The sequence below is a fragment of the Camellia sinensis genome, chromosome 9 (genome assembly GCF_055761805.1).
Source record: "Camellia sinensis isolate YWXY chromosome 9, ASM5576180v1, whole genome shotgun sequence".
Lineage (NCBI taxonomy): Eukaryota > Viridiplantae > Streptophyta > Magnoliopsida > Ericales > Theaceae > Camellia > Camellia sinensis.
The window spans coordinates 178,778,835-178,839,782 of NC_138969.1; the positions used below are offsets into that span (position 1 = coordinate 178,778,835).

The 60,948-nt window shown below is 37.8% G+C and overlaps 1 protein-coding gene, 1 long non-coding RNA gene and 1 pseudogene across 2 annotated transcripts; 1 reads left to right on the forward strand and 2 right to left on the reverse strand.

Moving 5' to 3' along the window:
• Positions 1-18,818: 18,818 nt before the first annotated feature.
• LOC114317066 (cysteine-rich receptor-like protein kinase 8) lies at positions 18,819-31,602 on the reverse strand (annotated as a pseudogene).
• Positions 31,603-44,142: 12,540 nt separating this feature from the next.
• On the reverse strand, positions 44,143-46,385 carry LOC114276989 (cysteine-rich receptor-like protein kinase 10). Its single transcript, XM_082889604.1, has 7 exons — positions 46,064-46,385; positions 45,856-45,969; positions 45,525-45,706; positions 45,192-45,402; positions 44,814-45,051; positions 44,541-44,691; positions 44,143-44,442 (listed from the first exon to the last, which is right to left on the reverse strand). The coding sequence occupies exons 1-7, from the start codon at positions 46,383-46,385 to the stop codon at positions 44,143-44,145; spliced, it is 1,518 nt and encodes a 505-aa protein (XP_082745730.1).
• Positions 46,386-49,594: 3,209 nt separating this feature from the next.
• LOC145798875 (uncharacterized) lies at positions 49,595-50,694 on the forward strand. Its single transcript, XR_014340691.1, has 3 exons — positions 49,595-49,798; positions 49,915-49,969; positions 50,110-50,694. It is a non-coding gene; the product is annotated as an uncharacterized LOC145798875 (long non-coding RNA).
• The last annotated feature ends 10,254 nt before the right edge of the window (positions 50,695-60,948 follow it).

Here is a 60,948-nt window from a genome sequence, read left to right on the forward strand (position 1 = left end):
AGACTATAGAGGACAGACTCAAGACAGAACATCAATGACAAAACCAGAGCATAATAACAATGATATTATGATGAAAATAAAGCACTAACTAGGATTCAAAACTGTGCAAATCAGAACCAAAAGACACCAAGCAACATATAAGGGAGATATGAGAAAACCATGAACCCTAGAACTATGGACACAGCAGACTACTTAATAACCCCAAAAAAATCAAAGATGTATCCATCAACCAAACTCACCATGAAGAGAAAACGAAAACTCGGTGAAAGTGTGTGAGGCAAAGGAAAAAAAACTAAACAGAAAAAACCTAAATAAAGTCCTCCACAAGCATTGAAATAATAGAGAAAAACCAAGAGAAAGAGAGGGAAATGCTTACCAAAAGGGAATCGAAGAGGAAAAAGGAAGGAGGAAAGCAAAATCGCGCCCAAAGGTGTCGCGAACCAAGCCCTAGGGAGGAGAGAATGAAAAAAAGGGAAAAAAATGAACTGAGGAGTCGAGGGAGGGAGTTTTATACAAAATCATTCCGCTCGAGTGTAAGTATTCACACTCGAGCGTGAGACAAAGCATGCAGATACCCGCTCGAGCGCTAAGAAGGACGCTTGAGCTCAAGAACACCTCTCACAGAACTGTAAAGCAAGGACGAAAATGCTGCAAGGCTCAAAAACACACTCGAGCGTATAAAGGTCCGCTCGAGCGAGGACAAGACAAACCTTTTTTTTTCTTTTTTTTAAATAATAAAAAACACCTAAGATGTCCTGTTACCAGTGGGGAGTTCAATTGGAAGACTGTACCACTAGGATAAGATAATTCATCTATCATGAGTCCTGAAAATTTGTAAGAAAAAAAGTTGAAGCACCAGGTCATGAACAAAACAGATAGAATTTTATCAAAGCCATAAGCAACATAAAAATGCATAACTCAAAAACATACATGAGAGCTCACAAATAGAAGTGTGTGTGTGCAATCCTTAAGAGCCACAAAGCTAGAGTTAATCCTCACAGCGATCGGATGGCTGGACCTCCGACAAGAGTAACGAACCATCACAGAGAAAAGTCAAACCACTAGGAATCACAGGGTATTTGTTGAGTAAACGTGGAGGCTCCCCCTCAATCAATGATTCACCTTTTTTTTTTATGTTTTTGAACTTTTCTTTCTTGTGGGCACTCACTGGTGGCATACACGCTCAAGAGTATGGAGACCAAACCAGAGAAGAATAACATTAAAAAGGATGGCCTGGTTGGTGCCTCTGAGGTAGCCTTTTCCTAATGCCCGGACTTCAAGGAACTGAGGGACAAACCGTGGAAGTGAAAAATGATGGCAGATGGTTAAGAGACTCAACATCACCCATGATATACTAGTATCGGTCAATTCCACTGTAAAAGTACAAGAAACACTATTAGTGGTCCATAGAGAACTTTGATCACTTGTGCGGAAACCCAAGCAACAGTCTATCTCCAGGATGTGTACAGAATGAGATCATGCAGTAAATGAGTATGGGCATTCAAAATGAGCTATGAACAAAGAAGATTGAGATCTTGTAAGAAACATGAGCAGTGCTCATAAAAATTTTTGATGCAAAGATATCAGGACTCAATGACAATGAGATTATCACATCCAAGAACAATAAGCCAACCACTCAAACTTACTTTAAAGAACAGGAAATAGCCTAGTTACTGAGCACTACACCCAAGGTCTTTCTAAGAAACTCAAATCGAAGAAGATCAAGGGATTTTGTAAAAATATCAGCTTTTTGATGCTCAGTGGAAACATGTTCCAGAGCAACAAGGCCTTCTTCCACTAACTCTCGAATAAAATGATGACGGATGTCAATGTGTTTGGTGCGAGAGTGTTGGACAGGATTTTTTGAAATGTTTATGGCACTTGTGTTATCACAGAAAAGAGTGAGAGTGTTCTATTCTATCCCATAATCATGAAGCATTTGCTTCATCCACAGTATTTGTGCATAACAACTCCCTGCAACAATGTACTCAGCCTCAACAGTCGAAAGGGAGATGGCATTTTGCTTTTTACTATGACAGGAAACCAAATTATTCCCAAGGTAAAAACACCCCCTGGATGTGCTTTTCCTATCATCAGTACACCCTACCCAGTCGGTATCAGAAAACCCAGTAATTTCAGCTGTAGTATCAGTAGAGAACCAAACCCCATACCCCAATGTCCCATTAACATATTTGACGATGCGTTTGACCGCAAGAAGATGAGACTCTTTAGGACTGGCTTGGTAACGGGCACAGACACCTACACTAAATGCAATATCAGGACGACTGGCTGTGAGGTAAAGAAGACTCCCTATCATACTCCTATAAAGGGTAGGATCAACATCAATACCAGAGGAATCTTTGGAAATGTGAAGACTGGTGCTCATGGGAGTGCGTGCATGTTTGGCAGACTCAAGACCAAACTTTGACACAAGATTTTTGGCATACTTAGACTGAGAAACAAACATACCAGAAGGAGACTATTTAATTTGAAGACCCAAAAAATAAGACAACTCTCCCATCATGCTCATCTCAAACTCATGTGTCATGCAATCCGAAAAATATTTCACAAGATGATCAGCAGTGGATCCAAACATAATATCATCAACATAAATCTGAGGAACAAGAATATGAGACTTAGTATGTTTCACAAATAAGGTCTTATCCACACTACCCCTTTGAAAGTCATTATCAAGAAGAAATGTAGTAAGTCTATCATACCAAGCCTGAGGGGCTTGTTTCAACCCATACAAAGCCTTGTCTAACTTCTAGACATGATTTGGACATTTAGGGTCCTCAAACCCTTTTGGCTGCTAAACATATGCCTCCTCTTTCAAGTACCCATTCAGAAAGGCACTTTTCACATGCATTTGAAACAATTTGAAACCAAGATAACAAGCAACACCAAGTAAAATACGAATAGATTCGAGACGTGCAACTGGGGCAAACGTCTCATCGTAGTCAATAGCTTCTACTTGAGTGTATCTTTGAGCAACCAACCTAGCATTATTCCTAACCACAGTACCATTCTCATCAGATTTATTTTTAAAGATCCACTTAGTACCTATCACATTCATGTCTCTAGGTCTTGGAACTAGAGTCCAAACATTGTTACGTTCAAATTGACCTAATTCTTCATGCATGGCATTGACCCAACTATCATCTAGCATGGCCTCTTTAAAATTCTTAGGTTCAATTAAAGAAACATAACACATATGTGATACCTCATCCCGAATATGTCTTCGGGTTTTCATTCGATCCGATACACTTCCAATCACCTGTTGAGCTGGATGATTCAGTTTCATCCTTGCTGATAGTTTGAACTCCGGACTTGCGATGACAATAACATCAGGATTGATGTCTCTTTGTGCACTCTTTGGACTTTGACTTACCTGTGAGAATGGTGCTGTCTCAACTTCTAGTGCTTGGACCTCAGCTTCTCTTTGACTTTGTAGTTCGGTATCCAGGATTGGAGACTCGCCATTGTCATCCTCATTTGTTGCTGGAGTAGGTGAACCTGTGTCATCTATAACTACATTGATTGATTCCATTAAAGAAGTAGTTCGCAGGTTATAGACTCGAAAAGCCCTACTAGTGGTTGAATACCCTAGAAAAATACCTTCACCACTTCGGAAGTCAAATTTGCCCAAAGGCTCTCTATCTTTGAAAATGTAACACTTACTCCCGAAAGTTTTGAAGTATTTTACATTAGGTTTCAATCCCTTCCACAATTCATATGGAGTTTGTAAAGTGTCGGGCCTTAAATACACGCAATTTATTACATAAACAGTAGTATTTAGGGCTTCAGCCCAAAACTTTGGTGGAAGTTTCTTACAAGGAGCATGACCCTAGCCATTTCTTGAACAACTCTGTTCTTCCTCTCAACCACTCCATTTTGTTGTGGAGTAATAGGTGCAGAAAATTCATGCTTGATTCCATGCATATCACAAAAATCTAAAAATGAACTATTTTCAAACTCACGACCATGATTAGTTCAGATTCTTATGATACGCCCAATGGGAACACCCTGTTCATTTTGGATTTTAAGGGCTAAGACCTGGAAAGCATCAAACGTATCAGATTTTTCCCTTAAAAAATTTACCCACGAAAATCGAGTAAAATCATCAACAGTTAAAAAAATATATCTTTTACCTCCAATGCTTTCAGTGGGAGTAGGACCCATTAAATCCATGTGAACCAATTCAAGAGGATGTTTGGTTGTAAAGATGTTCACCTTTTTATGAGGGGCACAGGTCTGTTTTCCAAGTTGACATGGTCCACACACATGGTTCAGATTCTTACCTAGTTTGGGTACTCCTCTCACAAGCTCTTTGTTGGCTATCTTAGTTAGATCTTTGAAATTCATATGACCTAATCTTTGATGCCACAAATCAATGTTACTTATGATGGCAGAGTGACAAGTGAGATCATTGGTAGTAACAATCCCATAGCAGTTATCAGATGTACGAACCCCATGCAAGACAGTATTTCCCTTTTTATCCAAAATTTCACATTTATTTTTTGAAAACAATACTTCGTGATGGGAATCACACATTTGACTAATGCTCAAAAGGTTTTCTTTAAGACCATCAATAAGTAAGGCATTTTCAAGCTTGGGAAGACCAGCAACACTTATAGAGCCCTTACCAATGACTCTAGAAGTGCCGCCATCTCCAAAGGTAACAATTCCTCCTTCATATTTTTCAAGGGAGGTTAAGTAGGATTTGTTACCGGACATATGACGAGAGCACCCACTATCAAGATACCATATGTGTGAGTCACGTGCTTTTAGAGCAGTGTGAACAACTAAACAAGTCAAATCATCTTTCCTCACCCAAATCTTTTTGGTCTTGGTAAATGTCTTGGCGTTGTGAACACCCTCATGAATCTTGGTATTCCGCCTAGACATGTAACGTTGTCTCCTAACCCAAAAAGTATTCGAATTTCTACCCTTTTAAGACACCTTACCAAACAATTCAAAGCAATAAGGACGAATGTGGCCATACCTAGCACAATGATGACAAATAAAAACAGGTTTTACCTCCTTTTTGTTGATCTTACCCCCTCTAGGTAGATGAAGAGATGGATCACCTTGGTCTACCTTCAGCTTTCCCTTTGCTTGAGTCTTTAGATAATGTGAAGTAGAGGCCTATCCCTTGTGAGCTATCACACCATAGCCTAGCCCACTTTTGTCACAACCCATTTGTTGAGACCCGAGGATGTCTTCTAAAGATTTGGAACCTTTGTTCCATATGGCAATAGTGGCTCTAGCAATACGGAGTTCTTCATCTTTCTGACAGACTATCTCTTCCAATGTAGCTTGTGACATCTCAAGGCTTTCAAGCTTCTCTTCATATGTGGAATACACCTTCAGAAGTTCATTCCTTTCAGTTTCACAGGATAGAAGTTTTCCACATAGGTCTTGCCTATCACTTGAGATCTTGATGATATTCTGCTTTGCTGCTACAAGTTCTCCTTTCAGCTTGACATTCTCACTTTCACATGCTTTGAGCTTGAGAGTGAGTTTGTCATTGATTTTAGACAGATTTAGAGATTCATCATAAAGCTTTTCGTAAGCTTGTTGTAGATGTTTCATCATCATCTTTTTGCTCCTCATTCTTCTTGACCTCATCCAGTTGGGCAACTAAGGCTGAAAAGTTGCTGGATGGTGGTGAAGGTAAATCTCCTCTTCCATGGAATTGGCTCAGAATTTCCCATGCATCTTTAGCCTTTGTGCAGTGAGCAACCCGTTACTATTCTCCATCAGAAATTGCTCCAAGAATAGTAAAAAGGCTCCCTGATTGCTCGGATTGTCAGTACTTTCAGTATCTTCTTCAATGGCTTGCCAGCCTTCTAGGTCAAAAGCTCTCAGAAACGCCCTCATTTTGATCTTCCAATACAGGTAGTTACTCCCATCAAAGGTGGGAGCATGATGCAGGTTCTGTCCACGAGCTAATTCTGCTGGCTTTGGAAGAGGTTGAGTGAAAGTGGACCAAAATGCCATGAAAGCACTATCCCCATCTTCACCGGATTCAGGTTCTTCGGGTTCTTGCTCCGACCTGCTTTCATCATCCCAAGTCACAGTGTAGACTTTTTTTCGGTTCTTTTTCGAAGGGCATTCAAGGGCAATATGACCAAACCCTTGACATTCATAGCACTTGACCCCTTGCCCCTTTACAATCTTCTTTTCAGTTTTTGGAGCAAGTTTTGATGGAAAAGTTTTGGGTTTTTCATTACACTTGTCTTTTGAAATAGGGTCTCTGAAATTAGGCTTCTTTTTCTTCAAAATTTTTTTAAACTGTTTAGTAAACATAGCCGTCATCTCAGACTCTAAATCAAATTCAATCTTCGGAGTTTTTGCTGTCTCATGAGCACTAGTGAAAGCCACACTATCTTTTTGTTTTTTCTTTGAAATCTGGTGGGCTTCATAAGTTTGCAAATTTCCAACCAACTGATCAAGCTTGAGGGTATCAACATTCTGAGCCTCCTCAATGGCTGTCACCTTTGATTGGAACCTCTCGGGTAAAGACCTCAAAATTTTTCCAACAACTTTAGCTTCAGGGATTTTTTCACCGAGTGTGAAACAGGAATTCACGATATCACTAAGTTTTGCATAGAAATCATCAAACGTCTCATCATCACACATAAAAAGGGTTTCAAAGGCGGATGTGAGACGTTAAAGTTTTGACCTTTTGACAGACGTAGTACCTTCGTGAATCGTTTCAACAATGTCCCAAGCCTCTTTTGCTACCTCACACGTGCAGATACGATGAAATTATTCAGGTGTGACGGAGCAAAACAGGGAATTGAGAGCCTTACTGTTCCAACTCGAGTTTTGGTAATCAGTTGTGTTCCATTTATCAAGGGGTTTAGGAATATCAACACCATCAACGGTGACAGTAGGTTCACTCCAACCATAGATCACACAATGCCAAACTTTCTCATCGATGGATTTTAAAAACGCTCTCATACGAGCTTTCCAATAAGAATAGTTTGTACCATCGAGTAAAGGAGGTCTATGGGTCGAGTTACCTTCATGAATAGAATCCATATCACTAATCACACAAAATCACACTCCTATAGTTTTGATAAAAACAAAGAGTGACCTGCTCTGATACCAAATGAAAATCCTAATAGATTCGTGATTAGATCAAGATTAAAATATTCCAAATTCCAATTATTCAAAACACGCAATCTAACTCATCAAGCACTTATGAAAGTGATTTAGATTGTTGTTTTTCTAAATAAACAATAAATCAACAAACAATTTTTACGTGGAAAAATCACAATTGAAGAACCTTCAATTGTAATCAAAAACCACGGGTGAAACGCCACTAATTAATCCACTACTGAAGAAAGAAAGATTACAAAGATAATACAAAAATTACCCAACTCAGTTAATTTGTCTTCACACCTTCTGTAACTCTTTCACCAAGCCTTCGTCTCGGAACTGATCAATCTGAAGTTGAATCCACAACTTCACTTGTCGAGTCAACGACTACATACAGAATCAAACTCCTTTGAAACTCCACGTTTGAATCTTCGGAATCCACCGAAGAAGATCATCCTTGAATATGAAGTAACAACCTCCTTGATGTATGTATCTTAGATCATAAGTTTAGAACTCTCTCAAATTATCAAGGAAAACTCAACAAAACTTTCAGAGGCAAACCTCAAACAAAGCCCTAAAACTTCTAAACAAGATCTAGAAGAGTTGAATCCTAAAATCAACCAAAACAGATATAAATAGGAAAACAGAGTTCGCAACCTCCGCTCGAGCGGCTTTAGTAAAATACGCGTGTGACCAAACAGGGTTCCGCTCGAGCGCTAGATCTCATGCTCGAGCGCGAATTCACACTTCTCAGTATGTTTACAGACCTGACCAACTACTGAAAGAGCCCATATTCTGCTCAAGCGCCAATGGGCTCGCTCGAGCGGGAAAGACAAAAACAAAGGAAAAATTACAACTTTTACAACATAAAGTTTGTACGAGGATTTGACAATAAAGGGACCTAACATTAGTTAATTTGTATTATTCTTTCAGACCCTCCGTCGAGAGGGCGAACTTCGTAATAAGTGTGCGTGAGTGTGTGAATGTCTTCCAATCCCACGTCTTTCTCCCTTTTACTTACTTGCTTTTGATTGTTAGTTTAGGGCATGTTTCAATTAGCATCCTTATGCTTCGCATGTTTGCATTCATTCATTTGTATTGCATGCACCGGGCTCGGCGCATCATACTAACTGCATTGTATCTTAATACCAAGTTGAATACATGTATCAATAATTGCATCCATATGTCATTTTAGAATAGCCGAGCCTACTTTTAATTACATTTTGCATGTGTTGCATTAGCCATTTTAAACATGAACTAGGATCATGCATTGATTACTAACTAGTTTCTGTTTTGGCTCGGAGTACTCGGTGAGTGTTTATGCTTTAGCATCTTGCATGAGTATGAATGCTGCCATGATAGCATGCTCACCATGAGGTTGTTTGCTTATGTGATATAACTGCCTGAATGCCTGTGGGTGAAAGTTAGATTGCTTGAATTGGAACAATTCATCGAAATGCAAGTTTTAAGCCCACTTGAGGGTGGCAAATTCACGTCTTAGCCTACTTGCGAGTAGCATTTCCAAACCATTTTTAAACAAACAAGCATGAGATGTTTTGTTCCAACTTAGGCGATCTAGTCTATACTTGTGTGTTGTGCGCATCACGCAGTAAGCTAGCTAATAACCGAAATAAGAACGCATGTGTTTTCAAAAACAAAATATCATACTTAGTACAGGTTGATCTTTGATCGGGCGAGCGGGGGTGCTCATTACATGACCTTCCCCAATCGTAGCCAAGTTCCCGAGCCGAGGCAACTTTGGTGATGAGGGACACGTGGCCTTAGGCACGAGTCAGGGTTTACTCAATTGCCCCAAAATAAAATATTTAGGTGGTGACTCTGTATCTGGCAAAGCAGTCCATGTTTGGCACTTCTTTCTTAAAAATCAGTTTTCCAAAATGATTTGTCGGATTGGGACTCTTTGGTGATTTATCGGTCTTGCATTGCACTTTGTGAGACTAGTTTCAGAACCATGACATTTGAGTCCGAACTGTAGCATTGAGGCCCTCAGGGCGTGTCTACAGAGTTCTACGCAATGGTGGAAAGAGAGACTGGGAAGAAGTTGAAGTGTCTTCGCACAGACAATGATGGTATAGACACCCCATTTTTTACCGTCCTCAAGACTTGGACGTCACCGCTTGGAAACACTCGGTGATTATCCATGTTCGTGTTCGTTTGGAGTTCCTGGAGGTCTCGGCTCGCGCGCCCTGCCTCAGGATCTCCGAACTTGACCGTTTAGTGTCTGGTTTCACACCAAACACTTGTGTTTTGCCTTGGAGGGGGCAGGGAATGCCTTGTGAGGCATCCCTACACACCACCGGCAGTGGCCCCGGTTCTTGCTGCCATCGGCACTATTTGTTGCCGGTCGGCATATTTTATTGCCGGTCGGCATAGTTTGTTGCCGGTCGGCACTCTTTTTTGTCGAAATGACATTTTTGGGCAGCCGACCACTGTTCATCTACTTTTTGGAGATATTTTGTGCCAGCTGTGATAGCTGGCACCAACTCTGCCTCCCTCCATACACGTGTACGGAGGGATCTCCCTCTAAGCAAGCTTGTTGTATAAGCTTTGCAAGAGGGAGTTCTATAAGAGGAGGGCTCTCCTCTTTGATCTAGGTTGGAGACTCTAAAGCAAAAACCAGAGCTTGGAGATATAGATACATCCTATCTCTATATCTCCCTCCCTCTCCTCCTTTGTGTGTGTTATTTGGCCCAAAAGTGTGATTTTACCTTACTTTTGCACCATTACACACACTATTACACCTAGCTCCGAGATTGAGGGACTTGGGGGGTTGATTCTTGAGTTTCTGGACTGATTTTGATCAAAAGGAGAGGGCTAGACCATTTGTTCTTCAAAGGTTCTTCAAGGGTGAGCATCTTGCTTTATATTCCCCAAACTTGCAATAGTTATTTACCTATCTTGCTTGCTGATTTAGCTTTTGTGCATAACATGAAAAAGGCTTATATTTTCATGCTTTAGAACTTTCATTAAGGTTGTCTTGTAGTTTAAGTGCAAACTCACCTTGATAGGCCTTGTTTGGCCCCTTTTGTTGCCTCTTTGGTAAGGCTTTGTTTACTTCAGTGTTTTGATCTCCTCACCACTGAAAACCAGTGTATTTTCAGTGGTAAGGAAGGTGGTTTGAAGTCATGCATAGGGGAGGGACACCCCTCTCCCTTCATTGCCTTGTTTCTTTGCTTTTTTGGCTTAAAAGGGTAGCATGTATGCTTGATCATTTTTGGCCTCATTTCAGAAGTTTTTTGGGTGTTTTAGGTCATCTGTGACCTCTTTTTTTGGCTGGATTTATGTCTCTTTGCATGCTTAAAGTACTTGCTTTGTATTGCTCCATTTGGCCTAGAAATCCCCCTTGTGTTTAGGCTATGATTCTTGCATGTATTGGCATGGTTCCATGAAGGTTTTGGTATCATTTTATCATGTTTGAGGTCAGTTGGCCATCTATTCCAGCCATGTTTGGCATGTTTGTTGTGGTTGCTATGTATTTTGGCTTGCAAGCTTTGAGTATGTTGACCTCTAGCATGTACAGTTTGGACCATCCTCATGTTTTGGCATCATTTAGGACCACATTTTAGTCCAAGAATCATGCTTGTATGTGTGCATACATGACCTCTTTTGTGCCTTGAAGGTGTGCCCTCTTATGCCTACACATGAGCCTTAGTGCACACACTCCCTTGGAGTCATTTTAGCTGCCATACTAGGAGGGTTTGGAGTCCTATTTTGTCTGCAAAAACTCTGTTTTTACTTGCCTAAACCATGCCATGATTTGGTCTTGTTGTTGGAAATGAAGTGGCCTTTTGTGTGCCTTAGCCTTAGGTCTATTGGCTTGCATGTTGACATGAGAGTTTGTCCGTCATTTTGGGCACTTTTGGCCACTGTTTTAAGATGGTTTGAGGTCTGCCCCTTTGTGGTTTATGGTCACCCTTGCATGCTTATCTCATGTTTGTTGCTTGATTGCTTCATTAAGCTTTGCAATGTGTTGATCCCATTGCTCAAATGGTCCATGTTTGCATCATATTTATATCTTGCATGCCTAACATTATATACTTGCCATATTAGTTGCATAACATTGAGCATGTCTTGCATAATTGGTATCATGTTGCATCTTGAGCCATGTTTACATAACATGCATTCCATTATTTGGTTTGGGGTGTCAAACCAAATGTGGGAATCAAGGGACATTCATACTTCAAGTGATGTAATGTGCCTTGATTCTCGGTCATCGAGGCCTTTGACTCCGATTTGATAAGGCTTCGGTTCTCATTTTGTTTGTTGCATGCATATTTATATCAAGTGGCAAACTTGATCCCTTGGGCTATCATGCACCATTGATGGCTTGAGGATCGAGGGTCACGCTTCCTTGAGATCAAAACATGATAGGAAGCATGGCCATGCTCACATGTGCCTGAAACCCCATGCCATGCACTGTCTGTTCTCTGTCTGCTGTCAAAACTGTCTTCTGCAGGAAGTTTCTGCCAACCGGCAGAATTTAGTGCCGGCCGGCAATCTTTGAATGGCCGGTAAATCAAAACACTGCCGATGGAAATTATTCATTGCCGGTGGGCATTTCTTCCAGCCGGTGGTACTCTGCAGCATCTGAGGAACCTGCTCTAGGACTTTGGCAATTTTCAGAGAAACGGGGCAGTATAAACAGAGGTGGCAGGGGCATGGTACGGGTTTTCCAGGCGAGTCGGATTTTGAGCACGCATCATTCGCGCATCCTGAGGCAGAGGCTGCGGCCATCCCCTTCTTTCTTTTGCATTCTTTCTATTAATTAATTAGAAATTCTGTAATAATTTATTCGCTTATCATTTGGACTGTAATATTTATTCGGACCCTCCGAGTGAGGGCAATTGTGTAATAAGTGTGCGTGAGTGTGTGTATGTCTTCCAACCCCACGTCTTTCTTCCCTTTTATTTACCAGCTTATGATGGTTAGTATTAGGACATGTTTAATTTAGCATACCTTATGCTATGCATGCGTGCATTCATCCATTTGTTTTACATGCACCGGGCTCGGTACATCATTCTAACTGCATTTGTATTTCAATTCCGAATTGAATACGTGCATTAATTGATTGCATTTCACATGCCATGTTTAGATTAGCCGAGCCTATTCTAACTGCATCCTGTATGCGTTGCATTAGACATTTAAACATGGACTTGGATCATGCATTGATTACTAACGGGTTTATTGTTTTGGCACGGAGAACAATGTAAGTATTTTCGCTTTAGCATCTCGCATGAGTGTGAATGCTACCATGACAGCATGCTTACCATGTGGCTAGGTGCTTACGTGTTAAACTGTTTGAATGCCTGTGGGTGAAGGTTGGATTGCTTGAGTTGGGAAAACTCGTTGAAATCCGTGTTTAGCCTACTTGCGAGTAGCAAATCCCAAAAAGCGCTTTTCAAAACAAACGGATATGCAATGCTTATTTCCAAATTAGGCAATCTAGTCTATACTTGTTTGCTGTGCGCATAACATAGTAATTCTAGACTAATAATCGGGATAAGAACACAAACGTTTTCAAAATCGGATATCATGGTTAGTAGAGGCCGGTCTTCGGACCGGGCGAAAGGGGGTGCTCATAGCTGACCTTCCCCAATCGTACCCAAGCTCCCGAGCCGAGACAAACTCCGGTGATGACGGACATGTGGCCTTCGGCACCGAGTCAGGGTTTCCTAAATTTCCCTATTTTAAAAATATTTAGGTGGCGACTCTGTATCTGGCAAAGCAGTCCATGTTTGGCACTACTTTTCAAAAAAAATCTGTTTTCTCAAACGATTTGCCAGATTTGGACTCTTTGGTTCAGATTTAGAACCGTAACACAAATCGAGTCCGAACTGTAGTAGCGCGGGGTCCCTCGCGGGTGCGTGCTACAGATGGCGAGTACACTTCCAATGCTTTTGAAGCATATTGTGCCAGCAAAGGTATCCGGCACGAGACAACAGTTCCTGGTACCCCACAACATAATGGTGTGGCAGAGATGATGAACCGCACTATTGTTGAAGGAGTCAAATGCATGCTCAGAATGGAAAAGTTGCCAAAGTCATTCTGGGTTGAAACCGAACAGCCTGTTATCTTATCAATAGGTCACCTTCAATCCCATTGAATTTTCCTATACCTAAGGAAGTCTGGTCCAAAAGAAAGGTATTGTACTCTCACTTGAGAGTCTTCGGGTGTAAGGCGTTCTCACACATCTCCAAGGAAAATAGACGAAAGCTTGATGACAAGTCCACTCCCTGCATATTTGTGGGCTATTTAGATGCAGCATTTGGGTACAAGTTGTGGGACCCAGTGAACAAGAAGATGTTCAGGAGTAGAGATGTTGTGTTCGAAGAAGACCAGACAGTAGCATATTTTGAGAAGTCTGCAAAGTCTAGATATGTCATCACTTCAGACTTGTTACCATCTCCCCGAGCCATCTCAAAATACTAGATGTGATGATGTGCAACAAAAAGTGCCAGAGTTGCAAGATCCTATGCCAAAAATTAAGGATTAGGAGGAAAGAGATGAAGACCCGAATGAAGAGGGTGTTGAGTAGGGGGAGTAACCCCCTCAACCTGACTCACCTGGACTTAGTTGCGAAGATTTGAAAGAGATGCCATGCCATCAACCAAATATTCCGCTTCTTAGTATATTTTGATTACTGATGAGGGGGAGCCCGAGAGTTTTTCGGAAGCAAAGAGTCATACAGAGAAAGAATGTTGGATGCAAGCCATGAAGGAGGAGTTGTGCTCTTTGTAGAAGGCCCGCACTTATGAGCCTGTTCCACTTCCAAGAGGCAGGAGAGACTTGAAAAACAAATGGGTGTATAAGTTGAAGAAAGATGGCAACGGTAAACTACTACAGCATAAAGCTCGCTTTGTGGTCAAAGGTTTTGGGCAAAAGAAGGGAATTGACTTTGATGAGATCTTCTCTCCAGTTGTGAAGAAGACTTCCATTAGAGTAGCTCTGGGAATAGCAGCTCGCTTGAATCTGGAGCTAGAACAGATGGATGTCAAGACTGCCTTTCTCCATGGTGACTTGGAGGAAGAGATCTATATAGAGCAACCAGAAGGATTTGAAGTTAAAGAAAAAGAAAATCTAGTCTGCAAATTGAAGAAGAGTCTCTTTAGCCTGAAGCAGGTGCCGAGACAATGGTACAAGAAGTTTGATTCATTCATGGTGGCTCACGAGTACACAAGAATAGTAGCAGACCGATGTGTATACTTCCGAAGGTTTTTGAATGGAAACTTTATTATCCTACTATTGTATGTCGATGACATGCTAATCATCAGACATGATATTGCTATGATCAACAAGTTGAAAAATGACTTGTAGTATTTTGACATGAAGAATTTAGGCCCAACATAGCAGATTTTGGGCATGAAGATTGTTCGTGACAGAAAAGCCAAGAAAATATGGCTGTCACAGGAGAAATATATTGAATGGGTGATTGAAAGGTTTAACATGAAAGATGCCAAGCCAATCAGCACACCATTGGCCAACCATTTCTAGGTGACAAAGCGTTCATGTCACACGACTAGCTCTAAAAGGAAAGAAATAGAGGCAATTCCCTATTCTTCCGTAACAGGAAGTTTGATGTATGCTATGATGTGTACTCGGCCAAATATAGCTCACGTAGTTGGCGTTGTGAGCAGATTCCTCGCCAATCCAGGAAAGGAGCATTGGGAGGTGGTCAAATGGATTCTTCGATACTTGAAGGGAACTTTAAAGATGTGTCTATGTTTTGGGGGAGCTGAACCAATTTTAGAGGGATTTACAGATGTCGATATAGCAGGTGATCTTGATGGTAGAAAATCTACATTAGGATTTTTGCTCATCTTTGCAAGGAGAGCTATTTTATGGTAGTCCAAACTACAAAAGTATGTTGCTTTATCTACAACAGAGGCAGAGTACATTGCTGCCGCACATGCTGAAAAGGAAATGTTGTGGTTAAAGCAATTTATCTAAGAATTGGGCCTACAGCAGGAAGAATACAAGGTACACTGTGATAGTTAGAGTGTAATTGATCTGAGCAAGAATATCATGTACCATTCATGTACAAAGCACATTGATGTCCAGTATCATTGGATATGAGAAGTGATGGATAAGCAACTCATGAAACTGGTGAAGATTCACACAGACAAGAATCCTTCTGACATGATAACCAAGGTTCTCACCAGAGACCAACTGGAAGTTTACAATAATCTGGCCGGGATGGACTTCAAGTGAGAAGTCGGTTATCCATATGTGCATGGAGGAAGAGAATTGTTAGCTCCAGACCACATGGAGGAATTAATGAAGGCTGGCTCCATGTCAAGAAATAGGAGGGGAGATGGTAGGTGGAAGACCAGCTCATTTTTTTTCTCTTCTTTTTGTTATAAATGTTCACCGATTTCTTGCCTTTGTTTTCCTCTCTTTTGTGTATAAATTGAGATGATGAGAAAAGGATGAAATACAACATAGAAAGAGTATGAGAGAATCAGAGAGAGTGTGTAAATCTATAGGGAGAAAGTGAGTGTGAGTTCTGTAATCTCCCCCCGGAAAATTTTGTAGTGAAATTTCTCTCCGTAGACGTAGGCAATTGCCGAACTATGTAAATATCTTGTATCTTCTTTCTATGTGTGATTGATTTTTGAGTGTGCTTAATCCTAACATTTGTGTGCTTGTTGCCTAGCAATTTTTTACTGTTGTAGTCATCACCAAATTGTCCTCCCAAGTCGAGTAATTGGACTTCATGGCTGTTTTCTTTCTCTTCTACAGGCAAAAAGAAGAATAAATTGACATACTGGGTTGTAAACATGTAATAGGATTGTGGCAATGACTGAAAGAATGTAATTACCTTTCTTTGCTCTTTTCCTTCTCCTTTGGTAGTAGATACAAGCACCGACTAGAGATAGCACTAGGAATGCTGATAGAATTATGCTGATACTGATTGTAATTATTTGTCCTTTCCTACCTTCTAAAAGCAAATGGTATAATTTTAGCCACTATTTAAATCATGCCCATTTTCATTCAATTTGAATTAATGGAAACATTTTTTGAAAGGAAAAAAATATTCTTTTTTTTTTTTTTGGCATTTGACCTTATCATATTATAAACAAAAGCTTTCATTAACAACATAAATAATGTGTAGAGAAATTAAAAAATTAACATAGAACTTTTGTATCACGAGCACATATGGGTCGATACTATTACGGAAAAAAACCCGAGCCCCAGCTGTGTGTGCTCAATCGTAGGTAGAATCGCACCAACAGGGTGATCTCCTTGCCATAATTGCAGCAATTCACGATTGGGGCTTATATTGGTGGGTTGTGGTGAACGATAGCATTTTGGGCTGCCTTTTGGCGCCCAAAACGATTCTCCGTCATCTTACATAGACAGAGATGGATGGGGGAATACATTGAAACACAAATGAAACTCTAGAGTTTAATTTGTCAAAATTGAAAAACTGGAATTTAAAGTGTAAAACGCATGAAACCTTAAGGGGTTTTTTTTATTTCATTATATATATATATATATATTTTAAAAAAAAATCTAATAACACACTAGTTACTAGTGGTTGAGTGGTGGGCAGTGCTGAGAGCATCAGCGGTAGTGGAAAAAATGCCAATAACACCCAGCATTAAAAAATTAACTAGTCTAGCTGTAAAAAATAAAAAAATAAAAAATAAATTAGCTAAAATTTATGATCAATTATTGGGGACTAGCCGAGCTCGGGCAGAGCTTGAGTAGACAAGTTCTGGGACTCAAGCTTGGAAAGACAAGAAACTGTCAGCTCAGTTAGTCTGATCAAACCGTCTCTTGTTACCCCTAATCATGTTTGATCTTACTTTGGTGGTGTTTGGAAAGAATTGTAGTTGATTTTTTTCTATTTTTTTCATTAAAGAACAAAAAATTTACAAAACCAAAAAAAACACATCCAAACAAAATATCACATCCAACCTCATAATCATTTCACTTTTTCTCTCACAAACATCACATCTAACCACAAAAAAACTCAACTATCTTTCCAAACACAAAAAAAAATTTCTTTAATAATATCCTACATCTAAAATAACCTACATAAAAACCCACTTCCCAAACACCATCTCTGTGAATTGAGATTGAAAATATGAAATATGTCATTAAAAATCAAATGCTCACCACTGCTTCAGCCACCATCGTTGCCATTGTCAAGAGGTTGTGCTGCAATTGGCAGGTCTCGCAAGAAGGGGTAGAACTCTTAAGAAGATTGAATGAGAAAAGTAATGAAAGGAGAAGAGAGTTTATTGTATATATTATCAACCATGCAGTACATCTTTATATACTGAATACAATTTGGAAATCAATCCTCCTCCTAAGCCTAAATTTCTGTGATAGAGAAGACCTTCCTAGTTTAGATATACACCTTCCTAGTTTAGATATACACAATCACCTAGTTTAGATATACACAATCTTTACATTAGTTACAGAGATATCCTTAATATCATACCTTATGTTACAGCTTGGTACAAGAACTCTCCACACCATCTTTCCCTTCGAGATCGAAGAAAGGTACAAGGTAGCATCAGAGAGGCAATTGCGGCAATCAAATGGTGACAAATCATGGGTACACTGCACCATGCTATACAACCTCATAGAACTTGTGACATTAGCTTTGCTTGTTGCATACATGCAATTCGAAGGATTGGAAGTTGCCACAATACTCAGATTAGAGAAAGTTTTTCCCAAAATCTCATTGAATTTGTCAGGCTCAAACTCAGTTATATTTTCTGTATTCACCAAGCAAACCCGTACTTGTGAATCTACTTTAGAGAAGAAAGATCTGTAAGAATAGCGAATCAAACACTCATCGTACCATATACTTGCCGCTTTCTTGAAGGGACAATCTTTAACAATCTCATTGCTGGCCATGTCGATGCAATTCTGGCAGACGCTGGCTGGAACATCACCTCTGCAGAGGAATAGACCATAAACTTTGTTGTGATCGTCCCCTTGTGTATCGTTGAAGAAGATGGAGTCACTACCATTGTTGTAAAAAGATCGTATGAGGAGGCGTTTGAGGTTGCTGTCAAACTGGCTACCCATAGTGTAATTTGTGGTATTTGTTGAGCACATAGTGTATAGGTGTTTGGGTTGTGCCATGATCAATGGGTGTTGAATAACAAGCATGAGAGAAAAAAGGCAGAGGAATCATAGTTCCTGATGGGGTAGAGAGAACAACTACAGTCATCATTCTTTTCCTTCCAATTTTTACATAAGAGCAGAAAATGCTGATAATTGTAACATTTTTAATCTAATGCTTTTGTCACCAAAAACATAAACAACAATTGTGTTTTTAAAAATAGACCATTCATTTTTTGGTAACAAACGCGATGAATAGAATATGCTACAATTATCACATCGCTCTAATTTTTTTTTTTTTTGTGGCTGATATACATGAAATGCCTAATAAAATGAACGGTTCGAATTATTGAAACAGAACCCCACGGATCCGAACATTGCCCTTCAGTCTGGATAAAGGATTGGGGGGGATCCACTCCCTATTTTTAATAGAGAAATGAATTGTCATTACTTTTAGCATTGGATGGTACAAACACTTTTCCCATTGATCACAACTATATGAATTATCATATATTACATATATTTCTTTCTATGTGACAAAAATTATTTCAATTTACAATCACAACACACAACAAAAATCACAGCAAGTGACAACCTTTTAGCATTCACCATGGTGATATGCTAGAAATTTGATTTTTTACAGAAGGATCTGTGGATGAAGGTGGTTCGATATGAGCAACCCTGCCAACAAAAAATGCAGGTTGATTTGGTTCAGGAAGTGTTGCTGATTCACTTCCCAATAGAACCACCACAGATGACATATTTGGTCTATCTTTCGGATCTTCTTGGACACATAGAAGCCCAATATGGATACATCTTACAACTTCTGCCACGGGGCATGACCCCACCAACAATGGATCTAAAAATTCGAGTTCTTTTCCATCGCTCCATAGTTGCCATGCCTATAAAATCAGATAGTTTTAATTTGAATGAGTAGTTGTCACATTCTAGTTATTCGAGTATTTGTAGTTGAAAAGGGGGTTGAAAACACAAACATAAGCAAGGAGTGTCTGAGCATGTTCTGTAAGGTAAAAGCCACTGTTTCTTTTCCCACTAATGATCTCGAGCAAGATCACTCCGTAACTGAAAACATCAGATTTTGCAGAGAATAGTCCACCCATTGCATACTCGGGAGCCATGTATCCACTGTATCAAATATGATCATTATTTTATCTTCTTTTCAATTAAAATATATAGTTTCAATGAATGAATAGCTTTATAGCAATGTGTCACGATTGGTATTTGTCGCGGTCAATATCAGGTGTAGCGAACGATACGTATTAAATCATCAACAGCCAAAAATAGCTTTATAGAGCTTTATATAGTAGTCATATCAACTTTTGAACCGATATGTATTGGGAGTTGGTTAATGTTGGTGTAATTTTTATTCATCGGTATTGGAAGGGCTGAAACCTGATAAATATCAACCAACATTTAAAACTATGAGAAAGAATAGACTTACTATGTTCCTACAACTCTTTTGGTGTTAGCTATATTTTGGTTTTCACCAAAAATTCTCGCCATTCCGAAATCTGATATCTTAGCGACCATTTCTTGGTCCAATAGAACATTATTAGGCTTTAGATCCCTGTGTATGATTTTAAGCCTCGAGTCTTCGTGCAAATAAAGTAGTGCTCGAGCAATCCCAAGAATAATGTTCAGGCGTAAATCCCAATGAAGTTTTGCACGCTTCTCTGAATCTGAAATTGTATAAAAAATTAAAGCTACCTGAGATAATACTTTTTTTGTTTATTTTCTTAGCTATACTGAGCTGTATAAATAAAAGATACAAGAACAAACCAAATATGAAGAGATCAAGGCTTTTGTTGGGCATGTATTCATATATGAGCAACTTTTCTTCTCCCTCTATGCCACAACCCACAAGCCTCACAAGGTTTCTATGTTGAAGTTTTGCTATTAGTATGACTTCGTTCTTGAACTCCTCTAATCCTTGCCATGATTTCCTTGACAACCTTTTGACCGCTATTTCCTTGCCATCACACAAGATACCCTACAAATTTCAGTTAAATATTTATTGATCAAAAAGGATAAAGGACTCTAAATTTGCATAATATCAATTGATATGATATGTATTGAGATTTTGGACAACTAATATATCGGCTGTTATAAGACCGTATCACTAATACAAATACGTGTCCCCGATGCTATTGTTTAAAACCATCTGGAAGACAACGGGATTGATCACATTAACAGGGAAAAAGTTGTTACCTTGTAAACAGTGCTGAACCTGCCTTGTCCGAGCTTATTTGTATCAGAAAAGTTTCCTGTGGCTGCCTTTATAGTAGCCAACTCCATGAAAGGCAGTTCCTGAGAACTGACAAATTCACCTTCTTGATTAATGTCAACACTAGGTGGGTTTGCCATTCTCGTAACAATGCACTTTGGCTTTTTTCCTCATCTGTAGGGCAGAAGACTCTTCTGCTAATGGTAGTTATTTCATTGATATGGTGGTGTTTGCCAATTTGAGAGTAAAATTATAAACCAAATGGCGGATTGGCGGATAACCAAATTGCTGTTTGGACGGTTTGGGGTGGATTGACAGATTAAAAAATATTCTTAACCAATTATCAAGCATTTGCATAATATATAACACTGATTTGCATAATATTTTTTATATATATAACACAAACTAAGTTTACATAATATTATTCATATATATAACTATTAATTGGTAACAAATTAAAAAAATCTCTCTCATACTCAATTTTACTTTGATATTTTATTAGACATCAAAAATTTATATATGTATGTGGATCGGAGCGGTTTTGAAGGTAGATTATAAATTTTAAAGTTTAATCTACGGTTAGCAGATAAAACGGTGAATTGGTGCGGTTGTTACAGATTGGACAGTATTTTATACAATTCTAGACATGGGAATGTAGCGTGTTGGTGATTAAGCATTTGGACAACAATAAGTCTTGAAATACATAAACAAAATGCAAAACCTGACTCAGAAAACGCATATTTTGTGTCTGATTTTGTGTTTGGCTTCTGTGTTTTTAAACTTGCTGCTTTGTAAATTTACCCTTTTGTGTTCGGTTACTTCGCTGATGACGAATAAAATAGCAGCCAGCAGCAAGACCTGCGAGCACAAATGTTGTTGGATCGGTAACTAGCATAGCCACCTTAATCTTCTTTCTATTCCCTGCTTGTTTAGGCAAAAGATCTATGTTCTCAATTTCAGTTCATATATTGTATACACTAATGACAATAAACATGTTTGGCAAATTCTTTTGGGGAAATTTTATAGAAAACACCCTTTTTAGGAAATTTTTTTAAAATCATTTTGGCCCAAAATTGAAACCATATGAGAGTTATTTGTACAAAGTAGTCAAATGATTTTCGACAAACAACATAGTTTTCTTGTTTTCTTCAAGTATATGGAAACAAGCAATAGCATAGACAAAGTAACTATTTTAAATTCAATTTTCTTACCATTGACAGTAGGTTCGTTGTAAAACAGATATAGCTGAAACTTCATGTTGCAGTTTCTGCTTAAAACAGTACCACCTTGGCGATAATCACAGCACCCATCAAGGTCTCCAAATTCAGAATTCAAACAAACTCTACAGTCGCTTCGTGAGATGTCTCTTGTGCACTGTACAAGCCCATAAATCGTTTCATTCGTTGTAATTTTGGTTTACCAGTAGCAAACATGAAGTTAGAAGGATTAAACGCAGCTTGATCGGAGAGTTTATTCATGAATTCCTTCAAAACTACAACGAAACCAACACTGTCCGATATATTTTTCATATCTTTATTCGAGTCAAGATACATTCCAGTATAGCCGTCCCAGGAATAAAAAGGCCGGTATGAGTACTGAACTTGACAGAATTCATGCCATATAATTGCATTTTGGGTTGGACACACTGTCATGATCTCCAGGCTTGCATTCTGAATGCAATCCCGACACACTTCAGGAGTGACATCCCCTCTGCAAAGTGCTTGCCCATAAACTTGATCAGTACTGTTTCCGAATACAGTACTGTTGAAGCCTTGACTTAGAGGAGTGTTCGACCATAGAGATGTTGGGTATACCTCCTTATTGGAGTGTGGGACCCAATTGGTTTATTAAAAGAGTTTCAATTTGACTTGATTTAGGTATAATATATTTTTATATATTATATTTTGTAGACGTCCCCGAACGCCCCGGGAGGATGAGTCCCGTTCTGTTCATTTGGGGTTACTACAGTTCGGACTCGACTTGTGTCACGGTTCTTAATCTGAACCAAAGAGTCCAAATCTGGCAAATCGTTTTGAGAAACAGATTTTTGAAAAAGTAGTGCCAAACATGGACTGCTTTGCCAGATACAGAGTCGCCACCTAAATATTTTTAAAATGGGGAAATTTAGGAAACCCTGACTCGGTGCCGAAGGCCACATGTTCGTCATCACCGGAGTTGTCTCGGCTGGGGAGCTTGGGTACGATCGGGGAAGGTCAGCTATGAGCACCCCCTTTCGCCCGGTCCGAAGACAGGCCTCTACTAACCGTGATATCCGTATTTGAAAACTTTATGTGTTCTTATTCCATTTATTAGCCTAGAATTACTATGTTATGCGCGCAGCAAACAAGTATAGACTAGATTGCCTAATTTGGAAACAAGCATTGCATATCCGTTTGTTTTGGAAAATGCTTTGGATTTGCTACTCGCAAGTAGGCTAAAACACGGATTTCAATGAGTTCTTCCAACTCAAACAATCCAACTTTCACCCACAGGCATCCAAGCAGTTTATAACACATAAGCATCTAGCCACATGTTAAGCATGCTGTCATAGCAACATTCACACTCATGCGATATGCTAAAGCAGAAATACTTACATCGTACTCCGTGCCAAAACAAAGAACTCGTTAGCAAACATGCATGATCCAAGTCCATGTTAAGTGCCTAATGCATCGCATACAAAGTATTTCTAGAATAGGCTCGGCTATCCTAAACATGGCATGTGAGAAATGCACAACTATCACATATTCAGTTTAGAATTTGAAGTACAAATGCAGTTAGCATGATGTACCGAGCCTAATGTATGTAATACAAATGTATGGATGCACGCATGCGTAGCATAAGGTATGCTAAATTAAACGTGCCCTAATACTAACCATCAAAGCAGGTAAGTAAAAGGGAAGAAAGAAGTGAGGTTGGAAGACATACACACCACCCACTCACACTTATTACAGATTTTCCCTCGCTCGGAGGGACCAAATAAATATTACAAATTAATTAACTACGCAAGCTAATTAATATTACAAATTAATTAATTTAATTAACAAATTAAATAAATTAATTAAAACAGGAAAATCGTCTCGGGAAACGTGCCGCCATGCATAGGCTGCCTCTGTTTTCCTTCCTTCACTCCTCTGGAGGCTGTCAAAACCTCAGATCTGCATCCCTGGACACTGGGGAATACCACCGGCTGAGTGAAATTACCACCGGCAGTGGTGTGTGACCATCGGCACAAAATGGAGTTGTCGGCAGAGAAAAGATTGCCGGCCGGCACCTTACACTGCCGGTCGGCAAAGAAAGCCTGCAGAACCTGCAACTCACAGCAACAGAGGGCAAAACAAAGCATGGCAGCACAATTCAAGGCATGTATGCACCAACCATGTCCCTTATCATGATAATGACTCAAAGGGGCATGTGCCTCGATTCTCGGACCACCAATCACGCATTTCCATGCATGATGGCCCAAAGAACCAAGTATGCAACTTTGATTTCAAATGCATGCAAACCGAATCAAACCAAACAAGGCCCAATTCCTATCATCAAGTCAAGGAACAAGGCATGCACGCAAGATGCAATGCAACCTAAGCATACAAACTAAGGATGCAACATGGCATGGGGGCAAACTTATGCAAGCATACAAGCATACATATGGCAATGCAAACTAATGGAAAGATGGACTTATACATGGATTAGGCAGCTCTAATAAGGCCCAAAACAGTAGCCATTAATGCCCAAAATGGATGCTAAGCACACATGCACACATACACATGTTAAGACCCAACACTTAGGCACAAAGCAAGCAACATTCAAGCACACTTGAAAGAAGCAATCATGAACAATTGGCATGCAACGCGAGCTCTAAAATCATGTTATAAAATGATGCCAAATCACATTAAACAAGACAAGCAAGTGCATGCAAGCATGGTCCAAGTACTTGAAGCAAGTCATGAAGCTTTGAAGCATGTTTATCACAACAAACATGGCATGCATTAAACTACTAAAACAGATTTTTAGCATGTCAAAACAAAGCCAAAGGACTCCTTAGATGGCATCTAAGTGGCTCAAATACAAAGGCATACATAGACACCAAAACATGGAGCATTGCTACACAAGCTTCCAAAGCATTAAAGAGGCATGCAAGGCAATCAAACAAGCATGGAAATGGGACTGAAATAACATGTGGAGGGACCCCAAATCACCAATTCGATGCAAAGATGTCATGCTACACATGCACATACTCAAGGCTAACAAGCCCAAATACAAAGGAGCTATATCAAGCATGCCAAAATCGACCCAAACACATATGGACAGACCTAAAACATGGCAAAATAAGCACATAATCTTCACAAGACTAAGCCTAAAACATGCTCCCACAAAGGCTAACAACCTAAGGCACATTAAGGCATAAACATGGCATTACAGGGCAACTATGCTAAGCATGCATGGAGTACCAAAACCAATTTAAAATCATGTTATATTATGGATATATAAGCATGAAAAACAGACCAAACATGCTCAACACACACTCAAGCATAATGCTCTCTCAAGAGGCCAAAACATGCCCTTTTCAAGGACAACAAGGAGAGGGGGTGGCCCTCTCCTTCTTGGGACTTTAAGGCATCATCTTCACCGCTGAAATCCCTCAAGATTTCAGCGGTGAAGAGACCCCAACACCAAAATCCCGGAGCTCACACAAAAGGGCACAAAATGAGGCCTTTTAAGGCCTAAGGGTGGTCAACAACCCTCAAACAACAAAACACTCTTAATAAACAATAAAGAGGGCCTAAAAACAGAACTTTTTTGTATTATACAATAAGCACAAAAATAGCTCTAAGATAGGTAGAAAATCAATGCAAAAATGGGGGAAAATGGGGCTAGATTCTCACCCTTGATGACCCCTTCACAAATGGTGCTCCAATGGCCTCCTTTAGCTTGAATCCAACACCAAAACCTCAAAATCAGTCCTTTAGAACCTCAAGATCCAAAGGAAGGTGAAACACTATGTGTTTGTGTGCAATAGTATGGACTAAACACACTAAAAACACACACAAGAGGGAAAAAGAGAGAGATAAGGTGTAACAAACCCTAACCCTAGAACTCAAACCCTAACAATGGCTGTCTAAGCTCTCAAAATATCCTAAAATGTCCAACCTCTCTAGCCTAGAGACAAGCCTCTCTCTATATGTCTTGTAAAGCTTACAAGACAAGCTTTACAAGGGGGAGATCCCTCCATACACGTGTATGGAGGGATGAAAAAGCAAGACAGCTGTCTAAAAATATCTGCAAAAGCAGATGAACAGCAATCGGCCGGCTAAAAATGCCATCTTGGCCAAAAAGAGTGCCGGCCGGCACTAAATAGTGCTGACCGGCAACAAATAGTGCCGGCCGGCAAACTATATTGCCGGTGGCAGCAAAAACCAGCCGGTGGCATCTAGCCAATGTCGGTGGTGGGTGGGGATGGTCTACAAGCCCTACCCTGCCCTTCCAAGGCAAAACAAAAGTGTTTGGTGTGAAACCAGACACTAAACGGTCGAGTTCGGGGATCCTGAGGCAAGGCGCGCGAGCCGAGACCTCCGGGAACTCCAAACAAACACAAACATAGGTAATCACCGAGTGTTCAAACGGTGACGTCCAAATCTTGAGGACGGTCAAAAATGGGGTGTCTACATATTTGTGGAGACCCAATTCAATTTGGTAACAATTAGGACTTGTTTTTAAAACCCAAGATTCAATATATATATATATATATTGTTTATTTTCAAAGGAGGTTTGTACGGCTTTCAAAAAGTTTTTGTTCGAACTTTTCGAATTCAGGGTTCGTGCCAATTAATTCACCTTTGGTGATTTTTTGGTTTGGAGTGGCAGTACTTGAATACATCTTGGTGGTGTGGTTTCAGCTGCTTTGTTTGATTCGTTTTCGGTGGTGATTTGGGTTATTATTTTGGGTCTTCTTTAACTCTGATTCTGAAGATTTTGGTTCATCTATTTGGTGAGGTCTTTCCTCTTGTTTATTTGTGATTATTTGGAATTCACCTAAGGGTGGTTTTGTGAGACCATTAGTGTCTCGTTTGTAATCGTTTGGAACTTATTTGGTTGATAGTGGAATCGGATTTCGATCCCGTGGATGTACCTCACACTGAGGGAACCACGTAAAAATTCTTGTGTTGCTTTTGATTTAATTTTTTCGCATTAGTTTTTATTCCCATTGATTGATTTACTTGTGGGGAATCACATCGATTTTCCCTAACAACTGGTATCAGAGCTTACGGTCTATTTGAGTTTATTTATTTGTGTAAATCAATGGAGGGGAATGTGGGTCGTATGTCTAGCTTCAATGGAAGTAATTGGGTAACTTGGAAAACTAAAATGGAGGACCTATTATTTTGTAAAGATTTGTATGGACCCATTGAGGGTGCTAGTGGCAAACCCGAGGGTATGAAAGATGATGAATGGAATAGGCTTAATCCAAAAGCCGTTGGTGTTATCCGTCAATGGATTGATGATAGTGTGTTTCATCATGTTGCTACTGAAACTTCAGCACATGATTTATGGAAAAAAATTAGAGAGCCTTTATGATAGAAAATCAGCTACAAATAAAGCTTTTCTGTTTCGTAAGTTGGTTAATTTAAAATATAAAGAGGGCAGGCCTATTCCGAAACATCTGAATGAAATAAAGAGTATTGTTAACCAACTTGCTTCTATGAAAATTGTTTTTGATGATGAGTTACAGGCTTTGATGCTACTTAGTTGTTTGCCCGAAAGTCGGGAGACTTTGGTTGTGACCGTCGGTAATTCAGCGCCCGATGGAGTTGTCACAATGGGCCAAGTCACCAGTAGCCTGTTGAATGAAGAAACTAGAAGAAAATCAGCAGGTCATTTGGAAGCATTCGTTGTGAGAGGCCGAAGCAAAACAAGAGGGATGAGTAAAACTCCTCATGGTCGTGATCAAAGCCGTGATAAATCAAAAGATGGTTTTTTTTCAAAGAAAGACATTGAGTGCTATTATTTCCATGAGAAAGGACACATGAAGCGAGAATGCCGAAAGCTCAAGAATAAGGAGAAAAGGCGTGTCAAAAGTGTGGACAAGAAGCAAGAAGACACAACGGCAGTTACTACCAATGGTGATCTCATGGTCGTTTGTGAAGATGATTGTATCAATTTTGTGGGCCAAGAGAGCAATTGGGTGATTGATTCCGGTGCTTCTTTTCATGTGACTTCTTGAGTTGATTTCTTCACTACCTACACCGAAGGAGATTATGGTTATGTTCGAATGGGTAATGAAGGTTTGTCCAAGATTATTGGTATGGGTGATGTTTGCTTGGAAACAAATTTGGGCTGCAAGTTGTTGCTTAAAGATGTGAGGCATGTTCCCGACATTCGCCTCAATTTGATCTCTACCGGGAAGCTAGATGATGAAGGCTACAACAACAAATTTGGTGATGGAATATGGAAGCTCACAAAGGGTTCCTTGGTGGTGGCTAAGTGTAAAAAGACTCATACACTTTATTCGATGCAAGGAAAAATTTGTAAAGGTGTTGTCAATGCACTTCAAGATGATATTTCTACCGAATTGTGGCACAAGCGGCTTGGCCATATGAGTGAAAAGGGGCTGCAAGTTTTGTTCAAGAAAGAGCTTCCACCCGGTTTGAAAGGTACACATCTTAAAACTTGTGTTCATTGTTTGGCGGGTAAACAACATAGAGTTTCTTTTCATAAAAATGTTGCTTCTAGAAAAGAAAATGTTTGGAGTTGATTCATTCGGATGTTTGTGGTCCTTTAAAAGTTAGAACACATAGTGGTGCACTTCATTTTGTTACTTTCATTGATGATTATTCAAGGAAAGTTTGGGCTTTTCTACTAAAAACTAAAGATCAAGTTCTAGAAGTATTTAAGCATTTTTCAGGCCATGGTTGAAAGAGAAACAGGGCAGAAATTGAAGTGCATCCGATCAGACAATAGTGGTGAATACATTGGGCCATTTGATGAGTATTGTCGCAGACAAGGTATTCGGCATCAAAAGACAGTTAAGAAGACTCCTCAACAAAATGGAGTTGCCGAGAAGATGAATCGCACCATTGTGGAAAGAACAAGGTGTTTGCTTTCACAAGCTAAATTGCCAAGATTCTTTTGGGGTGAGGCATTGAAGACAACGGTTGACGTGATCAATTTGTCTCCTTCCTATCCATTGAATGTTGATGTTCCAGAAAGAGTTTGGACTGGTAAAGATGTGTCTTATGAGCACTTGAGAGTGTTTGGTTGCCGAGCTTTTGTTCACATTCCAAAAGATGAGAGGTCCAAGCTTGACAGCAAGTCAAGAAAATGTATCTTTCTTGGCTATGGGCGTGATGAATTTGGGTATAGATTGTGGGATCCGGTCGACAAGAAATTCATTCGAAGCCGTGATGTTGTGTTTCTTGAAGACCAAACAATTGAAGACTTTGGCAAAGGTGACCAACCGGAGCCAAAAACTAGTGATCTCATTGACATGGATCCATCTCCTTCATCTTCAGTTGATGATGAAAATGGGGGAGATGTGCAGTCACCTATTGAAGATATAGAGAATGATGCTAATCCTAATGAAGTTGAGCCAGAAATTAAGGAAGAGCATCCAACTCAAGAACCACCACCACAACTTGAGTTAAGAAAATCTACAAGGGGCCGACAACCTTCAAGAAAGTATCCTCCCAATGAATTTGTGTTGATTTCTGATCAAGGGGAGCCTGAGAGCTACCAAGAAGCAATTGAGCATGCAAAGAAATGTGATTGGAAAAAGGCCATGGAAGAGGAGATGAATTCCTTACTTGAAAACCAAACTTATGATTTAGTGAAGTTGCCTAAGGGGAGGAAAATTCTGAAAAATAAGTGGGTCTTCAAATTGAAGAATGATGGCAAGAATCTGAGGTACAAAACACGTCTTGTTGTGAAAGGTTCTGGGCAAAAGAAAGGTATTGATTTTGATGAGATTTTCTCACCAGTTGTGAAGATGTCTTCTATTCGGGTTGTACTTGGCATGGCTGCAAGTATGAACCTTGAAGTTGAGCAACTTGATGTAAAAACCGCATTTCTTCATGGTGATCTTGAAGAAGAAATTTACATGGAGCAACCGGAAGGATTTGTGGAAACAGGGAAAGAGAAATTTGTTTGCAAATTGAAGAAAAGTTTGTATGGCCTCAAGCAAGCCCCGCGGTAGTGGTACAAAAAATTTGACTCTTTCATGATGAATAATGGTTTTTCTAAAACCACTTCGGACCAGTGTGTGTTTGTGAAAAAATTTTCGGATGGTAAATTTATTATTCTTTTGCTTTACGTTGATGACATATTAATTGTGGGTCAAGATTCTACCTTGATAAACAGGTTGAAATTGGAGTTAAGCAAGTCTTTTGCTATGAAAGATTTGGGGCCGACAAAGCAAATTCTTGGTATGAAAATTGTTCGTGATCGCAAAGAGGGGCTGATTTGGTTGTCTCAAGAAAGCTACATTGAGAAAGTTCTTGAGAGGTTCAACATGAACAAAGAAAAGCCGGTTGGTTGTCCACTTGCGAGTCACTTCAAACTTAGTTCGAATCAATATCCTACAAGTGAGAAAGACAAAGAAGAGATGTTGAAAGTTCCTTATGCTTCAGCAGTTGGTTCTTTGATGTACGCCATGGTTTGTACAAGGCCGGATATTGCTCACGCCGTTGGTGTGGTGAGTCGTTTTCTCTTTAATCCGGGTAAAGAACATTGGGCAACGGTAAAATGGATTTTAAGGCATCTTCGAGGGACTTCGAAGGTGTGTTTGTGTTTTGGGGATGGTAAGCCGATGCTTGATGGGTTCACAGATTCTGACATGGCTGGTGATGTTGATTCTCGGAAATCTACTTCGAGGTATTTGATGAATTTTGCAGGGGGAGCTGTGGCATGGCAATCTAAATTACAAAAATGTGTTGCTCTCTCAACTACCGAAGCTGAATTTATTGCCATTACGGAAGCTTGCAAAGAAGAGTTATGGTTAAAGAAATTTTTACAAGAATTGGGTTTGAAGCAAGAAAGGTATGTACTTTATTGTGATAGTCAAAGTGCTATTCACTTGAGCAAAAATTCTACTTTTCATTCGAGATCGAAACACATTGATGTGAGATACCATTGGATTCGTGATGTGTTAGATTCGAAATTGTTGCAACTCGAAAAAGTTCACACGGATGATAATATTTCGGATATGTTGACAAAGACTTTGTCGAGGAACAAACATTTAAAGTGTCGAACTTTGGCAGGTATGGTTTATCTCTCCACCTAAGTCGGTAGGGAGAGAATTGTTGGGTATACCTCCTTATTGGAGTGTGGGACCCAATTGGTTTATTAAAAGAGTTTCAATTTGACTTGATTTAGGTATAATATATTTTTATATATTATATTTGTGGAGACCCAATTCAATTTGGTAACAATTATGACTTGTTTTTAAAACCCAAGATTCAATATATATTGTTTATTTTCAAAGGAGGTTTGTACAGCTTTCACAAAGTTTTTGTTCAAACTTTTCGAATTCGGGGTTCGTGCCAATTAATTCACCTTTGGTGATTTTTTGGTTTGGAGTGGCAGTACTTGAATACATCTTGGTGGTGTGGTTTCGGCTGCTTTGTTTGATTCGTTTTCGGTGTTGATTTGGGTTATTATTTTGGGTCTTCTTCAACTCTGATTCTGAAGATTTTGGTTCATCTATTTGGTGAGGTCTTTCCTCTTGTTTATTTGTGATTATTTAGAATTCACCTAAGGGCGGTTTTGTGAGACCATTAGTGTCTCGTTTGTAATCGTTTGGAACTTATTTGGTTGATAGTAGAATCGGATTTCGATCCCGTGGACGTACCTCACATTGAGGGAACCACGTAAAAATTGTGTTGCTTTTGATTTAATTTTTCCGCATTAATTTTTATTCCTATTGATTGATTTACTTGTGGGGAATCACATCGATTTTCCCTAACAAGAGACTCAAGAAGCCTCTTAAGATTGTTCCCAAATGGGCTATTTTGCGTGTAATTAGCAGGACTAACATCACAAGATATGAAATTAGGTTCTGCACGAACAGAGGTGGAGATCACGAACAGAGACACCATTAAGAAAATTATTGCTGAAAGTGCATCTTTGTCAATATTCCTCATATGAGATCTCATCTGTGCCTACTTTACCCGAAAAAACTTAAAAGATAAGATAGTAATCAGACAATGATAGAAGAGACACAGAACCAGGCACAGAATATATACTATGTGCCCGGTTTTGTGACCGATTTTTATATTTGTAGCAGAACTATAGGAGAAGATAAGCCTCGGATTGAAAAAGTCCGTCAACAAGTTTTCAACGGGACAACCAATAATTTTCTCAGAAACTTCATAACCGCAATCAATTTGTCTGGATTCTGAAGATCATTGACGATTACATGGAGGGGTTTATTGTTTGAAAAAAATACTAACAATAAGAGTCTTGGAACTTTGAAAAATCGTGGCCAGCATGTAAGACTAAATAAAATAATTGATCAACTAACATAGATGGACAGACTCTGAATAATAAGTTAATAAACTGTTCAAAGAATGCATAAATATTTTCAGATGATGTTTCTAGTTTTGGCTTTTTATACAAATTAACTACATTGTATTAAGTACCACTAGTAGGGTTCTAATACTGAGAATTGGTTCAGCTAGGAAGTGCCGATATGGATATGGGATATGGATACGGTACAATATGGACACGGCGATAAAATCTAAAAAAATTAGATATGGGTACGGCGAGAATACGTTTTGTAAAAAATATATTTTGTAATTTTTTCAAGCATGAGTACTTTCGTTTACTTAATATCAAATGTTGATTCAGAACATATCAAATCCTAAAGCAAGCTAATAAAAACAATTATATTAATTCAGAATATCAATGTCAATTTTTGCTTGTTCCTCTTCATGTGAGAGTGGTATAGAGGTATTTTTGTGAAGATAAAGGTAGAAAGAAAAAAAAGAAAAAGAAAAAAAGAAAGAGGCATGATCAACCTTTGGAGATCAATGATGTTGTTTCATTTTAGTTTTTTATTTTAATTTTTGTCTTTATAGAGGCTAAGGTTCCTTCATTTGTACTTCGTTTGATCATTCCATAAGTGCTTAAGCAGTGGCATATCTTTGGTATTTTTTACTTGCATTAGACTTTATAATTTTACAATTTGACCTATTAAAATCTGTAAGAAAATTATGTTTCCGCCCCCTGCCGTATCCCGAACATATCCTTCCTGTATCTTGAACGTATCCATCCCGTATCTGAAATAAAAAAAATATAAAAAATTATTTTTGAATACTCCTTAGCCGTATCTAATATGTATCCAAAAAATATCCCATACGTGTACGTGACCTTTTTTAGAGTATCCATGCTTTAGTGGCTTGGGTTTTCAATTGAATATTTAGAAGTCATTATCTATGGGCAGTTAGCCAGAATTCAAAATTCTTACAGGAAATTAAGAATTATTATGCATCAGTTAGCTTGGTTGAGCGAACAAAAGAAGAAATAGAAAAATTACATATAAAGAAGAGAGAGAGAGAGAGAGAGAGAGAGAGAGAGAGAGAGAGAGAGAGAGAGAGAGAGAGAGAGAGAGAGAGAGAGCAAAACAAAACAAAATCTGGGTTCTACTTGGAAGGGTGTAAGTCAAAATATTTCAAAAAATATTACAAAGAGTGTATCAACGAGTTGAGTTAAGATACGAAACAGGTTGTTCAAACTTGGTTTCAAAACTTAACGAGTTTCAACATATTTAAATTTGAATTGTTAATTAATAAAACGAGCTAATTTTAGATAAGTTTTAAATAGATCTAACACTAGTCGAGTTCAAGTAATTAAATTTGTTTTACATTCCTGTCAAAATCACACAGCAGGAGGCCAAAGTCCGTAAATTTAATAAAAAATTCAACATTACAGAGGAAGTGACAATGTGATTAAAAGTCACTATACTTCTTAAAATAAAATCAAAGAGAGAGAACAAAATTGTTGGGAACAAGATGTAGATTGACTTGGCAGCATATAGTTGTTTGCAACATAAAAAGCAATATTTTTGCAAATATTATCCTTAGCCTACTGTTTCTATAAATTGACTTGGACATTGTAGGCTCCATTTTATTTTGCTAGAAGAATGCTTGAGCCAGATCTATCAGTATGAGTAAGCATGAGACAACTTGGTAGGACCACTTGTTAACAACCAAATTTTATAAAAGCAAGCACTAGAAAAAATCAAAAAAAGTATCAACAAAATTCTTTTTGGCAGTTCTTTATTTTTTACAACACTATGAAAAGTTGGTGTGGAGAAAGTTCGGAGTGTATTTTAAAGACTAGGAGAGTTGTTGAGAAACAGCTAATATTTTCTTTCATTTGACTAAGAGGTCAAGTGTTTAAATCTTTTCAATTGTAAGAATTTCCCTCCATTAAGTTGTAGCCGCCAACTACTGAAAAAAAGAAAAGGAACCTGTTTGGTTCTTTGAATTCAATATTTCGAAAAATTTGGACTTTCTGTTTGGTTATCCAAAAAATAATTAAAAAAAAAAATTCCAAAATCCTGGATTTTCTGGATGCACTTTGGTTTGTGACTTCTGGATGCACTTTGATTTTCTAGATGCACTTTGGTCAGTGTTGATGTGACTTTTGATAGTTAATTTTCTAAATACACTTTTAAGAATAAAATTTTGAAAATTAACTCAGAAAAATGAAATCAAACAGGGTGAATATATTGCACTTTTAATCCCTATACTTTGATCCCAATTGCAATTTCGTTCATTTAATTTCAAATCGAACAATTTGATCTATGCACAGTCTAGTTTTAATTTAATTATTCCATTTAAGATGGAGGTTAAAATTGGTTATGAGTCTAAAAAAATTAACGGAAATTTGGACGTAAAAACCAAATTGAAACTAGACTTTACATGTAAAGATTAAATTGTTCAAATAGAAATAATAGAGATCAAATGAAATTTGAGTCAAACTATGAGATTCTTAACTATCCCCCTATAAAACAATGAAATTACTAAAATTCTTATAATTGAAATATATTGCTGACATTATTAAAAATTGTTTATTGAGTTAATGGTTAGTTAATGGATGAGGTTATTTGTTATGTGATTAGAAATTTTAAAGGTCGGGATTAATTTCCAGAACCACATGATCATGATTGTAATATGTGGCAGATAAAGATTTTCATATTAATATTTGAGTAAACCTTAGGGAGAATATTCGTAATTTATCCTAAATTGTAATATTAAAACCATTGGGAATAATTTTCAAACAAAATGAACACTACAAATACAGAAATATTTAACCAAAAAAAAAAAAAAGGCATAGAAGGCAATGTTTACATTCTTTACACTAAAAAAATAAATAAATAAATAAAAATTCCTGCATTCCCATATTTATGATGAACACAAATCCATTGTGTATCGTCATCATCTTGATGGAAGGCTGCTACAAGAGAGATTTATTACTAATTTTTTATTTTAAATTCTAACAAAAGATAGAAATCCCTAAATGATTTAACTAATGAATATAATTAAATGATGCTTTCAAAATATATATATATATATATAATATTCTAATTGGGTGCTAATGGTTTTGTCTGGTGCTCTCCTTTTTTATATTATAGTTTTGGTTGTTGATGATGTGCAACAATGATGTTCTGAGACTGATGTCTGGTCTTACAGTGCACTTTGCATATAAGAAACATCTCATTCACCAATCTCCATCCTTATGTCAAATACAATGAATCAATTACAGGAAAAATTAACATATATATATAATAAAAAACTGATGATAGTTACTTGTTTACTACTCATTGACAACAAAAATAGCAATAATAATACTAATAATAATAATAATAATAATAATAAACTGTGTGTTTGTTTGTTGGCCTCCCATATTGCAGTCAATTGTTCAATCACATAAAAAAAAATAATAAAAAAATAAAATAAAATCTGAATGCTACTGGATTATGTTCATTCAAACAAGTCGAAAAGAAAAAAAAAAAAAAATTATTTTGCTATTTAAGTATCAATAATAATTTTAATATTTTATTTTCATTTCAAATAATTTTTTTCCCCCTTTTTGTGATGCAAAATTATTATTTAACAAACTTCTGTAATTGAGTTTTTCTAATGTGTCGTTTTCATTTGATAAAATGGCTAATCTAGTAAATCTTTCTTGAGACATAGTTTACTAAAAGTATAATTTTATCAATTTTAATTTTGAAAAAACTTTTTTAATCTTGAAGAAACTGTTATAGATATGCATGTATGTTGATTAGCAATGCATAATAAATAAAATAAAATAAAAAGAGAAATTTATTCTGAAATTCAATATTGGAACTGGAAAAAGTTTTCAAAATTGTACTTTCCTCCCTCTGATAATAGATAACTCACCATGAGAAAGACAACAAATAGACAGTGACAATGACAACTCCCATATCGGCAATTTTTATTATGTTTATCAAAGTTTTCCCTAACAACTCATAATGATAATTACACTACTACACTTTGAAACCATTAAACCGTGGCATCCATACAATAGAAATTGTTAATTCATTAACAGAATAATCTTTATCATTTGTTTCATAGTGATCTTTGAATCTCCCAATAGAGAAGGCAGGTCGTTCGGGTTGACTAACAACTTCACTTTTTAGAATAACCACAACTGATGGCATGGTAGGCCTTTCATACGCATCTTCTTGGACGCACAATAAACCGATTGTGAGAATATATTGTATATATGGCATGGTTGTGTAAATAGGACTTAGTATTTCATTTTTCAGTCATAGATTTAGGGCTATATAAATTGATGAACTCTTTGGGTGTGTTTGGTAACGTTTACGTTTTCAGTTTATATTTACAAAAATTTTATAAACTGGTTTTTGTTTATTTTTAGAAAAACATAAACTACAAACGCGTTTGGTAATTGACAAAATGTTTTAAAAAAATTTTAAATATAAAAAAGAGTGAGAAATGGCGAGTGGTAGCAAGTGGCGGCGGAAGACAGTGGTGGAAAGTGGTGACGGTGGGTGGTGGTGGGTGGTAGCGAGTGGGTGGTGGTGGCGGGTGGTGGGTGGTGGTGGTGGGCGGGTGGTGGTGGCGAGTGGATGGGTAGCGGTGGCGAGTGGTGGGTGGTAGGTGGTGGCGGGTGGTGATGGTGGGTAGGTGGGTGACGGTGGCGGGTGGTGGGTGGCAACAAGTGGGTGGTGGTGGTGATGGTAGCGAGTGGCGGATGGTGGTGGCAGGTGGGTGGCGGATGACAGGTGGTGGCGGTGGCGGTGGCGGTGGCGGTGGTGGTGGGTGGGTGGGTGGCGGATGGCGGGTGGTGACGGTGGTGGTGGTGGTTGGGTGGGTGGGTAGGTGGTGGTAACGAGTGGGTGGTGGTGGTGGTGGTGGTGGTCGCAGGTTGGTGGCGGGTGGGTGGTGGTGGTGGTGGGTGGTAGTGGGTGGTGGGTGGTGGTGGAGGGTGAGTGGCAGGTGGCTGGTGATGGTGGGTGGTTGGTGGTGGCAGGTAGTGGATGGTGGTGGTGGCAAGTGAGTGGTGAGTGGTGGCGGCAAGTAGGTGGTGGTGGCGGCGGGCGGTGGATGGTAGTGGCGAGTGGTGGGTGGTGGTGGTGGTGGTGGTGGTGGGGGTGGGTGGTGGGTGGTGGTGGCGGAAGATGGTGGTGGAAAATGATGGCAGGTGGTGGCTAGTGTTGGGTGGTAAAAAAAAAAAACTGAAAACTCAAAATGAAAACACATTTTTTGTGTTTTCATTTTTTGGCCAAATTTATAAACTGAGACCACTGATTTATAAATCAAAAATTTTACCAAACAAGTTTTTGTTTGAGTTTTTAAAATTTTTGTAAATATAAACAGAAAACTGAAAACGTAAGTGTTACCAAACGGCACCTTTGTAAATTGATACAATTAAATACACAATATTCTTCAGAAACTTAGATGGTATCAGAGTCGTGTGTGAAACCCTAGCTCTACCTCTAATCGTTCGAAGTCTTCTCTTGTTCGAAGTTTCGAAGTTCTCTCTGGTTCGAAGCTCTTTCTTCTCGATTTGTAGACTTCTCGTTTGTGGTTCTCTGGAGTTGTGATTGTACCAGACTCGCAATCAGCATCTGGTCTCGTCAGAATCACAATCTACCCAGTGTCGGGATCGTGACCATCTCTATTTCAGTCGTTGTTCCATGCCTCCAAGGATTTCTCTCTCAGTTGTGACCTACATCTGGTCTCGTCGGAATCGCGATCTACCTACTGTTGGGATCGTGACCCATCTCTATTTCAGTTGTCGGAGTAGCAACTCGTCATCTTCGATTCGTGATCCATCTAAGATTGGATTTGGTTCGTTTGCTTTGTTTGTTAATCTGCTTCGTCTCTGTGGTTCGTCTCTCTCAACTACAATCTTCTTCTGTCTTTCTCTGGTTCTCAAAGTCTCTCTCTGCTTTGTGGGATCTCTAATTTAGTTAGTTTGGGTTTGGTTATTACCTTTGACCCTAGTTTGGTTAATTTGGTCTATTTTGTATTTATTACACTTGAACCCCTCATCGCTTTGGTTATTACGATGTCTCTAGCTCTTGGTGAATGTGCCTTCTGCCATCAGAGAGGTCATTAGAAGTACCATTGTCCCAAGAAGGGATATTTGTCTGCCCTGTATTTTCAGCAGTCTTAGAACCAATTTTGTGCTTCTCCTGTCGTTTATACTGCATCTGCTCTGGTTATTGATCCTCGCTTGGCTTCCTTGAGTGCTCAGATTGATCAGTTTCAGCCTATACCGTCTGCCTTCATTGTTTCCTCTCTTCATTTAAGTTTGCTTGGATCTTCTTTAAGTATTTCTTCATCTGTCTGGATTTTTGACTTTGGTGCCTCTCATTATATAACTCTCCATCTCCCCTTCTTTCAAAATTGTACTCCTCTTCCCTTTCCTATTACTGGCAATGCTGCTAATGGGTCTGGTATGTCTGTTATAGCTTTTGGGTCTATTGTACCATCTATTATGTCAGCTGTCTCTATTCCATCTGCCTTTTATATTCCTCAGTTATCTGTCAATTGATTATTTATCAGTCAGCTTGATACCTCTGGTTTTGATGTTATCTTTTCTTTGTCTATCTGTTCTATGCATGATCGGATGTCTAAGCAGCAAATTGAGATTGGCCGTAGAATTGGAGACCTCTATGTGGTGGAAAGCTTGCATCTGCCTATGACTACCTCTACAACTGCCTTTTCTTCTTTTCAGTTAGATTTTCTGTCCAATCCTTTCTATATGTGGCATTTCATATTAGGACATTTGTCCGTTGACTGCTTACAGTCTTTAGCTCAGTCAGATATATTGGGTAAAGTTTCTCCAAGTCAACTTGCTGAGTGTCGGAGGTGTAAACTTGCCAGAATGACAGCCTTACCTTTCCGTAATAGTACTTCTATATCTGCTACACAGTTTTCTTAAGTTGATACTGATGTCTGGGGCCCTTCTCTTATTCTCACCAAGAGGGGTTCTGCATACTATGTGTCATTTGTTGATGATTGCGTCCATTACACTTGGGTTTATTTTATGACTCATAAATCCGATTTCTATAAGATATACCGTACCTTTCAGTCTATGATTACTACTCAGTTTGGGTCTACCATTAAAGTGTTACGGTTTGACTTGGGTGGGGAATATTTTAAAAATGAGTTCTGTGAGTATTTGGCCAATTTGGATACCATTCACTAAACTTCCTATACAGATACACCTACCCAAAATGGTTGAGCCGAGCGTAAACACCGTCATCTCCTTGAGACAGCCTGGTCTCTTCTTCTTTCTGCCTCAGTTCCGGCTCCATTCTGTGGAAGGCAATTCTTACTGCTGTTTTTTTTTTTCAACCTCATGCCTACTCCCCTTCTTTTTGGTCGCTCTCCTTATGAGGCTTTGTTCTCCCAAATCCTAACTACTCTCTTCTTCGTGTGTTTGAGTCTGCTTGTTTTGTCCTTCTTCCTCGCAAAGATAGGACCAAACTTAGTGCCCGGTCTATCCTGTGTGTCTTTTTAGGTTACAGTCTTACTCAGAAAGGCTACTGTGGTTATGATCCTGTCTCTCATTGCCTTTATGTCTCCCGTCATGTTGCCTTTCTCGAATGTCTATCTTACTTTCAGCTTTTTCCTCTCACTGCTCGAGTTTCCAAAGCGGATTTGGTACACATTGACCCCTTTCCTTCTAAGGTCCTATTTGATAAGTACATCTCCACTGTTTCCCTTGAGCCCATTCCTACTTCTCCGTCTGCGTCACCTATGGCTCATTCTCCTCATTCGCCTTCTTCTTTCCCTCCATTGTTGGTCTATTCTTGTCGCTAGGCTCCTCCACCACCAGTTGTCTCTACTCCTGTTGTTGCTCCTTCTCCTTGAGATAGCCAGGTCTCTTCTTCTTTCTGCCTTAGTTCCGGCTCCATTCTGTGGAAGGCAATTCTTACTGCTGCTTTTCTTCTCAACCTCATGCCTACTCCCCTTCTTTTTGGTCGGTCTCCTTATGAGGCTTTGTTCTCCCAAATTCCTAACTACTCTCTTCTTCGTGTGTTTGAGTCTGCTTGTTTTGTCCTTCTTCCTCGCAAAGATAGAACCAAACTTAGTGTCCGGTCTATCCTTTGTGTCTTTTTAGGTTACAGTCTTACTCAGAAAGGCTACCGTTGTTACGATCCTATCTCTCGTTGCCTTTATGTCTCCCGTCATGTTGCCTTTCTCGAATGTCTATCTTACTTTCAGCTTTTTCCTCTCACTGCTCGAGTTTTCAAAGCGGATTTGGTACACATTGACCCCTTTTCTTCTAAGGTCCTATCTGATAAGTACATCTCCACTGTTCCCCTTGAGCCCATTCCTACTTCTCCGTCTGCGTCACCTATGGCTCCTTCTCCTCATTTGCCTTCTTCTTTCCCTCCATTGTTGGTCTATTCTTGTCGCTAGGCTCCTCCACCACCAGTTGTCTCTACTCTTGTTGCTGCTCCTTCTACTTCTGACGACTTTGATCCTGCTGTACACCGATATCCTACTCGTGAGCGTCGTCCTCCAAACAGGTTAGGTTTGTCTAATACATATGTTTTCTTCTTTCCTATTGTACCTTTTTGTCTGTTATTCATTCTTTTTCAGAACCACAATCTTATACGGAGGCCTGTCATGATCCTAATTGGGTTCAAGCTATGAAGGATGAGTTATTTGCCTTACAGAAGACTAACACTTGGGAGTTGATTCCTTTGCCTGCTGGCAAAAATCTGGTTAGTTGCAAATTGGTCTACAAAGTCAAGACTCATTATAATGGCTCTCTCGAGCGCTACAAAGCTCGCTTGATTGCCAAGGGTTTCTCACAGGAGTATGGTATTGATTATGAAGAGACATTTGCCCCTGTTGCCAAGATGACTATTGTTCGTACCTTGATTTTGGTTGTTGTTATTCGACATTGGCCTCTCTATCAGATGGACGTTAAGAATGTTTTTCTTAACAGTCATCTTACTGAGGAGGTCTACATGCGTCCTCCCCTTAGTCTTCTCTACTCTTTGGGGCAGGTCTGTCATCTTCGCGCGTGCTCTGTATGGTTTGAAGCAGTCTCCTCGTGCTTGGTATGCTCACTTTCAGACTGTCGTTACCAAGCCTGGGTTTCATTCTTCTATTTTTGACTCTGCTTTGTTTCTGAGATATACCTCAACTGGTTTTGGTGCTCTCCTATTCTATGTAGATGATATGATCATCACTGGATCTGACTCTTCTACTATCTCTAAGGTCAAGCAACATCTTTTCCATACCTCCGAAATGATGGATCTGGGTCCATTGCCGTATTTTTTGGTATTAAGGTTGCCTCTTCTCCAAAGGGCTATTTTCTATCTCAGGCTAATTATGCTAATGAGATTATTCACCGTGTCGGTCTTATTGATACTAGGGTTTCTGATACACCTATTGAGCTTAATGTGAAGCTCAACTCCACTGATGGTGTCCCACTGGATGATCCCATGTTATATCGAGAGCTCATGGGTTGCTTAGTCTATTTGACGGTTACTCGTCCGGATCTTGCCTATGATGTTCATGTGGTTAGCCAGTTTGTCTCTGCTCCTCGCTCCACACATTAGGCTACTTTGGTTTGGGTTCTTCGCTATCTCCGGGGCACTGTATTTCAGGGTTTACTGTTGTCTTCTACTTCCTCTTTGGACTTGGTGGCTTATGCTGATTCTGATTGAGCTGGTGATGTCACTGATCGCAAGTCCACTTCTGGCTTCTGCATGTTCCTTGGTGATTCTTTGATCTCTTGAAAGGCAAAGAAACAGACTGTTGCTGCGCGTTCCACTGCCGAAACTAAGTACCGTGCTATGGCTCAGGCCACTGCTGTGATTGTTTGGCTTCGTTGTCTCTTGACTGAGTTAGGTGTACCTCAGTCTTCTCCGACCTCTCTCTATTGTGACAACTGTAGTGCTATTTAGATTGCCCACAATACTGTCTTCTATGAACGGATGAAACACATTGAGACTGATTATCACTTTATCCGACAGCATCTATAGTCTGGCTCTATCTTGCTTCTTTTCATCTCCTCGGCTTTGCAACTTGCGACCTTCTTCACCAAGACTCACACTGCTGCTCAGTTTCAGTTTCTTCTTAGCAAACTGTCAGTGTTTTCTGCTAAAACACCTTGAGTTTGAGCGGGGGTGTGAGAATATATTGTATATATGGCATGTTGTGTATATATATGGCATGATTGTGTAAATAGGACTTAGTATTTTCTTTTTTAGTTATAGATTTAGGGCTACATAAACTGATGAACTCTTTGTAAATTGATACAATTGAATACACAATATTCTTCAGAAACTTACACTAATATGCATATATCTTAAGAACTCGTCAAGATCACAAGACTCCATCAATAATGGATCGATCAATTCCATCCCTCTCCCTTCATTCCATAATTGCCATGCCTATAGCATCACCAAGCCAAATACACTTATTCAAGCCAAAAAACTTCCAACAAGACTATCAATTTTGAAAAGTATAGTCTAACTCAAGTCGAATAAGCTTACATATGCTATAAGGCTAGGGGCACACTTAGATGGAAACTAGCATTTCTCCTCCCAGTTATGATCTCAATCAAAAGGACACCAAAACTGAAAACATCAGATTTGACGGAATATAGTCCTTCCATAGCAAACACTGGAGCCATGTAACCACTATCCGAAAAGAGAAGGAATAAGAAAGAAGTTTGAAATAGGAACCAAAACATGTTATATGACAATAATAACTCATGTGATTGATGAAGTGAAAAAGTGATTGAAAGAACTTACCATGTTCCAACAATCTTGGCAGTGTTAGTAGCATCATCACTTCCTCCGAAGATCCTAGCCATTCCAAAGTCCGAGATCTTTGGATTCATTTCACTATCCGGTAACACAATGCCTGGTTTCAAGTCCTTATGAATGATTCTAAGCCGAGAATCCTCATAAAGATATAGCATTCCTCTTGCAATTCCATTGATGATATTCAGACACCAGCTCTAGTTCATATGAGCACGCATCCTAGGATCTAACCAAAAATAAATTTATAGATTAGGAAAAAAAAAAGCTTTAGAATAAGTTCAATGAAACCTATCCATATTCATATGTCAAATTTGTATAGAAAAATAAACTATTGAAGTTGAAAACTTCATAAAGAAAAGAATACAAACCAAAAAGGAAGACATCGAGGCTGCCATTGGGCATGTATTTGTAGATGAGCAACTTTTCATTTCCATCTATGCAAAAGCCCAGAAGCCTGACAAGATTTTTGTGTTGAAGTTTCAATATTAATAAAACTTCATTGGTGAATTCATCTAAACCTTGTTCAGATACACTAAAGAGCCTCTTCACAGCAACTTCTTTACCATCAGATAGTTGACCCAGAAAAAAAATAAAATAAAATAAAATAAAATAAAAATTAAAAAAAAATACTGAGAATTGGTTCATTGGTTTGGAGAAAGTCCGGAGTGTATTTTAAATGCTAGGAGAGTTATTGAGAAACAGCTAATATTTTCTTTCATTTGACTAAGAGGTCAAGTGTTTAAATCTTTTCAATTGTAAGAATTTCTCTCCATTAAGCTATAGCCGCCAACTACTGAAAAAAAGAAAAGGAATCTGTTTGGTTCTTTGAATTCAATTTTTTTAGAAAAATTTGGACTTTCTGTTTTGTTATCCAAAAAATCAACCAAAAAAAATAATAATAATAATTCTAAAATCTTGGGTAGTGTTTGATAGAGTTTTAGAATTATGATTTGAGAATAAAGTTGTATTTTGAGTTTGTGAGTTTTGGAATTATGATTTGAGTGTGACAAATTTGTTTGGTTATGAGTTTTAAAAATAGTTTTAAATTGAGTTTGAATTGAGTGATGTGACATATGATATTTGATACAAAAACTTACAACTCATAACCAAACACACAATTTAAAATTCTATTCAAAGCGCATAAAATTTTTTTAAAAAAGACTGAGAAATTTACTCTGAAATTCAAGACAAGAACTGGAAAAGGTTTTCAAAATTGCTCTTTCCTCCCTCTCATAATACATAACTCACCATGAGAAAGACAACAAATAGACAGTGACAATGACAACTCCCATTGGGGCAATGTTTATTAGGTTTATCAAAGTTTTCTCTAACAACTCATAATGATAATTACACTACAACACTTTGAAACCATTAATGCACTCAGTTGCATCAATCAACAGGTCATAACAACAGAAATTGTTAATTCATCAACAGAATAATCTTTGTCATTTCTTTCATAGTGATCTTTGAATCTCCCGACAGAGAAGGCAGGTCGTTCAGGTTGACTAAGAGTTACAGCTTCACTTTTCAGCATAACCACAACTGATGACATAATAGGCCTGTCATATGCATCTTCTTGGACACACAATAAACCAATATGCATATATCTTAAGAACTCATCAAGATCACAAGACTCCATCAATAATGGATTGATCATTTCCAACCCTTTCCCTTCATTCCATAATTGCCATACCTATAGCATCACCAAGCCAAATACACTTATTCAAGCAAAAAAAACATTCAACAAGACTATCAATTTTGAGTAGTCCAACTCAAGTCAAATAAACTTACAAATGCTATAAGGCTAGGGGCGCACTTAGTGAGATGAAAAGTGGCATTCCTCCTCCCAGTTATGATCTCAATCAAAAGGACACCAAAGCTGAAAACATCAGACTTAGCAGAATATAGTCCTTCCATAGCAAACTCTGGAGCCATGTAACCACTATCCAAAAAGAGAAAGGATTAGAAAGAAGTTTGAAATAGGAACCAAAACATGTTATAAGACAATAAACCCAAATGATTGATGAGGTGAAAAAGTGATTGAAAAAGAAACACTAAACTCACTATGTCCCAACAATCCAAGCAGTGTTAGTTGCATCATCACTTCCTCCGAAGATCCTTGCCATTCCAAAGTCTGATATCTTTGGATTCATTTCACTGTCCAGTAACACACTGCTTGGTTTCAAGTCCCTATGAATGATTCTAAGCCGAGAATCCTCATGAAGATATAGCATTCCTCTTGCAATTCCATTGATGATATTCGGACTCCTGCTCCAGTTCATTTGCGCACGCTTCCTAGGATCTAACCAAAAATAAATTTATAGATTAGGAGAAAAAAGCTTAGAATAAGTTCAATGAAACCTATACATATTCATATGTCAAATTTGTATAGAAAAATAAAATATTGAAGTTGAAAACTTCAAAAAAGAAAAGAATACAAACCAAGAAGGAAGACATCGAGGCTGCCATTGGGAATGTATTCGTAGATGAGCAACTTTTCATCTCCATCTATACAAAAGCCCAGAAGCCTGACAAGATTCTTGTGTTGAAGTTTCAATATTAATAAAACTTCATTGGTGAATTCATCTAAACCTTGCGTAGATACACTTGAGAGCCTCTTCACAGCAACTTCTTTACCATCAGGTAGTTGACCCTGAAAAAAATGTATCAAGCCACTAAAACTAGAAATCAAGAAAGAAAAAAAAAAGGAAAAAAAAAGAAGGATTTCATGTTTACAGAAAAGAAAAAAGAAAAAAGAAAAAAAAATGTTATCACCTTATAAACAGGACCAAAACCACCTTGTCCGAGCTTATTTGAATCAGAGATGTTATCTGTGGCTGCACTTAGCGTTGACAAATCAAAAAATGGAAAATTCTGAGAGTTCAAGTTGTCCCTTGCTTGCAAATTTTGATGTTGAACATCTATGTTATTGGGGTCCCCAATATCGTATAATTGATCTTCTCAGCTAGATACTTGTATTTCCCCTGAAATTTGGGGAAAATAAAAAATAAAAAATTAGATGTTTGGTTTCAGTTTTATAAAAGAAAATATATAATTGAGAGTTGAGGGAAAAAAGAATTTACTTTGTATTAGCTGGAGTCATTACTTGTCTTAGGTTGATTCCTTATGGCAAGACAGTAGCAGACACAAAAACCCAAAAGTACTACCATTAGAATTGCTGATACGATTGTAACAATCATCCAATTGTTCCTACTGCTTGCTTTTGGAATTCAAGGAAAAAGAAATACTAAATTCTATCAAGAAATACTATTTGTAGAACAAATTCCAATAGTGGTAAACAAACTAATACTTACTTTCAAATATCCTTAGGTTTTCAGAAGTCGCGCCTTCATAAAAAGCGTAGAACTCATACCTTAAGTAGCAACTGGGACTAAGAAGTCTAGCGCCACGAGACAAAGAACAACAACTTGAAGTGTTTGCTATTGCTATTTCAAGGCATGTATTACAGTCACCTGGAGACAAGTATATTGTGCACTGGACAAGAGCGTATATTGTTTCAGTATCTGTAAAGTTCACCGCTCCATAGGCATACATACCATATGAAGGATTGAATGCTGCGAGCCTGCTAAGATTATGCAACGTATCATTCACGACAGGGGAAAGTCTATGGTACATTTTGTTCAAAAAATGTACGGTACACAAAAAAGCAATGGCTAGGATTGAGCTACATCATTAAAAGTGACCTGCTAAACAGGTCACTTTTTATAGTTATGAGTTAAAATCATATTTCTTCATAACTATAATCAAATTGATCATAACTTAGTCATAACCACATCTCATAACCAATACCATTTTGTTCATAACTAATATCACATATTTCATAACCACATCTCATAACCAACACCATTTTGTTCATAACTAATATCACATATTTCATAACCATTGATCACATACCTCATAACTACTACCCACATAAATCATAACCACATCTCATAACTAGTCCCTTTGAGTCATAATCAACATCACATATCTCATAACCACTATTCACATATCTCGTAATCAACACCTTTTTGTCATAACCAACATCACATATCTCATAACCATTAATCACATATCTTATAATTAACACTTTTTTTGCTCATAACCACACCACTTTGATCATAACCAACATCACATATCTCATAACTACTAGTCACATATCTAATAACCAACATCACATATCTCATAACCACTAGTCACATAACCAACACTCATAACTCATAACCATTAATACATATAGCATAACCACACCCTTTGACACCGCTTTGCTCATAACCATTACCCACATATCTCATAAGCACTGACACATATAGCATAACAAAACACCCTTTGACATCACTTTGCTCATAACAATTACCCACATATCTCATAACCACTAACACATATAGTATAACCAAACATTCTTTGACACCACTTTGCTCATAACCATTATCCACATATCTCATAACCACTAACACATATAGCATAACCAAACACCCTTTGACACCACTTTGCTCATAACCTTTACTCACATATCTCATAACCACTAACACATATAGCATAAGCAAACACCCTTTGACACCACTTTGCTCATAACCATTACCCACATATCTCATAACCACTCATACATATAGTATAACCAAACACCCTTTTGACACCACTTTGCTCATAACCATTACCCACATATCTGATAACCACTAACATATATAGCATAACCAAACACCCTTTGACACCACTTTGCTCATAACCATTACCCACATATCTCATAACCACTAACACATATAGCATAACTAAACACCCTTTGACACTACTTTGCTCATAACCACTACCCACATATCTCATAACCACTAACACATATAGCATAACCAAACACCCTTTGGCACCACTTTGCTCATAACCATTACCCACATGTCTCATAACCACTAACACATATAGCATAACCAAACACCCTTTGACACCACTTTGTTCATAACCATTACTCACATATCTCATAAACCACTAACACATATAGCATAACCAAACACCCTTTGACACCACTGTGCTCATAACTATTACCCACATATCTTATAACCACTAACACATATAGCATAACCAAACACCCTTTCACCCCACTTTGCTCATAACCATTACCCACATATCTCATAGCCAACATCACATATATCATAACTACTAATCACATATCTCATAACCAAACACTCTTTGACTTATAACTATACCACTCTGCTCATAACCAAAATCACATATCTCATAATCACTAATCATATATCTCATTACCTTTACCCACGTATGTTATAACCACATCTCATAACCAGCATCCATTGTTTCATAATCAATATCACATATATCGTAACCACTAATCATATATCTCATAACCACTACCCACGTATAGGGGTGTAAATTTGGCCCACGAGCTCGCGGCACACCCCAAGTCCACTCGTGCCCTAGGTAGGCAGAACTAGGCTCGAGCCTAAACCCAACCTAAGATATGTGTTCTAGAGCCCAGCCCGACCCTGGTGTTATGGAGTGTGACCCATCCTATGAGCTCGCCCCGAAATTTTCTTCCCCATCTGGCTCGACTCAACCCCAATGGATCCTTGGCCCCCTTGTCAGCGCAATGGTCAAAAATTTAAATCAAAACAATTTGAAAGAGTCATATAACCGTTAATTCCACCAACAATCAATTTTTATTTTATTTTATTTTTTTTATATATAAATTAACTCCTCCCTCCCAAGTCTTATAAATACCACCCCTCTCACATCACTACAAGAAAAGTGGGCTTAAAAGACAAAACTTTTTGCGACGGCACACCTTGCCGTCGCAAAAAATGTGATTTTTTGCGACGGCACAGCTTGCCGTCGCAAAAAATGTGATCTTTTGAGACAGCACAACTTGCCGTCGCTAAAAAATGTGATCTTTTGAGACGGCACAGCTTGCCGTCGCAAAAAATGTGATCTTTTGAGACGGCACAACTTGCCGTCGCTAAAAAATGTGATCTTTTTAGACGGCACAGCTTGCCGTCGCAAAAAATGTGATCTTTTGAGACGGCACAACTTACCGTCGCTAAAAAATGTGACTTTTTGAGACGGCACAACTTGCTGTCGCAAAAAATGTGACCTTTTGAGACGGCACAACTTGCTGTCGCAAAAAAAATGTGACCTTTTGAGACGGCACAACTTGTTGTTGCAAAAAATAGAGTTTTTGTGACGGTACCAGCTGCAGTCGCAAAAAAAAAAATAGAATAATTTCTTGCAACCGTAATAGATACCGTTGCACAAAAAATATATATATATATATATATATTGTGGTTTTGAGACGGCTTCATATATATATAGTCACAAAATGGTTTAAATAAATGCAACGTTATTTTTCTGTCACCAAAAAAAAAAAAAAAAAAAAAAAACGACGTAGTCTTACTCTTTTGAACATTTTAATGAAAAAAAAATGGGCCGCAGAAAAATATTTTTTATTGACCACAGAAAATTAACTTTTATTTTAGTGGAAAATATTTTTCATTAAAATATTACCCCTACTTCTACCAAATAAAAAATAATAATATTTTTTTTCATTAAAATAAAAATAAAACAAATAAATTTTCAATCTTAGTAACTAAAAAAAAAGAATTTTTTTTTAAAAAAAATTCATTAACTACAAAAAAATATATATTTTAACAAAAATAAAAAAAAATTTGACGACGGCAACCCTCGTCGCAAAAAAAAAGAAAAAATAATTAAACAGGGTTATTTTGTTATTTAAATTTCATTTCTGATCCCAAAAAAAAAAAAAAAAAAGCTTTTTATTTTTAATTTTTTATTCCCGCCCCTTTTTTTCGATTCCCTCCCCCCCTTCCCTCCCCCAAAACAAAAAAATCCCCAATCTCAAACCTAGCGTCGTCGTCGGGGGAGGAGTAGCGTCGGAGGAGGAGAAGCAGCGTTGGAGCAGCAGCAGATCTTCCGATGTTGCCTGGCCTCACCAAGTCCTACCCTGTCACTCCTTCCCGTTAAAATCTACGGTCTAGATTCTCCAAAGAAGAAGCAGTCGTCGCACACACCATTAAGAAAAGTCTGAAGAAGTAGGGCTTTCTGGTTTTATATATATAGCCCTAAATCGCATCTCTGCGCTGTTTAGTTGGAACAGAGCTCTCTCTCTCTCTCTTGATTCTGTGTTTTTTGGTCTCCATTTCTACAGGAAATCATGGCCAAAGGTCCTGGTCTTTACACTGAAATTGGCAAGAAAGCACGAGGTTCTCTCTCTCTCTCTTTCTCTCTCTCTCTCTCTCTCTCTGTGTATACGTGTATGAATCATGTATCTATGTTTCTTGTTGAGTTATTGGTGTGTTGATTGTATATTTTGAGTGATTTAATTGTTTAATTTTTATGCTAGATCTTCTCTACAAGGACTACCAGAGCGACCACAAGTTCACTGTCACAACCTATTCTCCAACTGGAGTTGTGAGCTTTTTGCTCATTTTCCTTTCTCAGATCTTTTTACTCACTTCATGAAGCTAGTGTTTCTATATCTTTTTATTTGATTATATTATACGTGTGTATGTATGCTGTTATTTTCAGTTTATGCTGTATAGATTTGTATTTGTATATTTGTATGCATGTATGAGCATCTTATGCTAATTGTCTCAATGAAGCCAAGTGCATTATTGAATGGGGTGGACCTTTTTCATTTTAAGTGTGATTTTGGTGCTTTTGCTTTTTTGTAATTGACTTTTTTAAAAAAGAAAAAGAAAAAGTGAGACCATGAATTTTGATGGGTTTTAAGTGGTGTCTATTAGTATCATCATCTTATATAGTTGGCATCGCGGGCGATTTTTGAATTATTATTATGCATTGATGCTTAGCCAATATACCTTTTTACCATATGTTTCATGATCTTGAATAGTTCTCTTAAACTTGTATAATTGACAATTGACAATGGGAATTGGTAGCATCATTGCTTGCGCATTTTGTTAGTGGTTTTGGCTTATCTTATTGTCTATGTTACTGGTTTTCTTTCAATTTGGTTCATTGATTGAATTTGGAAAGAGCTATTAGTTTACGGGTTTTGAATACATTTTAGGCATCAAATAAATTTATGACTATGCTTTTTTTACTTTTGCTAAGATGCTGAATGACAGAGGAATTGTTCAACTTAGAGCCTGTTTGGTTAGGCAACATGAATTATTTTTTTTTTAACTAAAACATTCAAAATCTGCAAGTTCATAGCTGAGTTGGTTCTAAATTTGTTTAGGTTTTGAGCATAATAAATTTTGAATCTTCCAATTCTCAATAATCTACAAGTTCATATATGAGTAATTCAAAATTTGTCCAATTTTTGAACAAAATAGGTTTGTAAAATAAGTATTAGAAGTACTATATACACAATAAATAAATAAAAAGGGAAAATCAAATAAATTTTAGAGTAGTTTTGTAATAGTTTTGCTACTAGGAAAAAGTTTTATTGATATGAGAAATAAGTTGAAGATCACCTGTATAGGTAATCCAATGCCGACTCTAGTTTTAACATCAAGTATGATTTTCCATCCCATTGCATTTTTAATTCCATTGTGATTCCCTTAGCATCGCCTTCAATAATTGGAACCCCTAAAAGATCAACAACTTTCTATCAATCCCTTAAAAAAGATTAAAAATAAAATAAAATTAATGGTCCAAATAAATTTAAATTATTTCCTTCAATTCTTGTGTCTATTCTTGAAGATGATTGACTCTACCTCTGGCCATAATAATTCCATAAAGTGAAAAATAAAATATATATATTTTTGAAGATTAAAGAAACAAAAGTTGTGGAGTGAATTCCGACTTGCTAATGTGCAATAACTTTAGACCAATCCAATCTGATAGGCCATTCTTTTCTCATTTGATTTTCTCTGAAGAATGTAATTGTAAATTGAGAAGTACAATTCTTTCCAAAATCCATGAAAGCATTGGGATAAAAATTAGTTAAACTTCCTTATTTAACTAGTTAAAAATTAGTTAAACTTCCTCATCAAAGATCAAATAGAAATCAAACAAACCTGTGAATTGTGCATCCACAGTACCAAGAGTCAACTTTGAAAACTTGAGAGATGATAAGATAACTGATCTATATTGTTCGAGAATTGGCTCAACAGAACTTCGAATTAGCTCTGATGCTGCCTATGCCACCATGTGTCAAAAATGAAGTAATTTAAGTAAAAATAAAATAAAATGCTTATGTTTTTTTGAATTTATTTTCTTTGAATTGATGGCAGGGCACTGGCAGGTGTGTTTTTATTTTGTTTGTTTATTTTAATTGATAGTAGGATACTTGCAGGTGTACTGTCTTTTTTTTAGAGGGAGATGATGTCACAAGAGAAAGATTGAATTCATTTTTGGTTGAACTCAAATTTGTTGAATGACATGTAAATGTTTGGAAATTCTGAATTGATACTTTTGCTTCCCACCCACGACAAAAATAAACATAATTTTGAGGAAGTAGAGAAATGTACATGTTTGAAAAGAAAGAACTCTAGCGCAAATACATCACAATAGAGTCTGGTTCAAGTAAATTCATTAATTTTTATAGACATTTGAAAATTCTATACTGAGATTTTTGCCTTCATTTCAAGCCTACATTGAGGTGCTCATTTCTAACCCTAGCACAACTCTAGTTTAGAAATGCCTGCTCGAATTGAGTTGCGGTTGGAGTTATTATTGTACTACTATGCCTTGTCCCATGGATGCACGAAAAACTGGAGCTTTTTTATTTTCAATTTTTTATTTTTTAGTTTTGGATAAGGAAGAAGGAAACTGAAATGCTGAAATCTTTCCTTTAATTTTATTTTTGATTTCCCAGAATTGACAACTTACCATATGCCCTTATAGTTTTGGATAAACTATATTGACAAAGTAGTTTACGATTCTAGTTTTTAGAGGGCAGTTCTAGTTGCGCTTTGCAATTATGAATTCCTCATTTATTTGTCAACGTTCTTGTACACTTACAATGTTGAGTAGCAACAGCCAGAATCCTCGTTTGGGATCGTTCTTGTACACTCACAATTTTGTATTGCTTTTTTTTTTTTTTTTTTTTTTTACAAGAATTGTATTTGAGGGATAGAACAACAAAAAAAGTTTGGTCTATGGAGTTGTGAATTTGTTTTGGTCTTTTTATTTTGTCTAAATATGTGACAATGGTGTTTTAGCCAATCGCCGAAACATCCCCAACTAGTCACACCCCCAAAACATCGCATTCAACTCTCTGTCTCCCACTCGCTGCTTCTCACCTTGCCGATCACCTCTGCCTCTGCCGCTGTTAGAGTTGCCAATCGCTGCCATCGCCGCTAGTGGTGCCAATCGTGACCGCCACTGCCACCGCTAGCCCTACCCTCCTCTTAGATCGCCTCACCGCTCGGCGATTTGGTAAGTTTCTTTTTCTTTCTCTTTGCTCTCTCTCTCTCTCGCTCTCTATGCTTTTTGCTATGCTATCTTTGCTTTTGGCTCTCTCCCTTTGGTTTGGGCTCTCTATCTCATCTTGATTCTGGTAAGTTTTTTTTTTACTGACTTGATTCTATTATTGTGAAGTTGTGAGAGGTTGAAAATTTCTTATATTTGATGAGCATTTGTGAAACAAATATAAATGTACTGATTTGACTTAAAATATTTGTAAGCTTTTTGGTTAAAATATAAATGTAGGTTGTTTGGTTAAAATTTTAATGTAGGGTGTTTGGTTAAAAGATTAATATATATATATATATATATATTTTTGTAAACAATATGAAATACAAAAAAAAAAAAGAAAAAAAAAAGAAGAAAAAAGTATTGATTTAGCTGAAAATATGAATGTAGGGTGTTTGGTTATATTTGATGAGCATTCGTTTTGTGTGTGTGTGTGTGTGTGTGTGTGTGTTGGGTTGTGGATTTGAATAGGTTACATTCTTTGATTGCTGATTGAAATTTTGAATGGTTTGCTTTTGTTTCTATTTTTTTGTTTTCAAATTATTACCTCTTCTACAATTTGTTGCTGATTTACTTGTGTATATGTGTATGTGTGTGTGTCTGGAAAACTTTTATTTATGATGGACATCACTCTTTAGCAAGTTTGGCCCCTCTCTCTCTATATGTATGTGTGTATTCTTTCTTAGTTTGATCATTGTTAACAAGTTTTATACTTGGCTTATCATTTTTGTACTTGACTAATTTCACCGAAAAAAGTTAGATTACAACCATGAGAACACATTCAAGTCAAAGAGAAACCATTTTGTTCCTCCCCTGTTTCTCTGATCTCTATTAGTATGAATAAACTACTTTGATTATTTTCTTTTCTTTCATTTCCTTTGTTTTGATTGGTAGATTTCTATAAATCAATTTCTAATATTTCATTTCCTCTTGCTGCAAGTCATGGGTCTTTGTTGCAAGTGGTGTCTTGATATGACTGGATGGCAAGTGGTGTCTTGATATGAATTGCATCATATGGACAACAAACATTAGTGGCATAGTAGATTGTCCACAAATGTTGAGCTCAAAACTTGTATTCTTAGTAGTGAACAAACAATATTGAATTTTAGATGTTAAGTTGAGTGAGTTTGTGGCTTGGGATCAATTTGAGGGAGTATTTGAATTCAATAGAGTTAATAATAAATTGTGATTAGTTTGGTTTGGGTTAGATTTTTGCATCTTTTTGTAAGTTGAATAAATGATACTAAATAAAAGCTAAAAATACTTCTGTCCATTTTGAAGATAATTTATTTATTTTCAACTTAATGGGTTTATTATTCTGTAATAAGTAGTAAGTAAAACTGCACTAAACAGTTGAAACATAGATAAGCTTTTTGAAGTCTTGGTATCCAGCTTCAAAATCTGTCCTAAAGGGAAACAACATTTACTAAGTATAGAAGTGTAGACTAAGATAATAATTTGCTCATTTTAGTAAGCAGCCATACTCCTCTGCATAGTCAGGGCTTTGTAGAATTTTGAGATGTATGTTTCTTTCAATAATGCGCTCATCATTGCATATTGTCTCCAAAAAAAAATCTACATGGCAAAGCAAATAGCGTGCATAAGACATTAACGAGTTTAAGCTGAGATCGACAACATATCAATAAATTTTCCAACTATGCTAATTTAGCCACAAACAACGCTCTTGTAGAAACAGTGGTGTGGTTAATACTAGCAACTCCTGGATTTTTTTTACGAAAAATATAAATTAAAAAAATGTTGGTAAAGAGAGCTTATGTCATGATTCAAGTAAATAAAAGAAGAAATAAAAGAAAACGAATAAAAACTTCTGTAAATAAACAAAAACAGTAATGTCAATAAGGCAACAACACTACCAAAATTCCATAACTTTTCTCTTCCATATCTTCTACTATCAGTTCAGTTTTTACCCAGGACAACAACCATGTGGGTCCCCACGCACCACCACAGTGCAAAAACCCAATTCTTTCTCTCTCGCCCTAAACAAAGTCACTGAATCTAGTACATGTAGAACACCGTGAACCAATGCATTTTTTCTAAACAAGTTTGTTATCGAATAATTAATTTTTAAATACTTATGAAAGATTCATTTATTAAAGAAGGGTTTAAAAATTACGTTACTGTTACTTCTAGCCCTCAACCAACTCTTATTTCTTGAGGACAATAAATGTAGCCAAGAAGCAGCATCACCAAAAACAGTGATAGCAAAAGGAGAAATGGGTCAAGGTTCAAAACACTCACATTGCAAAGAGTTAAAGATCATTTGGGTTCAGCAACTGTGGTCACCAATCGGCTGCCAGCGGTGGTGCCAGTGACCCATGATTAATGGCATGAGTCTTAATATTTGAATTAAAAATTTAATCAAAATTACATATTGAAATTATAGATTAAACATTCGCCATCAGTGGAATAATATGTTACATCGCAAGCGACAACAATCCATATAATCACCCAAAATGGTGAATAGTTTCAAAACACCAATTAATGAAAAAATATAAATGATGGGAATCGTAACTTTGCAATCCCAGGAAGATCCACCACATAATCATCCTATGCTAAAAAAACACTTCATATGAAGAAAAGTAGACACCGTAAGAAGCTGCTCCAGGAACACGATATTGTACTATTTCGATCAGTTAGTAGAGCTACCTACGAAGAAAAGAAATTATGAGCAATATGTTAAATTACACAAATAGAAATCTTGTTCAATATAATATGACCAAGAGACAAACAAAAGTTTGACAGCACATACAGAACTTTACAGATATAACAGCCACCAATGCTTGATGGTCATGAGTGCATTAAGATGGATTGAAGATTCAAAGCCCTGCATTTTTTAGTGTATGCAGTTGGTCATGGTTCTTTCTTAACTTTTTTTTTTCTTCCATAGCCTGTGGGAACATCTCTTTGGTAAAGGCACCCTCAAACATAAAAAGAAACCAATATGCTTTAAATATATTCCAAAGCACAAATTTAGAAAAATTAAGTTTGTATCATCCCAACATAAGTTTGATTTAAGTTGCACGGTAGTTAGTGTAGATCAAACCCAAGAAGCTAGAATAAATATCATAGTAAAAAAGAACAATCAGGATGGTCAACTATAAAAGTAAGAAAGAAAAATGCATGAAAGATAGAGCTCACATTTTGCATAGTAAGCACTCAGTTTGTTTGGAACAACATCAATGAGCATTTGACTTACAAACAGAATCGTAGGACTCCCCTTGCCTATCTCCCAAGTGATTCAAAGCACAAAAAATTAAGACCTGCTGAAGATAGGAAATATAATAATCAAAGAACAGAATTATAACCAAGATAGCTCACCTTCCAAAGAAAACGTTGATGCCAGCTATTCTTGTGTCCACAAGTGTATCAGTAGTCCCAGTTATATTGTATCATAGTTGTCAATTCAACAATCAAAATCCTAATAGTGGAATTGTGAATCAAATCAAATCGAGAATCATGAGATTCGGCATAAACTATAAAAAATGATGATAGATAATTGCATATAAGACCCCAAAAAAAAAAATAGAGAGAGATTTTGGTACATGTTACAGTCACAAAACCATCCCCAGCCAAGTTATAGCCAAAAAAATCAAGAACCAGCCATAGTTAAAAGATCAAGTCATTCGATACTCATATTCAAGATCCAGCCAATCTGCAGAAAAATAAATTCAAAAGAAAAACATGTAACAAATAAAATGAAATGAAACAAAACCCAAAGCAAAACCAAAAGACGAGCTGAGTTGTCATGTAAAATAAAAGAAAACGAAGTAATAGAAAAAGGTTAGAAAACAAAATGGGAAATAATCGCAGGAGTAAGAGAAGAAAATGCAAACAAACCTCAGAAAGTAACGAAACCACTCTTCAGTTTTAGATGCAAAAGAACACCAGGAAAACACAAAACGAACATGGTAAGAAAATAGAAATTAATTAGAGAGAGCAAGAGAAGAACACAAAAATAAATCTCACTCTTCAGCTTCAGATGTAGAAAGAACACCAGGAAAACACAAAATGAACATGGTAAGAAAATAGAGAAGAAAACGTAAACAAACCTCAAAAAGTAACGAAACCACTCTTTAGTTTCAGATGCAAAAAGAACACCAGGAAAACACAAAACGAACATGGTAGGAAAATAGAAATTAATTGGAGAGAACAAGAGAAGAACACAAAAATAAATCTCACTCTTCAGGTAATGAAAACACTCTTCAGCTTCAGATGCAGAAAGAACACCAGGAAAACACAAAATGAAAATGGTAAGAAAATAGAAATTAATGAAAGAGAGCAAGAGAAGAAAACAAAAATAAATCTTAGAAAAGTAACAGAATAGTATTCAGCTGCAGAAAGAAAACCAACGATATTCGAAAGCGAACCCTGTCATTGAAAGAACAGAAAGTCCAATGACTTGAAGAACACCAAAATTGATGAAAGAGAGAAAGAGAAGAAGACGAAAGCAAACCTCAGAAGTAATGCAGCAAGCTTCAGTTCGAGAAAAAACCAGCAAAAGGAAAAACCAGAGGAGTGACCAAGAAGAAGAAACAACTCCAGTCAACTCAATAATGTATCCTTTAGATACAAAAAAGAAACACAACAGTGTGGTGTGCATGTGCTTTGAGCTAGAGAAAAACAGATATTGCAACTCTCTTGCAGAAACAGTGGTGTGGTTGATATTAGCAACTCCTGGATTTTTTTACCAGAAATATAAATTAAAAAAATGTTAGTAAAGGGAGCTTATCTCATAATTCAAGTAAATAAAAGAAATCAAATAGAAACTTTTGTACATAAACAAAAACAGTAATGTCAATAAGGCAACAAAACTACCAAAATTCCATAACTTTTCTCTTCCATTTCTTCTACTATCACTTCAGTTTTTACCTAGGACAACAACCATGTGGGTCCCCACGCACCACCACAGTGCAAAAATCCAATTCTCTCTCTCGCCCTAAACAAAGTCACTGAATCTAGTAAATGTAGAACACCATGAACCAATGCATTTTTTCTAAACAAGTTTGTTATTGAATAATTAATTTCTAAAAACTTATGAAAGATTCATTTATTAAAGAAGGGTTGAAAAATTATGTCACTGCTACTTCTAGCCCTCAATCGACTCTTATTTCTTGAGGACATTAAATGTAGCCAAGAAGCAACATCACCAAAAATAGTGATAGTGTAGATGCGCCCGTATGGGGGGCCCTCACTACAGTTCGGACTCGATTTGTGTCACGGTTCTTAATCTGAACCAAAGAGTCCAAATCCGGCAAATCGTTTTGAGAAACAGGTTTTTGAAAAGAAATGCCAAACATGGACTGCTTTGCCAAATACAGAGTCGCCACCTAAATATTTTTTATGGGGGAATTTAGAAAACCCTGACTCGGTGCCGAAGGCCACATGTCCGTCATCACCAGAGTTGCCTCGGCTCGGGAGCTAGGGTACGATTGGGGAAGGTCAGCTATGAGCACCCCCTTTCGCCTGATCCGAAGATCGACCTCTACTAACCGTGATATCCGTTTTTGAAAACGTTATGTGTTCTTATTCCATTTATTAGCCTAGAATTACTATGCTATGCGCGCAGCAAACAAGTATAGACTAGATTGCCTAATTCGGAAATAAACACTGCATATCCGTTTGTCTTAAAAAACATTTTGAAATTTGCTACTCGCAAGTAGGCTAAAAAAAATGGATTTCAATGAGCTATTCCAACTCAGGCAATCCAACCTTCACCCACAGGCATCCAAATAGTTTATCACATAAGCATCTAGCCACATGGTAAGAATATTGTCATGGTAGCATTCACACGCATGCGATATGCTAAAGCATTAAAATACTTACATAGTACTCCGCGCCAAAAACAAAGAACTCGTTAGCAAACATGCATGATCCAAGTCCATGTTTAAATGTCTAATGCAACACATATAGGATGTAATTAGAGTAGGCTCGGCTAACCTAAACATGGGATGTGAAATGCGATCAATTGATGCATGTATTCAATTTGGAATCGAAATACAAATGCAGTTAGCATGATGTACCGAGCCCGGTACATGCGAGACAAATGTATGGATGCACGCATGCATAGCATAAGGTATGCTAATTTAAACATACCCTAATCTACCATCATAAGCAGGTAAATAAAAGGGAAGAAAGAAGTGGGGGTTGGAAGACATGCACACACTCACCCATACTTATTACAAATTTACCCTCGCTCGGAGGGACCGAATAAATAATACAATTTGAATAACGAATTAACTAACCTAGCTAATTAATTATTACAAATTGCCTAATTAGTTAACAAACTAACTAATGCTAAGAAAAATAGTAAACTACCTCGGGAGGAGAACTCGGTGCACGCACACTCGGGTCTTGCTCGGAAGTGCACTGCCATGCATAGGTCGCCTCTGTTTTCCTTGCTCTACTCCTCTGAAGACTGTCAAAGTCTCAGAGTTGCTTCTCTGGACATTGGGAGAACCCACCGGCTGAGTAGAATGGCCACCGACAGTGTTGTATGATCACCGGCCATTGTCGAAGCTATCGGCAGAGGAAGGATTACCGGTCGACACTAGACACTGCCGGCCGGCAGAAAGTTCCTGCAGAATCTGCAATTGACAGCGACAGAGGGCAAGGCAGAGCATGGCAATACAATTCAAAGCATATATGCACCAATCATGTCCCTTATCATATTAGTGACTCAAAGGGACATGGTCCTTGGTTCTCGGACCATCAATCGCGCATTTCCATGCGTGATGGCCCAAGTGACCGAGTATGCACATTTTGATGTTAAGTGCAATGCAAACCAAGAAACCAAAGGGGTCCGATCCCTATCACTAAATCAAGGGACAAGATATGCATGTTCAATGCAACCTAGGCATGTTAGCTAGGGATGCAACATGGAGATGCAAGATGCACATGCAAGCATGCAAACAAACATGCAAGGTAAGCATGCAAGCTAGCAAAGGGATGGACTTAAACATGATTTGGACAGCTCTAATTAGGCCCAAAACAGTGGCCAAAGTGACCAAAATAAAGGACTAAATACACATACACACATGCACATGTTAAAGGGCCAACACTTAGGCACAAATGAGGCAACTCTCAAGCACATTTGAAAGAGGCAATCATGGACATATGGCATGCAAGGTAAGCATTGGAACTCATGTTAAGATGGTGTCAAACCAAGCAAACAAAATAGACCAAGCATGCAATGAATGGCCCAAGTACTTGAAGCAAGTCAAAGGGGCTTGAACCATGACCAAGTCAACCAAGCCTCACAAGGCTAAGAGGACTTAAAATAGATTCAAGGCAAACCTAGACCATGCAAAGGGGACTCTTAGATGGCATCTAAGTGGCTCAAATTCAAAGGCATGTACAATGGCCAAAACATGGAGCATATAACACAAGCTCATAAGGCATCAAAGAGACATCCAAGACAAGCATATAGGCATGCAAAGGGGACTGAAATGACATGGTGGATAGTTCCAAATCACTAAATCAAAGCAAGAATGTCATGTTATACATTCACACACTTAAGGCCAACAAGTCGGAATGCAAAGGGGCTATACTAAGCATGCCAAATCCGACCCAAACAGCCTAGGACAGACCTTAAACATGGCAAAATATGCACAAAAGCTTCACAAAGCTAAGCCTAAAACATGCTAGAACAAGGGTTTACAACCTAAGGCATGTTAAGGCAACAAAGTGGCATTACAAGGTAGGTATGCTAAGCATGCATGGTTTACCAAAACCAATTAAAAACAGAGGCATATTATGACATAATAAGCACAAAAAACAA

Excerpts from the sequence above, each read along its gene's own strand:
- LOC114276989 (XM_082889604.1), bottom strand. The coding sequence starts at position 46,385 with ATGTACCATAGACTTTCCCCTGTCGTGAATGATACGTTGCATAATCTT. Across the intron at positions 45,052-45,191 it reads CCTCGATGTCTTCCTTCTTG|ATCCTAGGAAGCGTGCGCAA; the intron begins GTTTGTATTCTT and ends ATTTTTGGTTAG. Across the intron at positions 44,443-44,540 it reads CCCCTAGCCTTATAGCATTT|GTATGGCAATTATGGAATGA; the intron begins GTAAGTTTATTT and ends GTGATGCTATAG.